The following is a 71625-nucleotide window of genomic DNA, read 5'->3' as shown; positions in this document are numbered from 1 at the left end:
TGTCGCCGGAGGGAGTGAAGTGCATCCTGTTGGAAATATGAGCAATTTACCAAATGATTTTATTAATAAAAATACTAGATAAAGCATGACTAATATATTAGAGATAAAATAAGTCATGCGTTCTGACAGAGAGAAGGTAAATAGCTTCTGCATATATGAACCGTAGTCTATCATATCTAAAGCAGACAGTATAGCAAGTAGCATATATGAAGTAGAACCTATCATGTGTAGGACAAGGATTAGAATAAGGAACTGCGGCAGAATCTTTAACAGGAAAGACAAGAACACGTACGGGACAGCAGCAGCAGGAGCGCTGGACTTGGGGTCGGTGTCCTCGCCTGCCATGTCGTCGAGGAGGTTGTGGACGTCGGGGAAGTAGTCGTCGGCGACCGGATCGTCCGTGATGAAGCAGCCAGTAGTCGCGCCGAGCGCTCCCCAAAAACCTTATCACCCTTCTCCCGTACATGACTCAAAAGATGCGGTTTCGGAGGCCTACTGTCCCGACCTGCGGTGCACGCCGCAAGACGGGATGGGGAAGAATGCAGCAGCAGCGCAGTGATCGGAACTTTGTGGCGAGAGGAAGAGGAGCTTCTGTTGTGTCTCTCTGGAAATGAGCGACCTTTCTTATATAGACACAGGAGAAGGACGCGAAAATTTAGATATCGGCTCGGCTCATTCCCGCAACCCGCAACCCGCGGCGCGGCGCGTCGTGACGAGGCGTGGCGAGGCAGGCGGCCGAGGAGGAGCGCGCGTGGATATCCCTCTTATTCTCATGCTCGTACAAGCGGGGAAAGAACCTCCCTTATAAGGAGGTCCAACTCCCACTAAACTAGCAATGTGGGACTAAACTTTAATAGTATCCCTTGCCTTGCACAAATGGGCTAAGTGGGACTTTAGGATTTATTAGGAATTTCTGAAATAGTTATTGGGCTGCCCAAAATAGACTAAATTCCAGCAATCCCCCACCAGATCCCAGAGACATACAGAAATTTGCCTTTGGTTCCAAAACACTGTTTTATATACCGGTACTGCAGTGGAGACTGTTAAGTTGAACTTCCACCTAGAACTCTATGCTACACTAGTAAGCAACTTGAACAGTGGACTGGGCCTTGAACTGCAAGTTTTCTGCGAATCTAGCTTCACATAAAGCCTTGACCGATACGTGGCTACCGTGGATCTTCCCCGTGGGTGGAGTTTATGCGTCATACTCCGTGACCTTTCATGAGTTTACTAGAGAGAACCCTACTCTCATAGATTGCGACGTTTGACAATCAGACTCATATATGTGTGTTCTTCAAAAGATGTTCTGCAGGATAACATCTCTGCTTAAATAAGCCACTTAGAACACATTAAGATATACATCAACCTGCCATGCAGATTAGGAGAGTATTGCATCTTCATGGAGTGGTATTGTGAATAGTAAGGATACTCTCCTCTCAGTTGACCAACAATTTGTCTTCCACATCTAATTCACGGGATCTTCGATCACAAAGAATAGGTTACCACTGTGAACAACTCATATTGTGGGTCTCATACCCATCTCCCTCGATGCATTATCTATCACATTACGTGATAGACCCTTGGTAAAAGGATCTACCAGATTTTTAGACGTTTGGATATAATCCAACGCAATAACTCCGGAGTTTTTCATTTTTCTGACAGACTTTAACCTTCTCTAAACGTGTCTTGATGACTTCATGTTATCTTTTGAATTGCTTAGTTTTGTGATCACAGTTTGATTGTTGCAGTTCATAAGGACACCCGTACAGGTTTCTCAACAACCGGCAAGTCATTCAAGAGCCGGCGAAGCCAATCTGCTTCAACCGTAGCTGTATCTAGTGCTGTGAGTTCTGCTTCCATTGTTGACTTCGTTAAGATGGTCTGCTTGCAAGACTTCCAAGAAACAGCGCCACCTCCATGAGTGAATACATAACCGCTCGTGGCCTTTATCTCATCAGCATCTGAGATCCAGTTTGAGTCACTATACCCTTCAAGCACCTTTGGATGCCCGGTGTAGTGAATTCCATAATTTGCAGTGCCTTTCAAATAACGCAAAACTCTTTCTAGAGCTTTCCAATGCACATCTCCTGGTTTTGAAACAAACCGACTCAGTTTGCTAACAGCAAAAGAGATGTCAGGTCTTGTAGCACTGGCTAAGTACATAAGCGAGCCAATAATCTGAGAATACTTCAATTGATCTCTAGCAATTCTTTGATTCTTTCGAAGCAACACACTAGCATCATATGGTGTTGGAGAGGGCTTGCAGTCACTATAGCCAAAGCGACTCAAGATCTTTTCCACATAGTGAGATTGAAGCAATGTAATCCCATCATTATCGTCTCTCAACAACTTGATGTTCAGAATGACATCAGCCATTCCTAAATCCTTCATCTCAAAACAATGAGATAGGAAATCCTTGACCTCCTTAATAACATTCAGATTGGTTCCAAAAATCAGTATGTCATCAACATACAAGCACAAGATAACTCCCTCGCCCCCACCACGGCGATAGTACACACATTTGTCAGCTTCGTTCACAACAAAGCCTGCAGCTGTTAAAGTTCTTTCAAACTTCTCATGCCCCTGTTTGGGTGCTTGCTTAAGTCCGTACAAAGACTTCAGCAACTTGCACACTTTCCCTTCCTGACCATCTAGTACAAACCCATTTGGTTGTTCCATATAAATTTCCTCGTCCAACTCTCCATTTAAGAAAGCAGTTTCAACATCCATTTGATGAACGAGAAGACCATGCGAGGCAGCTAGTGAAAGTAGAACTCGAATAGTGGTCAGTCGAGCCACAAGTGAGTAAGTATCAAAGAAGTCTTCACCTTCCTTTTGAAGGAAATATTCCCTAGAGGCAATAATAAAGTTATTATTTATTTCCTTATATCATGATAAATGTTTATTATTCATGCTAGAATTGTATTAACCGGAAACATAATACATGTGTGAATACATAGACAAACCGAGTGTCACTAGTATGCCTCTACTTGACTAGCTCGTTAATCAAAGATGGTTATGTTTCCTAACCATGGACAAAGAGTTGTTATTTGATTAACGGGATCACATCATTAGTTGAATGATCTGATTGACATGACCCATTCCATTAGCTTAGCACCCGATCGTTTAGTGTGTTGCTATTGCTTTCTTCATGACTTATACATGTTCCTATGACTATGAGATTATGCAACTCCCGTTTGCCGGAGGAACACTTTGTGTGCTACCAAACGTCACAACATAACTGGGTGATTATAAAGGAGCTCTACAGGTGTCTCCAAAGGTACATGTTGGGTTGGCATATTTCGAGATTAGGATTTGTCACTCCGAATGTCGGAGAGGTATCTCTGGGCCCTCTCGGTAATGCACATCACTTAAGCCTTGCAAGAATTGCAACTAATGAGTTAGTTGCGGGATGATGTATTACGGAACGAGTAAAGAGACTTGCCGGTAACGAGATTGAACTAGGTATTGGATACCGACGATCGAATCTCAGGCAAGTAACATACCGATGACAAAGGGAACAACGTATGTTGTTATGCGGTCTGACCGATAAAGATCTTCGTAGAATATGTAGGAGCCAATATGGGCATCCAGGTCCCGCTATTGGTTATTGACCGGAGACGTGTCTCGGTCATGTCTACATTGTTCTCGAACCGTAGGGTCCGCACGCTTAAGGTTTCGATGACAGTTATATTATGAGTTTATGAGTTTTGATGTACCGAAGGAGTTCGGAGTCCCGGATGAGATCGGGGACATGACGAGGAGTCTCGAAATGGTCAAGACGTAAAGATCGATATATTGGACGACTATATTCGTGTTGGGGAACGTAGCAATAATTCAAAATTTTCCTACGTGTCACCAAGATCAATCTATGGAGTCATCTAGCAACGAGGGAGGAGTGGATCTACGTACCCTTGTAGATCACACGCGGAAGCGTTCAAGAGAACGGGGTTGATGGAGTCGTACTCGTCGTGATCCAAATCACCGATGATCCTAGCGCCGAACGGACGGCACCTGCGCGTTCAACACACGTACGGAGCAGCGACGTCTCCTCCTTCTTGATCCAGCAAGGGGGGAGGAGAGGTTGATGGAGATCCAACAGCACGACGGCGTGGTGGTGGAAGTAGCGGGATTCCAACAGGGCTTCGCCAAGCGCTGCGGGAGGAGGGAGATGTGTCATGGGAGGGAGAGGGAGGCGCCAGGGCTCGTGTATGTTTTCCCTCCCTCCCCCCCAGTATATATAGGGCCAAGGGAGAGGGGGAGGGCGCAGCCTTGCCCCTTCCTCCAAGGAAGGGTGCGGCCAAGGGGGGGAGGAGTCCATCCTCCCCAAGGCACCTCGGAGGTGCCTTCCCCCTTTAGGACTCTCCCCTTTCCCTCTCTCTTGGCGCATGGGCCTCTTGGCGCTGGTGCCCTTGGCCCATATAGGCCAAGGCGCACCCCCTACAGCCCATGTGGCCCCCAGGGGCAGGTGGCCCCACCCAGTGGACCCCCGGGACCCTTCCGGTGGTCCCGGTACAATACCGGTGACCCCGAAACTTGTCCCGATGACCGAAATAGCACTTCCTATATATAATTCTTTACCTCCGGACCATTCCGGAACTCCTCGTGACGTCCGGGATCTCATCCGGGACTCCGAACAACTTTCGGGTTACCGCATACTAATATCTCTATAACCCCAGCGTCACCGAACCTTAAGTGTGTAGATCCTACGGGTTCGGGAGACATGCATACATGACCGAGATGACTCTCCGGCCAATAACCAACAGCGGTATATGGATACCCATGTTGGCTCCCACATGTTCCACGATGATCTCATCGGATGAATCACGATGTCAAGGACTTAATCAATCCCGTATACAATTCCCTTTGTCTAGCGGTACGATACTTGCCCGAGATTCGATCGTCGGTATCCCGATACCTTGTTCAATCTCGTTACCGGCAAGTCTCTTTACTCATTTCATAACACATCATCCCGTGATCAACTCCTTGATCACATTGTGCACATTATGATGATGTCCTACCGAGTGGGCCCAGAGATACCTCTCCGTCACACGGAGTGACAAATCCCAGTCTCGATTCGTGCCAACCCAACAGACACTTTCGGAGATACCCGTAGTGTACCTTTATAGCCACCCAGTTACGTTGTGACGTTTGGCACACCCAAAGCACTCCTACGGTATCCGGGAGTTGCACAATCTCATGATCTAAGGAAATGATACTTGACATTAGAAAAGCTTTAGCATACGAACTACATGATCTAGTGCTATGCTTAGGATTGGGTCTTGTCCATCACATCATTCTCCTAATGATGTGATCCCGTTATCAATGACATCCAATGTCCATGGTTAGGAAACCGTAACCATCTATTGATCAACGAGCTAGTCAACTAGAGGCTTACTAGGGACATGGTGTTGTCTATGTATCCACACATGTATCTGAGTTTCCTATCAATACAATTCTAGCATGGATAATAAACGATTATCATGAACAAGGAAATATAATAATAACTAATTTATTATTGCCTCTAGGGCATATTTCCAACAGTCTCCCACTTGCACTAGAGTCAATAATCCAGTTCACATCGATATGTGATTAACACTCAAGGTCACATCCCCATGTGACTAACACCCAAAGAGTTTACTAGAGTCAATAATCTAGTTCACATTACCATGTGATTAACACTCGATGAGTTCTGGGTTTGATCATGTTATGCTTGTGAGAGATGTTATAGTCAACGGGTCTGAATCTTTCAGATCCGTATGTACTTCGCAAATTTCTATGTCATCTTGTAGATGCAGCTACTATGCTATATTTGGAGCCATTTCAAATAACTGTTCTACTTGGAGCTATACTAAATTGTTGCTCCATTATACGTATCCGGTATCTCTACTCAGAGCTATCCGAATAGGTGTTAAGCTTGCATCGACGTAACTCTTTACGTCGAACTCTTTATCACCTCCATAACCAAGAAACATATCCTTATTCCTCTAAGGATAATTTAGACCGCTATCTGGTGATCTACTCCTAGATTACCTTTGTACCCTCTTGCCAGATATGTGGCAAGGCACACATCAGGTGCGGTACTCAGCATGGCATACCGTATAGAGCCTATGACAAAAGCATAGGGGACGACCTTCGTCCTTCCTCTTTCTTCTGCCGTGGTCGAGCTTTAAGTCTTAACTTCATACCTTACAACTCAGGCAAGAACTCCTTCTTTGACTGATCCATCTTGAACACCTTCAAGATCATGTCAAGGTATGTGCTCATTTGAAAGTACCATTAAGCGTTTTGATCTATCCTTATAGATCTTGATGCTCAATGTTCAAGTAGCTTAATCCAGGCTTTCCATTGAAAAACACTTTCCAAATAACCCTATATGCTTTCCAGAAATTCTACGTCATTTCTGATTAATAACATGTCAACAACATATATTCATCAGAAATTCTATAGTGCTCCCACTCACTTCTTTGGAAATACAAGTTTCTCATAAACTTTGTATAAACCCAAAATCTTTGATCATCATCAAAGCATACATTCCAACTCCGAGATGCTTACTCCAGTCCCTAGAAGGATTGCTGGAGCTTTGCATACTTATTAGCATCTTTCAGGATTGACAAAACCTTCCCGTTTGTATCACATACAACCTTTCCTCAAGAAAATCGTCGAGGAAACAATGTTTTGACATCCTATCTGCAAGATTTCATAAATAATGCAGTATTCGCTAATATAATTCCAACAGACTCTTAGCATCGCTACGAGTGAGAAATTCTCATCGTAGTCAACTCCTTGAACTTGTCGGAAACTTCTTAACGACAAGTCGAGCTTTCTTAATGGTGATACCTACCATCATTGTCCGTCTTCCTTTTAAAATCCATATGTACCTAACAGCCTTACGACCATCAAGTAGTTCTTCCAAAGTCTACACTTTGCTTTCATATATGGATCCTCTCTCGGATTATATGGCCTCAAGCCATTTTGGAATCCAGGCCCACCATCGCTTCTCCATAGCTCGTAGGTTCATTGTTTGTCTAGCAACATGACTTCCAAGACAGGATTACGTACCACTCTGAAGTAGTACGCATCCTTGTCATCCCACGAGGTTTGGTAGTGACTTGATCTGAAGTTTCATGATCACTATCATAAGCTTCCACTTCAATTGGTGTAGGTGCCACAGGAACAACTTCCTGTGCCCTGCCACACACTAGTTGAAGAGACGGTTCAATAACCTCATCAAGTCTCCACCATCCTCCCACTCAATTCTTTCGAGAGAAACTTTTCCTCGAGAAAGGACCCGATTCTAGAAACAATCCCTTATTGTTTTCGGATCTGAGACAGGAGGTATACCCAACTGTTTTGGGTGTCCTATGAAGATCCATTTATCCGCTTTGGGTTCGAGCTTATCAGCCTGAAACTTTTTCACATAAGCGTCGCAGCCCCAAACTTCTAAGAAATGACAGCTTAGGTTTCCCTAAACCATAGTTCATACGGTGTCATCTCATCGGAATTACGTGATGCCCTATTTAAAGTGAATGTGGTTGTCTTTAATGCCTAACCCATAAACTATCGTGGTAATTCGATAAGAGACATCATGGTATGCATCATATCCAATAGGGTGCAGTTATGATGTTCGGACACACCATCACACTATGGTGTTCCAGGCTGTATTAGTTGTGAAACAATTTCCACAATGTCTTAATTCTATGCCAAACTCGTAATTCAGATATTCATCTCTATGATCATATCATAGATATTTTATCCTCTTGTCACGACGATCTTTCAACTTCACCTTGAAATCACTTGAACCTTTCAGTAATTCAGACTCGTGATTCATCAAGTAAATATACTCAACATCTACTCAAATCATCTGTGAAGTAAGAACATAACGATATCCACTACATGCCTCAGCACTCATTGGATTGCACACATCAAAATGTATTACTTCCAACAAGTTGCTTTCTAGTTCCATTTTACTGAAACCGAGGCTTTCAGTCATCTTGCCCATGTGGTATGATTTGCATGTCTCAAGTGATTCAAAATCAAGTGAGTCAAAATGGTCCATTTGCATGGAGTTTCTTCATGCATATACACCAATAGACATGGTTCGCATGCCTCAAACTTTTCAAAAACGAGTGAGCCCAAAGATCCATCAACATGGAGCTTCTTCATGCGTTTTATACCGATATGACTTACGTGGCAGTGCCACAAGTAGGTGGTACTATCATTACTATCTTTTGGCATGAACATGTGTATCACTACGATCGAGATTCAATAAACCATTCATTTCAGGTGTAAGACCATTGAAGGTATTATTCAAATAAACAGAGTAACCATTATTCTCCTTAAATGAATAACCGTATTGCGATATACATAATCCAATCATGTCTATGCTCAACGCAAACACCAAATAACAATTATTTAGGTTTTAATACCAATCTCGATGGTAGAGGGAGCGTGCGATGCTTGATCATATCAACCTTGGAAACACTTCCAACACATATCGTCAGCTCACCTTTAGCTAGTCTCCGTTTATTCCGTAGCTTTTATTTCGAGTTACTAACACTTAGCAACCGAACCGGTATCTAATACCCTGGTGCTACTAGGAGTACTAGTAAAGTACACATTAACACAATGTATATCCAATATACTTCTATCGACTTTGCTAGCCTTCTCATCTACCAAGTATCTAGGGTAATTCTGCTCCAGTGGCTGTTCCCCTTATTACAGAAGCACTTAGTCTCGGGTTTGGGTTCAACCTTGGGTTTCTTCACTAGAGCAGCAGCTGATTTGCCGTTTCATGAAGTATCCCTTTGTTCCCTTGCCCTTCTTGAAACTAGTGGTTTCACCAACCATCAACAATTGATGCTCCTTCTTGATTTCTACTTTCGTGGTGTCAAACATCGCGAATATCTCAAGGATCATCATATATGTCCCTGATATATTATAGTTCATCACGAAGCTCAAGCAGTTTGGTGGTAATGACTTCGGAGAACCATCACTATTTCATCTGGAAGATCAACTCCCACTCGATTCAAGCGATTGTTGTACTTAGACAATCTGAGCACAAGCTCAACAATTGAGCTTTTCTCCTTAGTTTGCAGGCTAAGAAAATCGTCGGAGGTCTTATACCTCTTGACGTGGGCACGAGCTTGAAATCCCAATTTCAGCCCTCGAAACATCTCATATGTTTCGCGACGTTTCAAAACATCTTCAGTGCCTCAACTCTAAACCGTTTAACTGAACTATCACGTAGTTATCAAAATGTGTATGTCAGATGTTCGCAACATCCACAGACGACATTCGGTGTTCAGCACACTGAGCGGTGCATTAAGGACATAAGCCTTCTATGAAGCAATGAGGACAATCCTCAGTTTACGGACCTAGTCCGCATAATTGCTACTATCAACTTTCAACTAAATTTTCTCTAGGAACATAACTAAACAGTAGAACTAAAGCGCGAGCTACGACATAATTTGCAAAATCCTTTTGACTATGTTCAGGATAAACAAGTTCATCTTATGAACTCCCACTCAGATAGACATCCCTCTAGTCATCTAAGTGATTACATGATCCGAGTCAACTAGGCTGTGTCCGATCATCACGTGAGACGGACTAGTCAACGTCGGTGAACATCTTCATGTTGATCGTATCTTCTATACGACTCATGCTCGACCTTTCGGTCTACTGTGTTCCGAGGCCATGTCTGTACACATGCTAGGCTCGTCAAGTCAACCTAAGTGTTTTGCATGTGCAAAACTGGCTTACACCCGTTGTATGTGAACGTAAGAATCTGTCACACCCGATCATCACGTGGTGCTTCGAAACGACGAACTTTCGCAACGGTGCACAGTTAGGGGGAACACTTTCTTGAAATTTTAATGAGGGATCATCTTATTTACTACCGTCGTTCTAAGTAAACAAGATGCATAAACATGATAAACATCACATGCAATCAAATTGTGACATGATATGGCCATCATCACTTTGCTCCTTTTGATCTCCATCTTCGGGGCTCCATGATCATCATCGTCACCGGCATGACACCATGATCTCCATCATCATGATCTCCATCATCGTGTCTTCATGAAGTTGTCTCGTCAACTATTACTTCTACTACTATAGCTAACGGTTAGCAATAAAGTAAAGTAATTACATGACGTTTATGTTGACACGCAGGTCATAAATAAATTAAGACAACTCCTATGGCTCCTGCCGGTTGTCATACTCATCGACATGCAAGTCGTGATTCCTATAACAAGAACATGATCAATCTCATACATCACATATATCATTCATCACATCCTTTTGGCCATATCACATCACATAGCATACCCTGCAAAAACAAGTTAGACGTCCTCTAATTGTTGTTTGCATGTTTTACGTGGCTGCTATGGGTTTCTAGCAAGAACGTTTCTTACCTACGCAAAAACCACAACGTGATATGCCAATTGCTATTTACCCTTCATAAGGACCCTTTTCATCGAATCCGATCCGACTAAAGTGGGAGAGACAGACACCCGCCAGCCACCTAATGCAACTAGTGCATGTCAGTCAGTGGAACCGGTCTCACGTAAGCATACGTGTAAGGTTGGTCCGGGCCGCTTCATCCCACGATGCCGCCGAATCAAGATAAGACTAGTAACGGCAAGCATATTGAACAAAATCAACGCCCACAACTACTTTGTGTTCTACTCGTGCATAGAAACTACGCATAAACCTAGCTCATGATGCCACTGTTGGGGAACGTAGCAATAATTCAAAATTTTCCTATGTGTCACCAAGATCAATCTATGGAGTCATCTAGCAACGAGGGAGGAGTGGATCTACGTACCCTTGTAGATCACGCGTGGAAGCGTTCAAGAGAACGGGGTTGATGGAGTCGTACTCGTCGTGATCCAAATCACCGATGATCCTAGCGCCGAACGGACGGCACCTCCGCGTTCAACACACGTACAGAGCAGCGACGTCTCCTCCTTCTTGATCCAGCAAGGGGGGAGGAGAGGTTGATGGAGATCCAACAGCACGACGGCGTGGTGGTGGAAGTAGCGGGATTCCAACAGGGCTTCGCCAAGCGCTGCGGGAGGAGGGAGATGTGTCATGGGAGGGAGAGGGAGGCGCCAGGGCTCGTGTATGTTTGCCCTCCCTTCCCCCCCACTATATATAGGGCCAAGGGAGAGGGGGAGGGCGCAGCCTTGCCCCTTCCTCCAAGGAAGGGTGCGGCCAAGGGGGGGGAGGAGTCCATCCTCCCCAAGGCACCTCGGAGGTGCCTTCCCCCTTTAGGACTCTCCCCTTTCCCTCTCTCTTGGCGCATGGGCCTCTTGGGGCTGGTGCCCTTGGCCCATATAGGCCAAGGCGCACCCCCTACAGCCCATGTGGCCCCCCGGGGCAGGTGGCCCCACCCGGTGGACCCCCGGGACCCTTCCGGTGGTCCCGGTACAATACCGGTGACCCCGAAACTTGTCCCGATGGCCGAAATAGCACTTCCTATATATAATTCTTTACCTCCGGACCATTCCGGAACTCCTCGTGACGTCCAGGATCTCATCCGGGACTCCGAACAACTTTCGGGTTACCACATACTAATATCTCTATAACCCTAGCGTCACCGAACCTTAAGTGTGTAGACCCTACGGGTTCGGGAGACATGCAGACATGACCGAGATGACTCTCCGGCCAATAACCAACAGCGGGATCTGGATACCCATGTTGGCTCCCACATGTTCCACGATGATCTCATCGGATGAATCACGATGTCAAGGACTTAATCAATCCCGTATACAATTCCCTTTGTCTAGCGGTACGATACTTGCCCGAGATTCGATCGTCGGTATCCCGATACCTTGTTCAATCTCGTTACCGGCAAGTCTCTTTACTCGTTTCGTAACACATCATCCCGTGATCAACTCCTTGATCACATTGTGCACATTATGATGATGTCCTACCGAGTGGGCCCAGAGATACCTCTCCGTCACACGGAGTGACAAATCCCAGTCTCGATTCGTGCCAACCCAACAGACACTTTCGGAGATACCCGTAGTGTACCTTTATAGCCACCCAGTTACGTTGTGACGTTTGGCACACCCAAAGCACTCCTACGGTATCCGGGAGTTGCACAATCTCATGGTCTAAGGAAATGATACTTGACATTAGAAAAGCTTTAGCATATGAACTACACGATCTAGTGCTATGCTTAGGATTGGGTCTTGTCCATCACATCATTCTCCTAATGATGTGATCCCGTTATCAATGACATCCAATGTCCATGGTCAGGAAACCGTAACCATCTATTGATCAACGAGCTAGTCAACTAGAGGCTTACTAGGGACATGGTGTTGTCTATGTATCCACACATGTATCTGAGTTTCCTATCAATACAATTCTAGCATGGATAATAAACGATTATCATGAACAAGGAAATATAATAATAACTAATTTATTATTGCCTCTAGGGCATATTTCCAACAATTCGGACATCGGAAAGGTTCCGAGTGATTCGGGTATTTTTCGGAGTACCGGGGAGTTACGGGAATACGGGGGAGAAGTATTGGGCCTTATTGGGCCATACGGGAAAGAGAGAGGGGTTGCCTAGGGCAGGCCGCGCGCCCCCCCAAGGCCTAGTCCGAATTGGACTAGGGGGAGGGGCTGCGCCCCCTCCTTCCTTCCCTTCTCCCTTCCCCTTCCTTGTCTCCTACTCCTACTACATGGAAGGACTCCTAGTTGGACTAGGAAAGGGGGAATCCTACTCCCGGTGGGAGTAGGACTCCCCTAGGGCACGCCATAGAGAGGGCCGGCCCTCCCCTCCTCCACTCCTTTATATACGGGGGCAGGGGGCACCCCATAGACACACAAGTTGATCTTCGTGATCGTTCCTTAGCCGTGTGCGGTGCCCCCCTTCCACCATATTCCACCTCGGTCATATTGTAGCAGTGCTTAGGCAAAGCCCTGCGACGGTTGAACATCAAGATCGTCACCACGCCGTCATGCTGACGGAACTCCTCCCCGAAGCTTTGCTGGATCGGAGCCCGGGGAGCGTCATCGAGCTGAACGTGTGCCAAGAACTCGGAGGTACCGGAGTAACGGTGCTTGGATCGGTTGGACCGGGAAGACGTACGACTACTTCCTCTACGTTGCATCAACGCTTCCGCTTCGGTCTATGAGGGTACGTAGACAACACTCTCCCATCTCGTTGCTATGCATCACCATGATCTTGCGTGTGCGTAGGATTTTTTTTGAAATTACTACGTTTCCCAACAGTGGCATCCGAGCCTAGGTTTTATGTGTTGATGTTATATGCACGAGTAGAACACAAGTGAGTTGTGGGCGATATAAGTCATACTGCTTACCAGCATGTCATACTTTGGTTCAGCGGTATTGTTGGATGAAGCGGCCCAGACCGACATTACGCGTACGCTTACGCAAGACTGGTTCTACCGACGTGCTTTGCACACAGGTGGCTGGCGGGTGTCAGTTTCTCCAACTTTAGTTGAACCGAGTGTGGCTACGCCCGGTCCTTGCGAAGGTTAAAACATCACCAACTTGACAAACTATCGTTGTGGTTTTTGATGCGTAGGTAAGATTGGTTCTTGCTTAAGCCCGTAGCAGCCACGTAAAACTTGCAACAACAAAGTTGAGGACGTCTAACTTGTTTTTGCAGGGCATGTTGTGATGTGATATGGTCAAGACGTAATAAGTTGTTGTATGAGATGATCATGTTTTGTTGAAGTTATCGGCAACTGGCAAAAGCCTTATGGTTATCTCTCTATTACATAAGATGCAAGCGCCAAATAATTGCTTTACTTTATCGCTATGCGATAGCAATAGTTGCAAGAGCAATAGTTGGCGAGACGACCGTGTGACGACACATTGATATAGATCAAGATGATGGAGATCATGGTGTCATGCTGGTGACGATAGAGATCATGACAGTACTTTGGAGATGGAGATCAAAGGCGCAAGATGATGATGGCCATATCATGTCACATATTTTGATTGCATATGATGTTTATCTTTTATACATCTTATTTTGCTTAGTTTGACGGTAGCATTTTAAGATGATCTCTCACTAATTATCAAGAAGTGTTCTCCCTGAGTATGCACCGTTGCGAAAGTTCTTCGTGCTGAAACACCACGTGATGATCGGGTGTGATAGGCTCTACGTTCAAATACAACGGGTGCAAAACAGTTGCACACGCAGAATACTCAGGTTATACTTGACGAGCCAAGCATATACAGATATGGCCTCGGAACACGGAGACCGAAAGGTCGAGCATGAATCATATAGTAGATATGATCAACATAGTGATGTTCACCAATGAAACTACTCCATCTCACGTGATGATCGGACATGGTTTAGTTGATTTGGATCACATAATCACTTAGAGGATTAGAGGGATGTCTATCTAAGTGGGAGTTCTTTAAGTAATATGATTAATTGAACTTTAATTTATCATGCACTTAGTCCTGGTAGTATTAGCATATCTATGTTGTAGATCAATAGCTCGCGTTGTTGCTTTCATATGTTTATTTTGATATGTTCCTAGAGAAAATTGTGTTGAAAAATGTTAGTAGCAAAGATGCGGATTGGATCCGTGATCTAAGGTTTATCCTCATTATTGCACAGAAGAATTATGTCCTTGATGCACCGCGAGGTGACAGACCTATTGCAGGAGCAGATGCAGACGTTATGAACGTTTGGCTAGCTCAATATGATGACTACTTGATAGTTTAGTGCATCATGCTTAACGGCTTAGAATCGGGACTTCAAAGACGTTTTTGAACGTCATGGACCATATGAGATGTTCCAGGAGTTGAAGTTAATATTTCAAGCAAATATCCGAGTTGAGAGATATGAAGTCTCCAACAAGTTCTATAGCTAAAAGATGGAGGAGAATCGCTCAACTAGTGAGCATGTGCTCAGATTGTCTGGGTACTACAATCGCTTGAATCAAGTGGGAGTTAATCTTCCAGATAAAATATTGATTGACAGAATTCTCTAGTCACCATCACCAAGTTAGTAGAACTTCATGATGAACTATAATATGCAAGGGATGACGAAAATGACTCCCGAGCTTTTCATGATGATGAAATCAATGAAGGTAGAAATCAAGAAAGAGCATCAAGTGTTGATGGTTGACAAGACCACTAGTTTCAAGAAAAAGGGCAAAGGGAAGAAGGGGAACTTAAAGAAGAACAACAAGCAAGTTGCTGCTCAAGTGAAGAAGCCCAAGGCTGGTCCTAAGCCTGAGACTAAGTGCTTCTACTGCAAAGAGACTGGTCACTGGAAGCAGAACTGCCCCAAGTGTTTGGCGGATAAGAAGGATGGCAAAGTGAACAAAAGCATATTTGATATACATGTTATTGATGTGTACTTTACTAGTGTTTATAGCAACCCCTCAGTATTTGATACTGGATCAGTTGCTAAGAGTAGTAACTCGAAACAGGAGTTGCAGAATAAACAGAGACTAGTTAAGGGTGAAGTGACGATGTGTGTTGGAAGTAGTTCCAAGATTGATATGATCATCATCGCACACTCCCCTATACTTTCGGGATTAGTGTTGAACCTAAATAAGTGTTATTTGGTTTTTGCGTTGAGCATGAATATGATTTGATCATGTTTATTGCAATACGGTTATTCATTAAAGTCAGGGAATAATTGTTGTTCTGTTTACATGAATAAAACCTTCGATGGTCATACACCCAATGAAACAAGTTCGTTGGATCTCGATCGTAGTGATACACATATTCATAATATTGAAACCAAAAGATGCAAAGTTAATAATGATAGTGCAACTTATTTGTGGCACTGTCGTTTAAGTCATATTGGTGTAAAGCGCATGAAGAAACTCCATGCTGATGGGCTTTTGGAATCACTTGATTATGAATCACTTGATGCTTGCGAACCATGCCTTATGGGCAAGATGACTAAACGCCGTTCTCCGGAACAATGAAGCAAGCAGCAGATTTGTTGGAAATCATACATACTGATGTATGTGGTCCGATGAATATTAAGGCTTGCAGCAGGTATCATTATTTTCTGACCTTCACAGATGATTTGAGCAGATATGGGGATATCTACTTGATGAAACATAAGTCTGAAACATTTGAACAGTTCAAAGAATTTCAGAGTGAAGTGGAAAATCATCGTGACAAGAAAATAAAAGTTTCTACGATATGATCACAGAGGTAAAATATTTGAGTTACGAGTTTGGCCTTCAATTAAAACAATGTGAAATAGTTTCACTACTCACGCCACCTGGAACACCATAGTGTAATGGTGTGTCCGAACGTCATAACCCTACTTTATTAGATATAGTGCGATCTATGATGTCTCTTACCGATCTACCACTATCGTTTTGGGGTTGCATTAGAGATAGTTGCATTCACGTTAAATAGGGCACCATCTAAATCCGTTGAGACGACACCGTGTGAACTATGGCTTGGCAAGAAACCTAAGCTGTCGTTTCTTAAAATTTGGAGTTGCGATGCTTATGTGAAAAAGTTTCATCTCGATAAGCTCAAACTCAAATCGGAGAAATATGTCTTCATAGGATACCCAAAGGAGACAGTTGGGTACACCTTCTATCACAGATCCGAAGGCAAGACATTTGTTGCTAAGAATGGATCCTTTCTAGAGAAGGAGTTTCTCTCGAAAGAAGTGAGTGGGAGGAAAGTAGAAAACTTGATAAGGAATTGTACCTTCTCCCTTATTGGAAAATAGTTCATCACAGAAATCTGTTCCTGTGACTACTACACCAATTAGTGAGGAAGCTAATGATGATGATCATGTAACTTCAGATCAAGTTACTACCGAATCACGTAGGTAAACCAGAGTGAGATCCGCACCAGAGTGGTACGGTAATCCTATTCTGGAGGTCATGTTACTTGACCATGACGAACCTACGAACTATGAGGAAGCGATGATGAGCCCAGATTCCGATAAATGGCTTGAGGCCATGAAATCTGAGATAGGATCCATGTATGAGAACAAAGTGTGGACTTTGGTGTACTTGCCCGAGGATCGGCAAGCCATTGATAATAAATGGATCTTCAAGAGGAAGACGGACACGGATAGTAGTGTTACTATCTACAAAGCTAGAATTGTCGCAAAATGTTTTCGACAAGTTCAAGGTGTTGACTACGATGAGAGTTTCTCACTCGGATCTATGCTTAAGTCTGTCCGAATCATGTTAGCAATTGCCGCATTTTATGAAATCTGGCAAAACAAAACTGCATTCCTTAATGGATTTATTAAAGAATAGTTGTATGTGATGCAACAAGATGGTTTTGTCAATCCTAAAGGTGCTAACAAAATATGCAAGCTCCAGCGATCCATTTATGGACTGGTGCAAGCATCTCGGAGTTGGAATATACGCTTTGATAAGTTGATCAAAGCATATAGTTTTATACAGACTTGCGGTGAAGCCTGTATTTACAAGAAAGTGAGTGGGAGCACTACAACATTTCTGATAAGTATATGTGAATGACATATTGTTGATCAGAAATAATGTAGAATTATTCTGCAAAGCATAAAGGAGTGTTTGAAAAGAGTTTTTCAAAGAAAGACCTCGGTGAAGCTGCTTACATATTGAGTATCAAGATCTATAGAGATAGATCAAGATGCTTGATAAGTTTTTTCAATGAGTACATACCTTGACAAGATTTTGAAGTAGTTCAAAATGGAACAGTCAAAGAAAAAGTTTCTTGCCTGTGTTACAAGGTGTGAAGTTGAGTAAGACTCAAAGCCCGACCACGGCAGAAGATAGAAAGAGAATGAAAGTCATTCCCTATGCCTCAGTCGTAGGTTCTATAAAGTATGCCATGCTGTGTACCAGATCTATTGTATACCATACACTGTGTTAAGAGAGGGAGTACAATAGTGATCTAGGAGTAGATCAATGGACAGCGGTCAAAATTATCCTTACTGGAATAAGGATATGTTTCTCGATTACGGAGGTGACAAAAGGTTCGTCGTAAAGGGTTACGTCGATGCAAGTTTTGACACTGATCCAGATGACTCTAAGTCTCAATCTGGATACATATTGAAAGTGGGAGCAATTAGCTAGAGTAGCTCCATGCAGAGCATTGTTGACATAGAAATTTGCAAAATACATGCGGATCTGAATGTGGCAGACCCGTTGACTAAACTTCTCTCACAAGCAAAACATGATCACTTTTTGGGTCTTAATCACATAGAGATGTGAACTAGATTATTGAATCTAGTAAACCCTTTGGGTGTTAGTCACATGGAGATGTGAACCAATCACATAAAGATGTGAACTATTGATGTTAAATCACACGGCGATGTGTTCTAGATTATTGACTCTAGTGCAAGTGGGAGACTGAAGGAAATATGCCCTAGAGGCAATAATAAAGTTATTATTTATTTCCTTATATCATGATAAATGTTTATTATTCATGCTAGAATTGTATTAATCAGAAACATAATACATGTGTGAATACATAGACAAACAGAGTGTCACTAGTATGCCTCTACTTGACTAGCTCGTTAATCAAAGATGGTTATTGTCACGACCGGTTTTCCGGGCTCTAATTTCCAGAAAAGGGCCGTTGTGCTCACCAGCCCCAAGATTACTGTTAGCTGATGAGGCACCGACTTGTTACAGAAATTCCAAGCAAAAGTGCAAAATATGTAGTACAAGACCATTGTGGCCTATGAGTACATCAAATGGTTTCTAGTGGTTGAGGGCGGAAGCGGTTTATGGATCACCACGGTCTATGGGACTCCATTTCCCACGGGAACAGCTGACCAGGTTAACTCCTATCTTCGCGAGGCTGCTATCACCGTTGCTTAGGTCCCGAGGCTGTCATCGCCACGCTCCTCTCCAAGCAAGCAATCTGGCCAAGACAATAGCCAGGGACAAGCCAGTGAGTACTTTGAATGTACTCGCAAACATTAAGAACACAGGTATAATATAATTGATCAACATACACTGAAATATTCTATGATCACATCGTCAGTCATAAATAAAATCTTGATGCATGCAAGCAGGTTATTTATATGCTACAGGAATATGTAATGACAGAACAGTAATAAAATGCACCGATCGGATGTCTGAAGCGACGTCTCGAAAGGATAGTAAAAGTGAGCATGCCTCAATCGGGCGTCTTAGCGACACCACATAAAGGGCTTATAAGGTAAATAAATAACAAGCCTACCACAGTCGGGCGTCTCAGCGACTCCACATAAAGGGCTTATGAAGTAAATAAAATAACAAGCATGCCACAGTCGGGCGTCTGAGCGACACCATATAAAGGGCTTATGAAGTAAATAAAGTAACAAGCATGCCACAGTCGGGCGTCTGAGCGACACCACATAAAGGGCTTATAAGTAAATGAAATCATGAACCTGCCACAGTCGGGCGTCTGAGCGACGCCACATAAAGGGCTTATACGAAAATGAAATAACAAACATGCCACAGTCGGGCGTCTGAGCGACGCCACATAAAGGGCTTATAAGTAAATGAAATAACGAACCTGCCACAGTCGGGCGTCTGAGCGACGCCACATAAAGGGCTTATACGAAAATGAAATAACAAACATGCCACAGTCGGGCGTTTGAGCGACGCCACCTAAAGGGCTTATATATATAAACATAATCATAGTGAATATCCAGGAGGTGGTACCGTCCCAGGGATATTCATTATTTCAAACAATGCAAACGGCTAGTCCATAATGATAATAATCATAACCATCATATATCACAAGTCATAATAAATATTCGGGTTAGTAGTTTCTCCTCCGAAGACCGACACTTGACCCATCCCAGACTGTAGTCCTTAACCATGGACACGGCTATTCGAATAGGTTTAATATCTCTGCAGAGAGTGTACTCTTTACCCACGAGTAACAGATTCCTTTAGTCCATCGGACTAATTCCGTCTACGGTCTTTTAATTGAAACACACCTGACTTGCACACACCAGCTTTTACTCGTGTCTGGAATCACCCATGACACCTGTTAAGCAAAACTCTAAGTGGGGAGGCTACAACCTCGCGTAGCATGGGATCAAATTTCTATCGCGCGCTCTAAGGGGTGCCCCCCTCTCGGTCCCAACCGGATACACCCATGCCCCCGGACCAGGTGGCATGCCTACCGGCTACAACCGGTATCTTCCACCATGGCCTCTCTGTACGGTGTGTGCCAAGACAAGGGCTAACAACTTACTGAACCATACCCCACCTATGGTAGGGACCAGTGGCAGTACGAAACAAGTATGGGGGTTACCGGAACAAGACTCGATCTATGGCCGACTCAGGAGGCTTATGAGTCCCCTGCATGACATGTATATCAAATATATTTCAACCGACGAAATCACCACCATTATACCTTACTATGCCATACCGGACATAACCGTCCCGACAGGGACCGGCGACAAGCTCACTCCTACCCAAGGCAGAGGCTTTCCCGGATTCCTTTCCGGCATGCATGCAAGGCACATGAGGATGATTACCATCACAAGTATATACATTCGCAACAGCAAGGAAAATCACTAATATGCATTCATGCAAATGATCGTATCACCACATAAAATAACGAGTTCTCCGAAATGAGGTGGTGCTATAATCGTATCAACTAACACACCAGAAATATTATGCCAGGGTTCAAGACCCTTGCCTTCAAGGTGTGGAGAGGTGGGGGTGCTCTCCAAAACTTTTGAAAGTTTTCTTCCTCTCTCCAAAATCCTATTTTCAATAAGTTTGAATTAACACACAATTTCAAAACAGCACAAAAAAGTTGTTTGAAATTTTTTCAAATAAATATGATAAAAAACTAGACAAAAATTTAAAGAGGACAGAAAAAGAATCAATCAAAAATCATGTTTAAAAGTTATAAGAGTTTTAATTTAGGGACTCATCTGTAATGAAACAGAAAGTTCCCAGGGGCTAACTTATAAAAACAGAAAACGATTCGATTGAAAATACGCCGGCCCATAGGGGTGACGTACTTTGGCAGAAGACGCCTTCAGAAAACGGTTCGTTTAAAAAGAACTGAGAGGCTGACGGGCGGGTCCCACCCGTCAGGTTTGAATTTTCAAACGGGGGACGAAGCTCGTCGGCGCCCGAGAGCCGCGGTGGTCGCCGGCGGCGATCCACGGCAAGGCAGGGAGATCGGAGAGTACCTCCGTGTTCAGGGCGCCATTCTGCGTCTATGGGAGGTGGTGGTGGTCGCCGGCGAGTACCACGTCGACGACGACGCTGGCTCCGGCGGACGGCGATTTGGGTGGTTGTGGACCTCGTCGGAGAGAGCTGTGAAGATCAAATTGGAGTGGGGGTTAGACTCTTAGTTGCTCGAGAGGGTTGCTGACGAAGTTGGGCCGCCGGAGACGGCCTCACCGGAGCCAATCGAGGTGTAGGCCGAGGCGGAACGGGGCGGCCGGAGTCGGGGAAGAAGGGCCCCTCGAGGCTCCTCCAGTGGCCAGGCAGGGTCTAGTGAGATGGTGGAGTTGTGCGGGGGCGAGAGTGTTGGAAAGGGCAAGGGTAAAAAGAACTTCAAGAAGGATGGCAAAGGAGTTGCCGCGCCCGGCAAGCAAGCTGCCGGGAAGAAGCCAAAGAATGGACCCAAGCCCGAGACTGAGTGCTTTTATTGCAAGGGAAGTGGTCACTGGAAGCGGAACTGCCCCAAATACTTAGCGGACAAGAAGGCCGGCAAAACAAAAGGTATATGTGATATACATGTAATTGATGTGTACCTTACCAGTACTCGTAGTAGCTCTTGGGTATTTGATACCGGTGTAGTAGCTCTGCGGAATAAGCGGAGACTGGCGAAGGACGAGGTGACAATGCGCGTTGGGAATGGTTCCAAGGTCGATGTGATCGCCGTCGGCACGCTGCCTCTTCATTTACCTACGGGATTAGTTTTAAACCTCAATAATTGTTATTTAGTGCCAGCTTTGAGCATGAACATTGTATCGAGATCTCGTTTAATTCGAGATGGCTACTCATTTAAATCCGAGAATAATGGTTGTTCTATTTATATGAGAGATATGTTTTATGGTCATGCTCCTATGGTGAATGGTTTATTCTTAATGAATCTCGAGCGTAATGCTACACATGTTCATAGTGTGAATACCAAAAGATGTAAGGTTGATAATGATAGTACCACATACTTGTGGCACTACCGCCTTGGTCACATAGGTGTCAAACGCATGAAGAAGCTCCATGCAGATGGACTTTTAGAGTCTCTTGATTATGAATCATTTGACACGTGCGAACCATGCCTCATTTGACACATGCGAACCATGTCTCTTGATTATGAATCGTTATGTTCTCATCCTCACTGATGACTTGAGTAGATATGGGTATATCTACTTAATGAAACACAAGTCTGAAACCTTTGAAAAGTTCAAGGAATTTCAGAGTGAGGTTGAGAATCAACGTGACAGGAAAATCAAGTTTCTACGATCAGATCGTGGAGGAGAATACTTGAGTCACGAATTTGGCACACACTTAAGAAAATGTGGAATAGTTTCACAACTCACGCCGCCTGGAACACCTCAGCGTAATGGTGTGTCCGAATGTCGTAATCCCACTCTATTAGATATGGTACGATCTATGATGTCTCTTACCGATTTATCGCTATCTTTTTGGGGCTATGCTTTAGAGACTGCCGCATTCACTTTAAATAGGGCTCCGTCGAAATCCGTTGAGACGACACCGTTTGAATTATGGTTTGGGAAGAAACCTAAGCTGTCATTTCTGAAAGTTTGGGGATGCGATGCTTATGTCAAGAAACTTCAACCTGAAAAGCTCGAACCCAAGTCAGAAAAATGCGTCTTCATAGGATACCCTAAAGAAACTGTTGGGTATACCTTCTACCTCAGATCCGAAGGCAAGATCTTTGTTGCCAAGAATGGATTCTTTCTAGAGAAAGAGTTTCTCTCGAGAGAAGTAAGTGGGAGGAAAGTAGAACTTGATGAAGTGTTACCTCTTGAACCGGAAAATGGCACAACTCAAGAAAATGTTCCTGAGGTGCCTGCACCAACTAGAGAGGAAGTTATTGATGATGATCAAGATACTTCTGATCAAGCTCCTACTGAAATTCGAAGGTCCACAAGGACACGTTCTGCACCAGAGTGGTACGGTAACCCTGTCTTGGAAATCATGTTGTTAGACAACGGTGAACCTTCGAACTATGAAGAAGCGATGGTGGGCCCGGATTCCAACAAATGGCCAGAAGCCATGAAATCCGAGATAGGATCCATGTATGAAAACGAAGTATGGACTTTGACTGACTTGCCCGTTGAACGGCGAGCCATAGAAAATAAATGGATCTTTAAGAAGAAGACAAACGCGGATGGTAATGTAACCATCTATAAAGCTCGGCTTGTCACTAAGGGTTATCGACAAGTTCAAGGGGTTGACTACGATGAGACTTTCTCACCGGTACCGAAGCTGAAGTCCGTCCGAATCATGTTAGCAATTGCCGCATTCTACGATTATGAGATATGGCAAATGGACGTCAAAACGGCATTCCTTAATGGTTTCCTTAAGGAAGAATTGTATATGATACAACCGGAAGGTTTTGTCGATCCTAAGAATGCTGACAAGGTGTGCAAGCTCCAGCGCTCGATTTATGGGCTGGTGCAAGCATCTCGGAGTTGGAACATTCGCTTTGATGAGATGATCAAAGCGTTTGGGTTTACGCAGACTTATGGAGAAGCCTGTGTTTACAAGAAAGTGAGTGGGAGCTCTGTAGCATTTCTCATATTATATGTAGATGACATACTTTTGATGGGAAATGATATAGAACTCTTGGACAGCATCAAGGCCTACTTGAATAAGAGTTTTTCAATGAAGGACCTTGGAGAAGCTGCTTATATATTAGGCATCAAGATCTATAGAGATAGATCAAGACGCCTCATAGGTCTTTCACAAAGCACATACCTTGATAAGATATTGAAGAAGTTCAATATGGATCAGTCTAAGAAGGGGTTCTTTCCTGTGTTGCAAAGTGTGAAATTGAGCTCAGCTCAATGTCCGACCACGGCAGAAGATATAGAAGAGATGAGTGTCATCCCCTATGCCTCAGCCATAGGTTCTATTATGTATGCCATGCTGTGTACCAGACCTGATGTAAACCTAGCCGTAAGTTTGGTAGGAAGGTACCAAAGTAATCCCGGCAAGGAACACTGGACAGCGGTCAAGAATATCCTGAAGTACCTGAAAAGGACTAAGGAAATGTTTCTCATTTATGGAGGTGACGAAGAGCTCGTCGTAAAGGGTTACGTCGACGCTAGCTTCGACACAGATCTAGATGACTCTAAGTCACAAACTGGATACGTGTATATTTTGAATGGTGGGGCAGTAAGCTGGTGCAGTTGCAAGCAGAGCGTCGTGGCGGGATCTACATGTGAAGCGGAGTACATGGCAGCCTCGGAGGCAGCGCATGAAGCAATTTGGGTGAAGGAGTTCATCACCGACCTAGGAGTCATACCCAATGCGTCGGGGCCGATCAAGCTCTTCTGTGACAACACTGGAGCTATTGCTCTTGCCAAGGAGCCCAGGTATCACAAGAAGACAAGGCACATCAAGCGTCGCTTCAACTCCATTCGTGAAAATGTTCAAGATGGAGACATAGAGATTTGTAAAGTACATACGGACCTGAATGTAGCGGATCCGTTGACTAAACCTCTCCCTGGAGCAAAACATGATCAACACCAGAATTCCATGGGTGTTCGATTCATCACAATGTAACTAGATTATTGACTCTACTGCAAGTGGGAGACTGTTGGAAACATGCCCTAGAGGTAATAATAAAAGCATTATTATTATATTTCCTTGTTCATGATAATTGTCTTTATTCATGCTATAATTGTATTATCCGGAAATCGTAATACATGTGTGAATAATAGACACCAACATGTCCCTAGTAAGCCTCTAGTTGACTAGCTCGTTGATCAACAGATAGTCATGATTTCCTGACTATGGACATTGGATGTCATTGATAACGAGATCACATCATTAGGAGAATGATGTGATGGACAAGACCCAATCCTAAACATAGCATAAGATCGTATAGTTCGTTTGCTAGAGTTTTCCAATGTCAAGTATCTTTTTCTTAGACCATGAGATCGTGTAACTCCCGGATACCGTAGGAGTGCTTTGGGTGTGCCAAACGTCACAACGTAACTGGGTGACTATAAAGGTATACTACGGGTATCTCCGAAAGTGTCTGTTGGGTTGACACGGATCAAGACTGGGATTTGTCACTCTGTATGATGGAGAGGTATCACTGGGCCCACTCGGTAATGCATCATCATAATGAGCTCAAAGTGACCAAGTGTCTGGTCACGGGATCATGCATTATGGTACGAGTAAAGTGACTTGCCGGTAACGAGATTGAACGAGGTATTGGGATACCGACGATCGAATCTCGGGCAAGTAACATATCGATTGACAAAGGGAATTGTATACAGGGTTGCTTGAATCCTCGACATCGTGGTTCATCCGATGAGATCATAGAGGAGTATGTGGGAGCCAACATGGGTATCCAGATCCCGCTGTTGGTTATTGACCGGAGAGCGATCTCGGTCATGTCTACATGTCTCCCGAACCCGTAGGGTCTACACACTTAAGGTTCGGTAACGCTAGGGTTGTAGGGATATGTATATGCAGTAACCCGAATGTTGTTTGGAGTCCCGGATGAGATCCCGGACATCACGAGGAGTTCCGGAATGGTCCGGAGGTAAAGATTTATATATGGGAAGTCCTGTTTCGGGCATCGGGACAAGTTTCAGGGTTATCGGTATTGTACCGGGACCACCGGAAGGGTCCCGGGGGTCCACCGGGTGGGGCCACCTGTCCCGGGGGGCCACATGGGCTGTAGGGGGTGCGCCTTGGCCTACATGGGCCAAGGGCACCAGCCCCAAGAGGCCCATGCGCCTAGGGTTTCAAGGGAGGAAGAGTCCTAGGAGGGGAAGGCACCTCCTAGGTGCCTTGGGGAGGAGGGATTCCTCCCCCTTGGCCGCACCCCCTAGGAGATTGGATCTCCTAGGGCCGGCGCGCCCCCCTAGGCCCTCCTATATATAGTGGGGGAAGGAGGGCTTTTCATCCACGCCTTTGGTTGCCTCCTTCTCCCTCTCCAACACCTCCTCCTCCTCCATAGTGCTTGGCGAAGCCCTGACGGAGTACTGCAGCTCCACCATCACCACGCCGTCGTGTTGCTGCTGGAGCCATCTTCCTCAACCTCTCCTTCCCTCTTGCTGAATCAAGAAGAAGGAGACGTTACGCTGACCGTACGTGTGTTGAACGCGGAGGTGTCGTCCGTTCGGTGCTAGGATCTCCGGTGATTTGGATCACGTCGTGTTCGACTACATCATCCCCGTTCTTTGAACGCTTCCACTCGCGATCTACAAAGGTATGTAGATGCATCCGATCACTCGTTGCTAGATGAACTCATAGATGGATCTTGGTGAAACCGTAGGAAAATTTTTGTTTTCTGCAACGTTCTCCAACAGAGAGCGGGCTCGGGGGTGCTATATATAGCCGGCCCGAGGCGGTTGCCGTGAACGGGATAAGTCCGGCGAGTGATTACGGCGGCGCTGTGGTTGGGCAGTTGGATTAGGGGCTTGGGCATCGACTAGATGAAGTAACAAGCCCATCCCGGTGCGTAACTCAGCAAGGGGGAGGAGGTTACGGCCTGTCCCAACAGAACGGCCGTGCGGCACGTCGGCGGCAGGGAGCGCGCCCTGCGCGTGCCAGGCCACGGCGACGGTGCTGCATGCGTGCGCTGGCAAGGGAGACGGCCACGCGGAGCTCCCAGGTGGCTTGGACGGTGCAGAACGGCGTTGTGCCGTAGGGTGCCTTCTGTCGGCCGCCACGGGAGGTCCCGATGCCGCAGAAGACGCCGGCGAGGGCGGGCCAGCGTGCCACCGACGCCAGGAACCGGCCAAGCGTGCGTGCGGTGCTTCGGACAGGGAGGAGGGGCTGTGCGCAACGCGCCAGGCGCACTGTCGACGCGTGACTGAACTCTGACGAAGGAAAAACGACACTGAACTCTGAAACTCTGAACTTTTCTGAAAATGCAGGGAAACAGTGCCGGCCAGGTGTTCGACAGAATGATTTTGGCATGTGGAGAACTTTCCTTGATCTGAATTTTGGTGGGGTGGCCTCTCATTGCACCTGGAGGCTGCCTGAATTTTGGTAGAATTTTTGGAGAAGAGAAGACATGAATTTCACCAAATTTGAAAAATCTGGTCCAAACTTGCAGAGGCTGAAACTTGAAAATTTTGAAATAGAAGAAGAGTGGATCTTGATGGTTCTAGGTTGTGGGTGCTAAGGACTATCCAGAGGAGTTGGTTTGAGATCAAAACTCAAAGGAAATTAGGTACTTGCTTTGCAAATCACCTAGGCTTAAAATAATTGACAGAATTGTTTTGGGGAATAGAATAAATGAAATAAAATCCAAAAATGGGTTGGACTTGTTGGAACAGAATGAAAATGAGGTTGATTCACTCAAAAACTTCAAATAACATCATTGGGTTTTTTTTGCATAAAGTTGAATCATAAGCTACTATCAACATCCCATAATTTTGGTGGAGGCTAGAAAGAAATATTTAAATGGGTTGTAGTGCAAAATTGCACTCTAGACCAGAGAAGAAAAATTGATGCAGAGCTCAAAATATTACATGAATAAAAGATATTTTTGCATAAAAGTGATTTAAAAACATCACATGACATCTCCAAATTTTGGTTGGAACTTTAAGTGAATTTATCAAATGGTTGTAGTTCAAATATGGCCATGTAACCTTGAAAACCAATTTTCAAGAAAATAAAGATCAGGCAAATTAATTATGTAATTAGTTCTACTAATAAAAGAAGAGTTTTTCTTGAGAGGTTAAACAAGTCCAATAACATATTTTGCAAAGTTTTCATTTTGGGAAAAAAACTCCATAATAACAAGGGAGAAGAAGGTTCAAAAATAAAAAGGGAACCCAGAAAATAAAAATTTTAATTTCCTGGCAAAATTTTAATTAACGAACAAAGTTAAAATTTTGGGGTGTCACAGTTATGTTTCCTAACCATGGACAAAGAGTTGTTATTTGATTAACGGGATCACATCATTAGTTGAATGATCTGATTGACATGACCCATTCCATTAGCTTAGCACCCGATCGTTTAGTATGTTGCTATTGCTTTCTTCATGACTTATACATGTTCCTATGACTATGAGATTATGCAACTCCCGTTTGCCGGAGGAACACTTTGTGTGCTACCAAACGTCACAACGTAACTGGGTGATTATAAAGGAGCTCTACAGGTGTCTCCAAAGGTACATGTTGGGTTGGCGTATTTCGAGATTAGGATTTGTCACTCCGAATGTCGGAGAGGTATCTCTGGGCCCTCTCGGTAATGCACATCACTTAAGCCTTGCAAGCATTGCAACTAATGAGTTAGTTGCGGGATGATGTATTACGGAACGAGTAAAGAGACTTGCCGGTAACGAGATTGAACTAGGTATTGGATACCGACGATCGAATCTCAGGCAAGTAACATACCGATGACAAAGGGAACAACGTATGTTGTTATGCGGTCTGACCGATAAAGATCTTCGTAGAATATGTAGGAGCCAATATGGGCATCCAGGTCCCGCTATTGGTTATTGACCGGAGACGTGTCTCGGTCATGTCTACATTGTTCTCGAACCGTAGGGTCCGCACGCTTAAGGTTTCGATGACAGTTATATTATGAGTTTATGAGTTTTGATGTACCGAAGGAGTTCGGAGTCCCGGATGAGATCGGGGACATGACGAGGAGTCTCGAAATGGTCGAGACGTAAAGATCGATATATTGGACGACTATATTCGGACATCGGAAAGGTTCCGAGTGATTCGGGTATTTTTCGAAGTACCGGGGAGTTACGGGAATACGGGGGAGAAGTATTGGGCCTTATTGGGCCATACGGGAAAGAGAGAGGGGCTGCCTAGGGCAGGCCGCGCGCCCCCCAAGGCCTAGTCCGAATTGGACTAGGGGGAGGGGTTGCGCCCCCTCCTTCCTTCCCTTCTCCCTTCCCCTTCCTTGTCTCCTACTCCTACTACATGGAAGGACTCCTAGTTGGACTAGGAAAGGGGGAATCCTACTCCGGAGTAGGACTCCCCTAGGGCGCGCCATAGAGAGGGCCGGCCCTCCCCTCCTCCACTCCTTTATATACGGGGGCAGGGGGCACCCCATAGACACACAAGTTGATCTTCATGATCGTTCCTTAGCCGTGTGCGGTGCCCCCCTTCCACCATATTCCACCTCGGTCATATTGTAACAGTGCTTAGGCGAAGCCCTGCGACGGTTGAACATCAAGATCGTCACCACGCCGTCGTGCTGACGGAACTCCTCCCCGAAGCTTTGCTGGATCAGAGCCCGGGGAGCGTCATCGAGCTGAACGTGTGCCAAGAACTCGGAGGTACCGGAGTAACGGTGCTTGGATCGGTTGGACCGGGAAAACGTACGACTACTTCCTCTACGTTGCATCAACGCTTCCGCTTCGGTCTACGAGGGTACGTAGACAACATTCTCCCATCTCGTTGCTATGCATCACCATGATCTTGCGTGTGCGTAGGAATTTTTTTGAAATTACTACGTTTCCCAACACCTTTTGGGTATAACCCTTAGCCACGAGCCGAGCATTATACTTTTCAATAGTACCATCAGGCCTAAGCTTCTTCTTGAATACCCATTTGCATCCTATAGGTTTGCACCCATAAGGATGATCAGTTATCTCCCAAGTTTCATTTGCCAAGATGGAATCCATCTCGCTACGAACCGCTTCCTTCTAGTAGTTAGCATCTTCAAATGCATAGGCCTCTGAAATAGAACTGGGAGTGTCATCTATGAGGTACACAAGAAAATCATCACCAAATGACTTTGCAGTCCTCTGTCTCTTGCTCCTAATAGGAACTTCATTGTTCTCCTCCACAGGACTTTCAAAGTGTTCCATCGAAATTGTAGGTTCGATAATTGTAACTGGTTCCTGATTCGATGAACTAGGCATCTTCTGATTAGATGAGGTAGCCATATCCTTCATGGGAAAGATATCTTCAAAGAAAGTCGCATCATTCGACTCCATGATCGTACCGACATGCATGTCAGGTACCTCAGATTTTACAACCAAGAATCTATAGCCAATGCTATGAAAAGCATATCCCAGGAAAACACAATCCACAGTCTTTGGTCCAAACTTCCGCTTCTTTGAAATTGGAGAATTGACTTTCGCCAAACAACCCCATGTTCGCAGATAAGAGAGTTTTAACCTTTTCTTCTCCCATTTCTCAAATGGAGTTATCTCTTTGTTCTTTGTGGGGACTCGGTTCAGGACATGACATGCTGTCAATATCGCCTCCCCCCACCATGCCTTGGAGAGACCCGATGTATCTAACTTGGCGTTAACCAAATCAGTTAGAGTACGGTTCTTTCTTTCGGCCACCCCATTTGACTGAGGTGAGTAGGAAGGAGTCCTCTCATGGATTATACCATGTTCCGCACAAAAAGCATCAAACTCATTGGAAAAATACTCTCCATCACGGTCGGACCTAAGCCTCTTGATTTTTCGATCAAGTTGGTTTTCCACTTCAGCTTTATAGATCTTGAAAAAGTTCAAAGCCTCATCCTTAGATTTCAGAAGATACACACGGCAGTATCTAGTGGAGTCATCAATTAATGTCATGAAATATTTTTTTCCACCTTTTGTCAACACACCATTTATTTCACATAGATCTGAATGTATGAGCTCTAGTGGTGCAAGATTTCTTATTTCCGCAGTCGTGTGAGACTTACGAGGTTGCTTAGCTTGCACACACACTTGACACTTAGATCCCTTGACGGTGGTGAAACTAGGGATTAAGTTCAACTTCGCTAGTCGCGACATGCAACCAAAGTTAACATGACAAAGACATGAATGCCACACATTGGATTCACTATTGTTGCAAATATGATTAACAACTTTATTACAAACGTCTGATAAGGATAAACGAAACAAGCCTCCTGACTCATAGCCTTTACCAACAAAGGTTCCATACTTGGATATTACAAATTTATTCGACTCAAAGACAAGCTTGTAGCCATCTCTACACAGAAGAGATCCGCTAACAAGATTTTTATTGACAGAGGGGCCATAATGCATGTTCTTCAGCCGCACGATCTTCCCCAAAGTAAACTTCAGATCAACCGTGCCAACACCACGAACAGAAGCACTTGAACCGTTGCCCATCAGCACGGTTGAAGTCCCTGCGGTCTGATAAGACGAAAACATGGAAATATCACCGCATACATGCACATTAGCACCCGTGTCAATCAACCAGTCAGGAGAATGACATACTGAAAGAATAGTGGGAAATATACCATACCCAGCATCCTTCATGTCAGTGTCTCCAATGAAAACATTAGCGGTCTTGCCGCCTTTCCCAGGATGACGCTTGTCATAGCGATTAGGGCAACTAGGAGCCCAATGATCAGGATCCCCACACACATGACAAGCACCTTTCTTCTTGCCATTCTTCTTCTTGAAGTTCGTGTGTTGCACAGCCTTGTTCTTCCCATCAAACTTAGTTTTTCCATCAAACTTGCCCTTGTTCTTGAACTTGTGGGGCTGGAAGTTCTGCTTCTGTACCACATTGGCACTAGATCCTCCCTCAATACCTCGAGCACGTGTGTCCTTTTCTCTCGCCTTTTCTTTCACATCAAGAGTGTCAATGAGATCCGGGATGGAAAACTCCTGCCTCTTATGCTTCAGCAAGGTAGCAAAGTTCCTCCATGAAGGAGGAAGCTTAGTGATGATACCTCCGGCAACAAACTTGTCCGGTAGCATACAACTGAAGTGCTCAAGTTCTCTAGCAAATGACTATATCTCATGAGCTTGCTCAACCACGGAGCGCTCTTCAGTCATCCTGTAATCATAGAATTGCTCCATGATGTACAACTCAGTGCCAGCATCCGAGACCCCAAACTTGGCCTCGAGTGTATCCCACATATCTTTTCTATTATCAATTGACGCATAAGCATCAACTATGTTCTCACCAAGAACACTCAAGAGAGCAGCCTTAAACAGAGTATCCATTTTCTGAAAAGTTTATGCCTGTTGAGCATCAAGCTCTCCTTCAGGTTTGCCGAGAGTGGCGTCATAGCAACTCATGGTTTGAAACCATAAGACTGCTCTCACGCGCCACCTCTTATAGTGGATACCCTCAAACATAGGAGGTCTCATGGAAGCAGCAAAACCACTTGGGGTAAATTGCCTATAATAAGGTTTTTGGATTGTTGGAAATATGAGCAATTTACCAAATGATTTTATTAACAGAAATACTAGATAAAGCATGACTAATATAGTAGAGATAAAACAAGTCATGCGTTCTGACAGAGAGAAGGTAAATAGCTTCTGCATATATGAACCGTAGCCTATCATATCTAAAGCAGACAGTATAGCAAGTAGCATATATGAAGTAGAACCTATCATGTGTAGGACAAGGAGTAGAACAAGGAACTGCGGCAGAACCTTTAACAGGAAAGACAAGAACACGTACGGGACAGCAGCAGCAGAAGCGCTGGACTTGGGGTCGGTGTCCTCGCCTGCCATGTCGTCGAGGAGGTCGTGGACGTCGGGGAAGTAGTCATCGGCGACCGGATCGTCCGTGATGAAGCAGCCAGTAGTCGCGCTGAGCGCTCCCCAAAAACCTTATCACCCTTCTCCCGTACAGGACTCAAAATGTGCGGTTTCGGAGGCCTACTGTCCGGACCTGCGGTGCACGCCGCAAGACGGGATGGGGAAGAACGTAGCAGCAGCGCAGTGGTCGGAACTTTGTGGCGAGAGGAAGAGGAGCTTCTGTTGTGTCTCTCTGGAGAGGAGCGACCTCTCTTATATAGGCACAGGAGAAGGACGCGAAGAGGCAGCGGTAGGAGGTGAAGCAACGAAGGGAGACGAAGCGAACAGGCAGCGGCCCACGTGACCTTTCGTATACCCGTCGTGCGTGGTAAAAATTTAGATATCGGCTCGGCTCATTCCCGTCGTGACGTGGCGTGGCGTGGCGTGGCGAGGCGGGTGGCGGAGAAGGAGCGCGCGTGGATATCCCTCTTGTTTTCATGCTCGTACAAGTGGGGAAAGAACCTTCCTTATAAGAAGGTCCAACTCCCACTAAACTAGCAATGTGGGACTAAACTTTAGTAGTATCCCTTGCCTTGCACAAATGGGCTAAGTGGGCCTCTAGGATTTATTAGGAATTTCTGAAATAGTTATTGGGCTGCCCAAAATAGACTAAATTCCAGCACATCCTAGGTCCTTGAACTATTTTGAAGGTGTCATGTAGGTTCTCAAACTATGAAAAATGTCATCTAGGTCTTCAGAAATTCTTGAAGTGTAATAGGTGTGTGTATATGTGACACCTCTGAAATAGTTCAAGCACCTACGTGACACATTTGAAATAGTTTGAGGACCAGAATAGTTCAAGAATCTATGTGACATCTCTGAAATAGTTTGAGGACCAATGATGCACTTCACTCCGCCGGAGGGCTGGTTCGGCGTTTGTCCCAACACACACTACACCAGGAGAGATTTGGGGGTGCTGCAAGCCAAGGGAAGTAGGCGAGCTCTGATGAAGCTACAACCGACACCTGCAGTGATAGAACCGGGTGCTGGAACCAACCGATGACATGCTGCAGCCCCAGCGCCATAGTGTTGGAACCGCTTGACGGTAGTGCTCGAACCGCCTGACGATAGTGTTGGAACCGGCGATGCAGGAAGCTGTGACGGCGGCGCTGAAGATGCGATGGGGAGCGGCTCCGATGTTGCAACCAGCGTGTGCCGAGGAGCTGCAAACCTGTTTTTTTGGAAATGGAGGGCATATCCCTGGCCTCTGCATCATAATGATGCATGCAGCCATATTATTAAAAAGTCGCAAAGTATCACAAAGTCGTCAAAATATTACAGCTCGCAAGTGGAGCGAAAAATAAAAGTAAAGCAAAGTTCATGCTAACAATCACAATCGGAATGACAATAAGAAGGATAAGCTCCCTAGACTCATATCATGTTATGTGACCGTCATCCGAACCGGTTGAGTATACCTCGTGCGACCATCTCCCACTGGTTGCACCCAGTAATCAAAGGCTCCCTGGATTTCATAGGAGTGAGTAAGGACTACGTACGGATCCAAGCGGTACCTCTGAAGATGACCTGCAAGAAAGTTAAATTGTGTTGTCTGTTAAATATCAAATCATTCCTGCAATTCCATATAGCCCACAATAGTGCATATATTTCAATCCGAATATGAGCCGCCGTAGTATGTTCGATCCCAGTTAACCACATTTTAAACAACGATGCAATATCAACTGAAAGAGTAATGTTGAAGGCTATACGAATCGTTCTCCAAAGTAATTTAACCAATGGGCATTCAAGAAATAAATATTATACTGTTCTATCATGATCACAAAAGCAACATCGTGGAGCTGCAAACCTGTTGTTGCCGGATGCGACTGTGGACAGGTTTCATGGCGTCGTTGGCACCGACGAGGAGTGGTGCTGCCATGACAAACGAGGTTGCTATGGCGGTGACGGCGCGGTAACCTCAGGGAGTTGTCGATGCGGAGGGGAGTGGTGGCTTTTGGCAACCGCGTAGGGCTCACGTGTTTTTAGTTTTAGGAAACGAAAGTTGTGTTTTGCATGTGGATAATATGACGGATGCTGATCCCACGGCTGACAACAATAACCTAATCCTACGGTGTCAAGGTGGACCGATGCAGCGCTAGGGCCTGTCAAGCGGCGCCTAGCAGTGCCCTCTATATGTGCACTAGTCTTGGCCGGGGGCTATCCTCCTTTTCAAAATGAAAACAAAAACAAAAATGCACTATAGTCTAGTAGCAAAGAGTGGGTATACATTAATACACACGTTTATAACTTTTACTAGTACTCCCTTCCAGAATACTTGACTACCATTTGTCCAAAAATAAATGTACTTATATACCAAAATATGTCTAGATACATCTATATTTTGACAAATAAAAGGCATATATTGTGGAACGGAGAGAGTACATGATAAGAGTATCCAATCTAGGAGAAAAGGTAACCAGATACTTATGTTTTTCATGTACATATGAACTGATCGGTCAGTAAATTGGCCAGCGGATAAAAAATACATACTCTCTCCGTGTTAAAATAAGTGTCTCATGCTTAATACTTCCTTCGTTCCATAATATAAGAGCGTTTTTAACAATTTAAAATAAAGGCAATAGATAGGTAGACACATGAGTAGCGAGCGGCCGGGTTGGATTATATCGACAAAAAATAATCTACTAATCTAGACCCTTCTGGATTGCCGAGCTCCCACTGGCCGATGACAAACATGAGCACGGCCCCGGCGCACGAACCGAGGATGGTGGCTACGATCCCGATGACCAACGCGGCGACACTCAGTCGACTGTTGGTTTCAGGGGAGTTGTCGTGGAATTTGATCAGAACCATGGCGATGGCGATGAGCAGCAGGGCGAGGACGGCCAGCAGCACGATGACCGTGCACCTGCCGCACTCGTCAGGCTCCGCTGCCGCCTCCACGAGCTGGTCGTGTAGGAAATTCGGCGGGTTCTCCACGTCGTTGGCCATTGTGCGTCGGACTAGCCGGCTTGTCGATCGTCGTCCCGTCGACAGTCCGGCCCTGCTGGCGTGTAGAAGACGATGCTACTGTATTTGTTCTGTTGGAGATATATGGAGCTAATTAACTACTGTAAGCCGCGTCTGCTTCGGTTTGAAACTTCGTTGCACGAAATTGTAACGGACAACGAACACATGCAAGGGCGTATGTAAGGGTAAGGCGATCGTATTCGTATCTAGTCTAGAGTTCTAGATGAGATCAATACTGTTTGTTTTAAGTCGGAGCTCTTAGGACTCTATCCACCAAACAAATATCATAAAGGTTGTGAGCAGTGGCGAATCTTGGGACAAAACGAAGGGCAGGCTCAAACATAATGAACGAAGGATCCTGGACGAGTATAGACAGGATTGTGACTGTGTGGGCTCGATGGGCTGCCGTTGATTGCCTGGGCTGGGCCTAATACTAGTAGAGAAAAATAAATTGCATCTCTGGAGGTTTTTGGACGAGTATAGACAAGGTACACGCGCGCATGTACACACACACATGACACATCACCATGAAGAAAACCTCATCGAGGTTGCACACTGATGTCATCTTAATCACTTCTTCCTGGGCAAGCGACTTCGACTTCGTCGCAAATAACGCCTGCCGACCAAACCCATATCATAAAGGATGTGAGGACACACACGAAAATCCATGTCACACAATCCACTACATATATCGGCTACATAGCAGCTCCGATTCTAATGACAAGATACGAATGGAAGCGGGTGCCATGAATGATCATTGAATAGATCATATTCGCCTGTCATAGACTCCATTGCCGCAACTCCAACTTCACAGCAACAAACAACCTAATACAATCTCGCAGACACATTGAAGAAGAGGCAACTATCACAACCATTGATGCGACCCCCAACATGCTACGCCCCAATGTCATTGCCACAGAGCCGAACACCATCATGTCGTCTTCCATAGTTCGTTGTCACGCTCCCCTAGAATTTCTATAAAGGGGGATGATCTCCCCATTAATGTTGATAGTTGTTTGACCTCCCCTAATCAGCTGGTTCAACCGACCGATCCACCTAGGTTCAATATTCTTCTGATGCATCACTTCCTCCAAGAAATCCCAGCTCACCACGTCATGCATTTTCTCGAAGTCAAGATTTAGGGTGAAGATGTCCTCATGGTGCACTCAGCTTCATGGGGTACTTCTTGAAGCACTACCATTCCATCAAGGGTGCTTCAATGACATGTGAAGGTAATATGGTTAGGGTGAAGGACCCGGTGGGCTACCGAGGACGGGCGAGTGGCAAACCCCTTAGCCACAAGCTTAAAAGTCACATTGATCAATGTGATTGTCCTAAATTGCCAAATGTTATCAGCTACGAAATTAATTCCAATTTAATAGGAATGATAGACTACTTCATATCAATAAGGTGCAACTTTTTTCGGAACCTCATCTCCAAAGAACCTCCAGGTTAAGTGTGCTTGGCCTGGGATAATTTGAGGATGTGTGACCGGCTGGGAAGTTCTTCCCGAGTGTGCACGAATGAACCTCATCTCCAAAACCAAAAACGCTGCAAACACGTTAAATGGGCCGGCCCATGACATCGCTTGATCGCCAGGTCTGCGCGAAACGGCGACACTTTTACGCAACGAGCGTCCAATAGAAAATTCCGTCTCTCTACCCCTCTACTTTTTTGCGTATGGACCTTCATAGAGGCGGAGCTCGATAGTGTGGGCTGGGCCAAGGAAACGGCCTGCAAGCCCACCTCGCACCCAAAGGCCGGGACGGCGGCACCTTGAAATACCTCCGCCTTGGCGCCCAGCGTAACCGCCCCAACCAACAGCTTTCCTCGCCGGAGTCCCCAACAAACCAAGTCCCCAAGCTCCACCGCGCAGCAGCCCACCGCATCCACCCTCCGGCGCCGGAAACCGATGGACCGCTTCCAGGACGGGCACCACGTGCGGCTGCGGAGCCGCGTGTCGCGCACCTACCTCCACGCCGCCGACGACGGGGTGGGCCTCACGCTCCACGAGCGCCGCGCCTCCATGAACGCGGCGTGGGCGGTGCACATCTACCACGGCGACGACGGCCCTTACCTGCTCTTCCACAGCGCCGCCTACGGCCGCTACCTCGCCGCCACGGCCACGCCGGCGAGGCTCGGCCACCGGGGCCTCCGCGCGGAGCTGCGCGACTACGACCAGCCGGGCGTGGAGGCCGTCATGTGGCAAGCCGTGGGGTCGGGCTTCGCGGACGACGTCGTGCTGCTCCGCAACGTCGGCGGCCGCTACCTCCGCGCCAACGGCAGGTACATCCGCTGGAACGCCGGCGTCAGCGTCGACAACAGCTTCAGCTCCATGATGTACTGGGTCGTCGAGCCCATTCCCGCCACAGAGGACATGCCTGCCCTTCCTGCCCCGCCTCCGGTGAGTTCGCCATGACCGACCCGCTTCTTGAATTGCTTTCGGCGATTGAGTGAATTCTCAAGCAGTTCTTGATCTCCTGAACATAACCATGATTTGGCTTTGCGTTTTAATTGCAGAATCCCCCATACGGATACCTCCTCGGGGTCATCCACCTGGAGCCGGAACGGCTGATCCGGTTCGTGCGGGCGCAAGACGACGGGCACTACCCCGAGGACCCCGAGGACGAAGGCTGGCAGCAGTTCTGGTTCAGGGGGACGTCCGCGTTTCGCCTGAGGGACGACCTGGGGTTCCTCGTCGGCGCCGGCGTGTACTATCCGGACATCGCCATGTGCGTCCGAGCGGGCCGCTACGGGAGGCTGACCCCGCTCGTCGTCGACCTGCCCGACGGCGGCTATGGCGACACCCTCGAGATTGTCGTCTTCCTGGCCGACACCCCTGGTGAGAGCCTCTCTTCATGCCTACTTCCTCCTATGTATCTCCTGACTGAAATTGTCTTACTGAAGCTGTTAGGTGTCTTCAACTGAAATTGTTCTAATCTGAAAAACAGTTAACTGAATCTGTTGAAGTCTGAAACTGTTAGGTGTCTTCAACTGTTGAAATCTTGTAAAAGTTGATATGAATTTGAAACCCCAAATCAGTTGATTCACCTCCTTTCAGCCTTAACAGAGAAGATGGTGATAATCGTTTGATATAGCCCATTTTACTTACGAAATTCATGTTCCAACAATACTAAATAAGGTTTCTGCACATGAGCTGTATTCAGGTTTTGTACACGAGCTGCAATCTTGGTCTTGTTATTCTTTTTATTTGCAAGACTCTGAGATTTTAATTGTTCAGAAATGTTTTTGCTGCATGAACATGATATTTGGGGTCTTGCTTCGTCGAGTGCTAACCTGATGGTGCTTGGAAAAGGGATATTATGATTCTTTTTGTTAGGAAACTGTTGTTATTAGGAAACTGAGGTAAAAGTAGTAGGATGAAACTAGTTGCACATTTCTGTCCTTGATTCAGATAATTCAGTTGTTCCATTTTATAACATCTGCCGCTAGTAGAAATTATCTAAGCTAAAAAGCCAAACCAAGTTCAGTCATCCCATTTCACCTTTGCAGAGAAGAAGATACTAATTCTCTAACCTGTGAATACAATTCAGGTAGTATCTTACAATAGTACATAAAATATTTAGTTCCTTGCACATTATATTGCTTCAACTATTTTTCCTTCTTGGTCTTGTTATTAATTGTTGGTCTGCTGCCTAATTGGCTCATAATTTCTGCTAATTCAGCCTACAATGAGCTGCGACACCCAGATGTCCACGCGGAGTAGAGGAAGATCGGAGCGGGGATCCTGAAAGTTCACATGCCCACAAGTTTCGCTGCCTGGACGACAACAGAACTGGGCGCCTACTTTTGCCTATGGATAGATAGATAGGTTCAGAAAACTCTCTGTTTCTTCTGCTAGCTAAACTTGCTCCGTTCTGGATTCAGAACTGCTGAGTGTGTTGCGTCCAATGGCTGAACAATTTTGTAATTCTGAGATGTGATTTCTGGTGTGCTTCATAGACGAAGTATTTCACTGTAGGGGTTATTGCATCGAGTCGACAATTCTGCGATATTTGTAGATCATGCATTCCGCATCACTGGAAAATGCAGTGGTTTTGACAATTAGTTAATGGCTCTGCATTCATTTTTAGACTATGCATTTCACGTACAAATGAAAAATTTAGTGGGTTTTTTCCTGAGAACTATTGATTGTGCTTTTAGTTGTGCTGCCTTGTGTGTTTAGAATTGCACGAACCTTTTTTAAAAATGATGATAGCACACAGCGAAGTGAAAAGAGATGCTGAACAACTTATTCATGGTGTAGTTTGTCAGGCTACACTACTAAACATGCTTGAGTACCCAAGTTCTTGCGTAATCTATCAGGACACAGATTGACCTGACTCTTTGCAAGAAGAATTTTGGACTCCGTAAACAAACGGGTAAACACCATCGTACCACATGAAGTGAGGAACCTGGAGAATTAGAAGTTTTTTATCACTAAAGCAACAGCGGGTGGTGTGCACAAACAAGCACAGTCCTGGGAATTCAACATTTGCAATAAAATGGTGATGAGCACTACAAATAAAAATGCAAATTTAGCACAAAGCTTTAGTTGGATTTCATTTGACAGAGATTTTCCGAGATCCCGTCACATTGGCCTTCACAGTTAAATCATACTACTACGGGTTTTAGTTAAACTGTGAGCAAAGGAAGAGTGGCAGTTCAATAACCGGACCAAAAGTAAAAACAGCAACTGCAACAAATGCCAGGTTGCTAACTAGATCTTAGAGGTACCGGCTGCAGGAAGACTAAACAAGCACATAATAACATCACTGGAACATGGAGAGCTCCGGGCAGTTTGAAACACGGTGTGACCAACTTCCGCAGAATCTTTCGCCTTGTAATTTCATCGTGAAAGAGGCTTCCAAAAGATTCGCCATGAACAAGGTTATCTCTCACCTTGAATTAGTGACAAGAGACCCCTTCTGCACCGACAAAGGATCGAGCTCCAAACAGCCTCGAAGCTTGCCTCCTTTTTCATTTGTGAGACAGAAGCAAGGCACCTGGTGAGAGAACTTTAAGTAATCATACTTATGTATCGTTTCCACAGCTCCCTCCCTTCTAAATACTGTCTGGTGACCATCCACCTTCCTTAACAGCTGAACTTGTATGGACGAATCAGTACAGTCAAATATCTCCACGAACTCATAGTCACAATTTTTAAAATCTTGTGCAGTCCACCCAGCCCTCCAGTCCTTGTAAACAGCCCAGACATCACGAAGGCGAGGGAATATTTCATATTCATTTCTTATACCAGTTGGTCTACCAGGTACAGGATGAGAAAAGTATGTTGTACGGGTGCAAGTACTAATACCATCATTGCCAGTGGAAACCCCAAAGGTTCCACACCCAACAGGATGATCTTCTTTGACCAATCTTTTCTCCTCCATTCCCTGAGGACAGACATGGAGCCATCTCAATGTTACCTTATTATTCTTGACATCGACTTTCTTTATAACGGCATAGTAATTGGGGAAGTAATATATATCATTGTAGAGAGCCCAGATCTGGCCAGGTTTGAACTTGCAAAGCAATCTTATTTCTGTAAAGTCATAGAATTCTGAATCAGGACATACAAATTTTGCCTGGATAATATCACCAGATTCCTCATCAACATCAGTATCTTTTACAGCAGATCGAGTGTATACGGTGCCAAACTCCTGACCTTTCCCTGAACTGCTTTCAGGAACAACAGAAGCTAAAGCATCTTCCAAGTTAAGGGGGAGCGCTGCAGGATCAAGTTCAAGAGCTCCTTCTGGAATGCCTTCACTTTCAGCTGCACCCATGAAACGGTATGGGAGAGAATGCGAGAACCATATTGTGTCATCCTGAGGTATGAGGTATGGGGTAGCCTCTTTGTCCTGCATAAATAAGCTAACAAATACTTTTATCTTGACAAGTGGCATGACAGTGATGCTAGTGCCAGTCGTGAAATCAGAGAGGACCTGAACAACTTCATACTTGTAGTTCTTTTGGTTGTGAGCATCTGAACTCCAACCAATATCCCATCCCTTGAGAAGGGCCCAAACTTCATATTTCCTAGGATATATTTCATAGGAGTTCCTTCTACCAGTGAATGTCGCATGTACAGGATGACAAAAGGGTTTTGTGTCAGTGTAAATCATAATACCACAGGTGGTGGAAACCATATAGGTTCCACACCCAACAGTTCGATCTACTACCAATCTTTGGTCCACCCCTTCATCAGGAAAAGCTTCAAGCCATCTTGCCTGTACTTCATTATTCTCGAGATCAACTTTCTCTATGAAGACATAGTAATTCGGAAACTTGTCTATGTCACTGTAGAGAGCCCATATCTGCCCAGGTTCGAACTTCTGAAGCAATCTAATTTCTGAAAATACTCCTGCACTTATCCACAGCTCAGCAAACTGTTGATATGGACCAGAAGGAACATGTTGCTCAGTTAAAGCATGTGCTATGAAGGCTTTCGAGCAATTATGGCAGCAGACAGCTTTCTTCAAAATTGCATGGTGGTACTGATATTTGGTGACACAGGTTGGACAGATGGTCCAAAATGTTGGCGGCCTTGCAGAATTTGAGCACGATAGCTGTTGCTGACAATTATTATGGAGATTCATGGTAGTATGGAGTGAGATATAGTACTTCCAAAGAACAAAGATCAAGCAGTAGACCAAGGAAAGTAACTTGTCAACCTGCACCAAACAAACACAAAATCATGATCAAGAAATTTCACAAGTACATTCTAAAACAAAAGAACTGTAAGCGCTTCTTGCTACATAAGGGTGTGTACATTTGTGCTATCTTAGCAATGCCACCTAGGATAATCGCAGAGTTGGAAGAAAGAAATGAGAAGAAAAAAGGTTTGTCTTCTCTAGCTAAGAGATGATCTCTTAGTAAGGAAGATAATTAAGACAATTCTATCCATTTCACAAGATGCCATCTGTTAGTTACATATTTTATAATTTAATTTTAATTCTCCCACAAATTTAAGAGCAAGCAAACATTAATTGCTAGAGACGACACTAAGAGATAATCCACTGCATAATATGTTTTTTGTGTTCGCTAAATGACATACATCTAAATGGTACTCCCTCTGTCTCAAAATATAAGACGTCCTCTATTTTGAGATAGAGGGAGTACAAGCTAAGACCCTCTTGTCAACTATTGTACATGTCTAACAAGTAACCAAAGAACAACACTCACTCTCTTGCAACCCTAAAATCATAAATTTAACTCTGAAGACATCAATCTCATATGTTTTAGCCAATGTTACCAACATGGAAGACCATTAGCACTCAAAATGCAATGCATGTGTTGAACATGTGGCGGATCAGTTTCAAGAAATATGTGCTGAACTGATCAGAGAGCACTCCCAGCAGGGTTCAATTTCCCAGATTCCAGGTAAATCCTGCAAACCACCAGAAGTGAATAATGACTTGGTTTTCTGTGGATTCCGTTTAAACCTGTCTCTTCATCTTCTCTTTGTATGTTTCTCAGTTGTTTACTTGCCCTTGAGACATTCTCCTTTGTGTTTAGGGGACGAACCCTCTGACAGGTTGGCTATAATATTGGTTTCAAGGTCATGCGCCAAAAAACAAACTAAGGACAATTAAAGCTCTACAATCGGTTGCTTGTACTCTGTGCCTTCTTTGGTGTTCTTCTAATACACAACGACGCACACTTAGATGCATTTTCGAGAAGAAGAAAAAAAAGGACAACGACACCTGATAGATACATCAGATTTTCCTCTGCCTTCTGTGCAAATTCAGTTTTACTACAAATTCTTAATTATTTAATCATGTATTTCTTTGATGATGCAATGCCCATTTATTCGTTCTTTTTACTAGATATAAAAGGAAAAGGTCAAGTTTTGGTCTCTCCAATTGTCTGCTGAGTCTATTTTTTACTCGCAACTGTGAAACCGTTTAATTTATATACACAACTATACAACTGCAAATAGCCCCATTAACCTAAATACATTGTTTTTCACGAATACAGCATCCTTTTAGGCAGTATATGTTGAGGCGGTATTGTTGCCAACGGAGTTTCTGATAAGGTGACTTCAATTTCACTAGCCATAGATTAGTGAAATACTCTTACTATAAGCATTGCCATATTGTGTAGAGCTAAGAGTAAAGTGAACAATCATAATGTAACAAGCTAGGATCTAAACTATAATAACGGAATGAAAGAAATCGTAGACATTAAGGTAGGGCGCTACTAATTGATATCATAAGGCCCAATACAATATCCTGTCATGCAGTGGAAGACTATTATGTAGTCATGACAAATAAGTAGATGCATAGAAATAAAATACTTTAGAATTTAGCCAGCATGTAAATAGCAGAGGAAAATAGTTTTGTGTGCCCACTTGTTACATTTGTGCTTTAGTGAATGGTAAAGGTTGTAAACATAAAGAACAGAAGTTTGTACTTACCAGAGATGATCATCATGATAGGCATGACACGCTTGGTACTGTCTGCGGAAAAATTCGTCTCATTAATGTTTGTTTTCAACTTATCACTACACTCGTAATCGTACAAGCTTCAAAATAAATGCTACACGCAACTACCAACCAATATGATTATAGTTATTTTTTTGCTCCATCTGAATACAGACAGGCAAAGGAAGCTAAACTGAAAAACAGAATAGTTGTCAGTTTTCACTCTTGATATATTTTCAGGAAATAGAGGCAAAAGCTTTGCCTTGTGTCATTAATTAAGAAGGTTGCTGCCCGATTAATTGGAGAAAACCCGGCAAAACCTAGAATCAACTTTTGTTTGTTCCTGTCCAAATGAAGAGAGAAAAAAAAAATCATAATTTAACAGCAACAGAATGAATGCATTTAATATTCAAGCTAAAAGGTAACACAATAGCATTTTCCTCCCAATTTTTTTGCTCAAAAAATGTTTTCCCTGTTTTATGCTACAACACCCACCCCCCTCCCCCTTTTTCCATGACAGAGAATAGCTTTGCACATCAGAAGGCCACTTTCACACTGCAGAGGAATGTTCCCCAAAGGAGACCAACAGAACTACCGACGCTCTGGTACATGTGAGCCCTGCTGAAAGCCTAACCGAAGAAGAAATTGATTCCCATGTCTACGAATCGGCGTGACGGAGCAACCCAAAATCAGCTCGTGAACCGGATCGGCTCAAGCTTCCCACAAACCCTAGCCGGTGAAAAAGGAGATCCTAGATACCCTACCCCCAAAACCAGATTTGCCCCAAAGTTCAGCACGCCAAAGACGTACGCCGTTCAATCAAACGCAGGCTCTTTGCTGCCTCAGCGCATGCAGCAGGGGAGACAATGCGAGTACCTAATCGTCGGCGGCCGATGATGCGGGACGACGAGGGCCTCCGGCGAATGGCAGCGGGATATGCCGGCCGACGGCCGGCGACCGACGGCGACGAGGAAGAGGAGGGAGAGGGGAGAGGGTTTTTAGAAGCAGGGGAGGGAGTGAGGAAGTGAGGAAGAAGGGACGGTGTGGAGAAGACGGGAAGTAGTGGAGTGTGGAAGACGACCCAACCAAGGAAAACGAATCCTCTTTTGACCTCCACTCGAAGAAGGAAAACGAATTAATTTTGACTCCTACTCTGCTGCATAATCATTATATTTTTGCAAAAGGGCCCAAGGCCCATATACTAGACCTAACAAACACACCCATACAGAAAGATAAAATTACATTTAAATTTCTGGGGTGCCGGAAGTCTTCTTCCACCGGCGATGTGCCGTGAGCATAGATGATGGAGCAAGATTTTTTAAATCCGGAAGTTTGTAGTAACAGAGGCCAGGAAGTCATCGATGCATATCAAGAGACACCGGAGAAGAAAACGTCAATAAAAGCATGTAGAAACTCTGAAGACCATAAACACCGGTCGAATCTAGACGGATCCACCCGAAAACTAAACCAATTGGATCCCGGGAGACCCGCCGGAGAGAGGGCTCCACACGCCCTCCGTCGGTGATGAACACACCAACGAAAACGGGGAAAAGTGAGGAGTACATTATTCCGAGACAGGGATAGCATCGCCGCATAGATGCCCCCAAACAAACTCGAAGACTCCATAAAAAATCTGAAGAAAAGAAATCACCCACACCGTTGCACGACACTTCCACACATCCAAGACCATGCATCGACTCTGTCTTCTCCAGTGACCTAGCCAGGCCATACGACCGTTGAAGATCATAGTGCTGGATCATCAACGAAGCCGTCGAGCATCGTTTGACGACAGCCACAGTTTGACTACACATCACTGACATCGTCCTCGCAACAACCAACCAAATCCTCCATAGTGGGCTCCCTATGAGCAGTAACCTCCCTGGCACCGACGCCCCACGGGCTTTGCCTAGCGGCGCACTCCGACGACAGGGAGAAGGATTCAATCATGTGGTGGCGGTCAGGGTTAGTCCGCCCTTGTCGTTTTAAATGCTTTTGAGTTGTATTTACCTTACTCTATTATATAATCTAATTTGAACTAAAACCACTTCAGTTATTTTCAAACGGAGGAAATATCTAATACATGATTCTCCTTAATTTTGGAGTCCTTCCATTCAATTGAGGTGTTCAATTTTGAATTTGGTTAACGATTTCGACTGGATCAATGATTTCTTAAGGAGCCCTTTTTTAACGTATTCGACTTTTTTTAACTGGGTCAATGATTTCTCAAATTGATCTAAAACAACCAGTCTAAAAAACACATCAGTCCCGCATATTCACTCACCATCTAGAAAGAAAACGCCAACATGCGGCACCTCCGCCAACGCAAGAAAAATACTCACATAAGTATGAGTTGATAAGCAGATAATATAAAATACTACTGAGAAAACCCACCCAAACACTACATTATAAAAAACACAATAGTTATATATAAGTTGACTGAATTTGTAATTTTGATAAGTCATTTTTTATGAGAGAAAAAAACGTTTGGAGAAGGAAGAAAACTAAAGAAAGAAGAAAGACGGCAGTTGTCGGATCTTAATCTGATAGCCAAGAAGATTGAATAACAAACATCTTTCCCATGTGTCAAACCAAATAACAAACATATCTTAAAATCCCAAGAAACGCAGCAAAGCGTGCTTAACCCTTCTAGCGAATAGAATCAGCCATTTCCTTGGAAAAAGAGACTCGCGCATTGAGTAGCCGGCACTGAGACGCCTAATTCGCTCACACAATGCATGGATGATGGCACTCAAAAAAAGTCCATGGATGATGGATCGGTCAGGTTGTCAATTGATGGAGGAAAGCTTGGGTATGCTCCTTGAGGCAGCGTGACAGGACATTGCAGCCACCGTCCTCCCCATTCCCGGCGACGATGTTCACCGGAGGCCCTACCGCTCCTCGCTTGCAGCTCAGCACCGTCGTCGGCTGCCCTCCCCTGAAATCGGTGCCGTCCGGAAATGGCGGCCGATTTCGAGCAAGGACAGGAACGGAGCGATGATGTCGGCGAGCGACTCGTCGTGACTGGTGACAGGAAGAGCCGCCGGCAAGATGAGGCTGCGTACGCGGTCATCGACGACTTTGATGAACTGGCCAATACCCGCACAGTCAGCGGCGCCGTGGTTCCACGTGACGTCGACCACGTAACCGCTAGAGGAGAACTCATTCTGCCAAAAAAATTCCACTAGTTTGTCTAGCTTTGCTTTTTTTTTTTCTAGTTAGCTACGTGCTGGATCTTGCGATTTCAGATGGCACGCAGCCGTGTCACGGAAGCTTCACAGAGCCGACACCGTGGTGAAGCGATGACAGAAGCTACGCACAGCCCACAATAATAGCATCAGTTTTGGCAAAAATGCCAATTGGAGGCCGACCTCCATGGGACCTTAATTTTAAGAAATTGTATTTTTTAGGTTTCAACCCTTTTTGAAAGAAATATAAGAGAGAGTACAACACATGACAAGTACACAAGAAGTCATGAGCATTGTGCCCAGAGCAGAGAGACGATGGATGTTCAGCCCGAACAGAGGACAAAATATAGTCAAACCCGCCTAGCACGGCCTCCGGCCAAGGAGATGAGGCTTATGAAACCTTAGACCGTATCACGACCAGCACAAGGCACCACCATCACGCGGCCACGGCTCTAAACTCGACAAAGATCAACGTACACCCACCTAATACACCTAGGGCGTGTTTGGTTGCCTGGGTGGCTCCAACCTGCATGGCATGAGAGATCCTGGGTGAGTGTGGTCTGGTTGAGTCGATGCAAAGATGAGCTCAGATGTGTGTTTGGTGGGCTGCATGATATAAATGCATGAGAGATGCTATATACAAGAGATGTTGTATATACAATTGGATCTATATACAAGAGATGTTGTTTGGTAAACTGCATTTGAGTGTGGTCTTCATTCTCCCCCTTTCCAGCATCTTCTTCCTCTCGCAATTGGATCTATATACAAGAGATGCTGTTTGGTAAATTGCATTTGAGCTTATTAATTTTATGTGAACCTTTCTCTTCCAATCTCAATCATTCCAATTGGATCTGGATCATTCCATGAACAGAAACAACAAGTAAAATAAACCTGAACTAAAATATGAACCAAATCTCAAGTTTCAATTTTATTTATCAGAAATTTCACAAGCCAATCAACACCTAAACTAAAATCAGAACTAACAAAGCTCAAGCAGCGGACAAACGCAGCGCCAGATGGTAACTCGATGGTAGTTGCGGCTCGCGGCGCTAGATGCTCCCCTCCCCCTATTTCCTAGTGAGCCCCGGCGAGCTCATCCACAGGGCCGGGCGCGCGCGGCTATGGAGGAGTTCGGCGGCGGACACAGATGATGTCGAGGCGGGGAGGTGAGCCCCCGGCGTGGGCGTGGAGGAGCGCCAAGCCGCCACAACGGAGATTGGGCCGGTGGCGGGGCGAGCTCGTCCGCAGGGCTGGGCGTGCACGGCTATGGAGAAGTTCGGCAGCGTTGAGGTGCCTGCAGGAACCGGCGATGTCGAGGCGGGGAGGCGAGCGCCCAACGTCGGCGTGGAGGAGACCGGTGGCCGCCGAGGGTGCTTCGAGTTATGCTCGCGGGGCTCAGACGGCGGCGGCAGCGGCGGGTTGGTTTCTTGAGTCGATGCGTGAGAGAAAGAAAGAGGAAAGATAACGAGAGGTTGCAGTCGAGGCGTGGATGCAGGCACGGGCCTGGCTCCCCGATACGCCTGATTCCTGCGTTCCCCTCAGCCTGGCTGAGAGGGCTCATTTTGCATGGATTGGGCCAGGCTGAGGAGGCCGCGCAGGTAACCAATCTTGCTGACATTTGCATCGAGGATACGAGCCAGGTGCGAGGCAGTCATCCAAACACGCCCCTAGAGATCGACGAGTGGGTTGCAAGAACTGGCCAGCCCGGAGGCAGAAGCCATGGGGGAAGCTCCGGTGAAGTCTTACATAGCGCCCTGGATGCCCATGCCCTGAGTGGTAGCCTGAGACAATGCAACCTCCAATATCTCGAAATCCGACATCGAGGACACCGTGTGAACAAAACAACACCTTCAAGAAAGGGAACGACGTCATGGCACTACAGCTGTCCAATCCAAAGAATTCGACATTGAGTTTCCCTTGGTGCTCAAAGGGGGGCACAGATAGAGGCATGGCGGCGCCTCCAATAAGGGGACGACACCCACGAGTGCCGTCGCTACCTGCATCGGCAAGCCGAGCAGGTATTTCGCCTGGCCTAAGTCCGAGCAATCTCAAATTCGGTGGGCCGGGATCTGGAGGCGAGGAAGTTAGGTCGACATAGGTCGTTAGCGTCGATGTTTGTGTGCCATTTGTGATATGTCTCTTCTGGCTATGGTTGTCAATATAGAACAGACAGTCGCTCTGTTGGAGACAATCTCGACATTCACTGGATTTTCCAACCGAAAAGAAATATGGCCAAACTGACGCCATGTAGATGTAGTTAAGTTACAAAAATCTTTTATCCGGGGAAAGATGAACGAAGAACCATCATGTCCATCTTGCTCCAGGAGAGCACATCTTCAACAAGTTTCCTTCAAAACAAAAAGAAAGGAGGAAACAAAAGGCCCTAGCAGTACTTCCAACACACATACTAAAGAACCAAGGATTTCTTCCTTCATAAGAAGCACTGATGATGGTACGCACGGGTATGCAAGTATGCCTGAGAAGCACGGATGGCTTCGGGGTGTCGACATCGAGGACCATGGCTGGAAAAGGTAGCTCCACTTCATACAATTTTGAAACAATTTGCACACATCACACAGTTTAGTTACACAAGGCAAAGTGAAACATCAAAGAGTTGAGTAATTGAAATGGGATGAGACTAACAAACACCAGCATAGGGTACAACACAACAAAACACTACCAGGGAGGGTTGTTTGAATACATTGTTTAAGACCTGGTTTCATGTGTCACCTTTGTGTATTCGGGATGCGATGAGCTTGGATTCAACCGAGAACCTTGAATAAAGAAGCAACCAATTCCATCTCAAAAAGAAAAAAGAAAACACTAGCCGACACAAGCACCTGCTACAACCAAAGTGTCAAAGCAACAACGACACATGCTAACAGTTTCGGTAGATCTGATGGTGGTTCGCTCGCTCCTCGCCTCGCTTCTCTAGACAATGAGAGGGAACAATGCCTCTGGCTGTTTTTTTAAGGGAAAACCAGACACTTTATTGATCTATGATAGAATTCAGAGGAATACAAGATGGATCATGAGGGGATAACAGCCACACATGGCGCCCCTGATCAAGCGAAAGAGAGTGTCTGGCAAGACAAAGCGCATCACTAATTGTTGATCTACCTTAAGAAATAAAGCTACAGCTATCAAAAATAGAACTTGTGAGAGAAATTTCTTTGATGACCGACAGGTAAACTCCACCTGCCCTTCCATGGATATCTGCTATCACCCCTTTGCAATCCGAAGTCACCACCAACTTCCGCAACTGTAAGTCTTGAGCTAAGGCCAACGCTTCCCGGCACGCTTATGCTTCCAGTACATGTAGATCAACATTCCCGGGGATGACCAGCGAAGAGGAGCCGATATAATGTCCCAGATGAGCTCTGCATACAGCAGCTACAGCCCCTTCCCTTGCTCCTGGTTGACGCTCCCCTTTACCATAATCTTCGCGTGACCCAAAGGCGGAGGTTGCCATGCATCAATAGGGATAGCAGCTCGTCTCGTTCTGGACCCTGACGATGCTGTTTTTGTCAAGACTTCTATACTCTTGAGTTCCTGGATAAAACGCTAACGAATGCATGCGTTGCTAGCGGGCTCTGAATTTTTTTTCTCATGAATGGCCTTTCTTATTGCCATCCAAATCGCTCACAGAGTCACAGATGCTTCCACGAACTGGGCATGTGATAATAACCTTTGCATATGAAATAACCAGTGTTTAGCATTCGGTTTTGCTATTTCCATCATGGTTTCAACCATGGTTTCATCTGCTAGGGCCCATACACGGCGTGACATAGAGCATTCAATCAATGAGTGTCTCCACGAGTCAATGTTACCCTATAACTAACAGTTGTCCACAATGCTCATATTTCTGTTCGGTGAGCCGGGAAATGGAAGGGACTCGTGCGGGACTGTGTGGGAGGAGGAACGGAGACGACTTGTGGGCTGGGCCCTAAAGCCCACCTGGCGCCTAAAGAAAGCCCGGGACGGCGGCGATAGTGTGAGAGCACCTTGAAGTACCTCCGCCTTGGCGCCCAACGTAACCGCCCCGACCAACAGCTTTCCTCGCCGGAGTCCCCAACAAACCAAGAACCCCAACGCGCAGGCGCAGCAGCCCACCGCATCCACCTTCCACCCTCCGGCGCCGGCAACCGATGGACCGCTTCCAGGACGGGCACCACGTGCGGCTGCGGAGCCGCGTGCCGCCGCGCACCTACCTCCACGCCGCCAACGACGGGGAGAGCGTCACCCTCAGCCAGGTCCGCGCCTCCATGAACGCGGCGTGGGCGGTGCACATCTACGACGGCGACGACGGCCCGTACCTGCTCCTTCACAGCGCCGCCCACGGCCGCTACCTCGCCGCCACGGCCACGCCGGCGAGGCTCGGCCACCGCGGCTTCCGCGCGGAGCTGTGCGACTACGACACGGCGCAGGTGGAGACCATCATGTGGCGGGCCGTGGGGTCGGGCTTCGCGGACGACGTCGTCCTGCTCCGCAACTTCGGCGGCCGCTACCTCCGCGCCAACGGCAGGTACATCCGCTGGAACGCCGGCGTCAGCGTCGACAACAGCGTCAACTCCATGATGTACTGGGTCATAGAGTCCATCCCCGCCAGAGAGGACATGCCTGCCCTTCCTGCCCCGCCGCCGGTGAGTTTGCCATGACCGACCCGCTTCTTGATAGCTATTCTTGAATTGCTTTCCGCGATTGAGCGAATTTTCTCGAGCATTTCTTGAACATGACCATGATTTGGCTTTGTGTTTTAACTGCAGAATCCCCCATACAGATACCTCCTTGGGGTCCTCTACCTGGAGCCGGGGCGGCTGATCCGATTCGTGCAGGCGCTCGACGACGGGCACTACCCCGAGGACCCCGGGAACGAAGGCTGGCGCCAGATCTGGTTCAGGGGGAGGTCCGCGTTTCGCCTGAGGGACGACCTGGGGTTGCTCGTCGGCGCCGGCGTGTACAACCCGAACATCGCCATGTGCGTCCGAGCGGGCCGCTACGGGAGGCTGACCCCGCTCGTCGTCGACCTGCCCAACGGCGGCTATGGCGACACCCTCGAGATTGTCGTCTTCCGGGCCGACACCCCTGGTGAGAGCCTCTCTCCATGCCCCCAACTTCCTAAGTATCTCCTAATGGTGGCAAGAACTGAAAATCTACTTGTCTTACTGAAGCTGTTGCCAAAATTGCTCTAGTCTGAATCTGTTGAAGTCTGAAACTGTTAGGTGTTAAAACAGTTCACTGAAATCGTTGTAGTCAGAAAAATAGTTAACTGAATCTGTTGGGGGAATAAATCCGTTTGATTTAGCTAATTTTACTCGTGTTGAATAACCTGTGAACAAAACTCAGGTTCCAACAATACTAAATAAATTTCGTCTCTGCACATGAGCTTTATTCAGGTTTTGGACATGAGCTGTAATCTTGGTCTTGTTATTCTTTTTATTTTCTAACCCGATAATGCTTGGAAAAAGGATATTATGATTCGTTTTGTTATGATATGGAAAAAAGTAAAAGTAGTTGGATGAAAATAGTAGGTGCCATGCTTGGTAAAATTCGTTTTGTTTTGTTGCACATTTCTGCCCTTGATTAAGATAATTCAGTTCATCGATTTCACAATGTTTGCCTCTAGTATAGATTATGGTAGCTAAAAAGCCAAATCAAGTTCAGTCATCTCATTTTACCTTCGAAGGGAAGATACTTAGTTTCTAACCTGTGAATAAAATTCAGGTAGTATCTTGCTCCTTATTGTTATTGATTGTTGGTCTGCTTCAGTTTCTTGCACATTATATTGTTTCAGTTTTTTTCCTTCTCTTGATATTGTTATTGATTGTTGGTCTGCTTCCTAATTGGTTCATAATTTCTGCTAATTCAGCATACAATGAGCTGCGACACCCGGATGTCGACGCGGAGTAGAGAAAGATCAGAGCGGGAGTCATGAAAGTTCACCTGTCCACAAGTTTCGCCGCCTCGACGACAGCAGAACTGGATGCTTACTTTTGCCTATATAGATAGATAGATATATGTTCAAAAACACTCTCTGTTTCTTCTGGTAGCTGAACTTGCTCCGTTCTGGATTCAGAACTGCTGAGAGTGTTGTGCCCAATGGCTGAACAATTTTGTAGGTCGTTGCAGTGTCGCTGTTTTGACATTCATCTCTGAGATGTTATTTCTGGTGTGCTTCGTAGATGATCTTGCAACATTTTTAGATCATGCATTCTGCGTCATTGGAAAGTGCAGTGGCTTTGTCGCTTTGACAATGAGCTAATGGTCCTGCATTCATTTTTTATTCTATGCATTTTCCCATACAAATGGAAAATTTAGTGTTTTTAGTTTTGCTGCCTTGATAATGTTTTTCCTGGTAGCTATTGATAGTGTTTTTTACTTGTGCTGCCTTGGGTGTAACTTCTTAATTCCTGGCCTGCATATACGAGGACGAACTGTCGGCATGAGTAAAGTGAAAAGGCCTTATGATAGAATTGTACAGAGCTTTAAAAAAATTGATGATAGCACGCTGGAAATTCCCACAGATTCATGCAAGTTTTCCAGATCTAGATATCACAGTGAAGCGAAAAGAGATGCTGAAGACCGAAACACCATATTCATGGTGTAGTTTGTCACTTTATCAGGCTACTAAACACTGGCACAGATTGACCTGGCTCTTTTGCAAGGAGTTTTGGACTCGGTAAACAAACGGGCAAACACAATCATACCACATGAAGCGAGGAACCTAGAGAATTAGAAGTAGTTTTAAATACCAAAGCAACAGGCAGGTGGTGTGCACAAGCAAACACGCTCCTGGGAATTCAACATTTGCAAGGCTTATTACTTCCCTTTGCTGCTCCACAACAGCATACACCTTCTCTGCTAGGCAAAACGGAAGAGTGAAAAATACGGCATGAACTAACACATAATATTTTTCCGCACCAGGTTTATCGTACTCAGGTGTACCAGTGTTGCCTAGATTCATTCTCCCGAGTAATTTCATGAACGCTGCCCCCCAAACTTTTTTGAAGAACTTGGAAAAAATAAATGGTTTGATTGGGTGCAGGGTGCTATTCCATCATGTACAATGAGCCACACAAAAATGGTGATGAGCACTGCTATAAAATGTAAATTTAGCACAAAGCTCTAGTTGTGATTCAATTGACAGAGATTTTGGGAGTTCCCATCCAGAACCCATCACATTGGCCTTCGCAGTAAAATCATACTACTGCGGGCTTTAGTTACACTCCGAGTGAAGGAAGAGTGGCAGTTTAATAAGCAGCTCAAAAGTAAAAAAACAGAAACTGAAAAGACATCAAGACAATCTCGAAATTCGCTGGATTTTCCAACTGAAAAGAAATGTGGCCAAACTGACACTATGTAGTCAAGTTACAAAAATCTTTTATCCGGAGAAAGATGAACAAAGAACCATCATATCCATCTTGCTCCAGGAGAGCACATCTTCAACAAGTTTCTTTGTTAACCCCAAGAAAGGAGGAAACAAAAGGCCCTAGCAGTACTTTCAACACACTGACTAAAGAACCAAGGATTTTTTTTCCTTCATAAAAAGCACTGATGATGATACGCACGGCTATGCAAGTATGCCTGAAAAACATTTCACATGAAGAACAGGTGCAACCAGGTGAAACTTAAAAGTTACAACCAGATTGCACGCGGACAGTAAAAATCAAACAAATGGCCTATGGAAGAGATCCGGAATAACATTCCAGCAGCAAAAAAAAAAATTGCATTCGCTCAAAGAGCATGACTAAGAGCGGATCACTCATCTGAACGCTGCCATCTGTGCATCTTAACCATGTCACCGCTGCATTAGATTTGGGAGGCAGCAAGGAACAGTAGTAAAAAAGTTATTAATGCCATACATCGATACTCCACAGTTAAGAACATTAACAAGATGATCAGGACATCATAAAAAGCACTAAATCATGATAGCAACCATCCAAAACGACATGTTTGACCGGTAGCACAGGTAAGAAGAGCTAGGAACAAGAGGCATGCTCCCAGTCCAAGAGAAAAGCAAACCAGAAGTCATGACCTTTCAGGCATGCCCTGTGGAGAATGGATGCTCCTCATATTCTTCTTTCTATCATGACCTGGAATCGGAAGAGTGAATTCCGTTTTTTACCCTTTATTTTAACATTTTTGACACTAATTACCCCATTTAGCGAGATTTCATTCATTTTACCCCATTTAGCAAAAGTGTTGCCACAATTTACCCTGTTTAAAATTTTGTGAGCATTCTGACCTGTGCCGCGTAGAGCATAACTTCTCCCGACCGGCTCGGCACAATGGAGGTCACTCACATCACGTCCAACGCACAACGCCCGAGTCGGCCACGCGCCACGCTCGCCTCCAGTCGCTTCTAGCTTGTGTCGCCTGCCCCAATCGATTGCATTGCCTGTCCAGGCTTCCGACCGAATGCACCCGTCAGGCTCGCTCGAACCTAGTGTTAGATATTGTCAGGCATCGACGATGGTGACACCGACCGGTGGATTCTGATGGCTCCATCAAGCTCCCCGACATCGGGCTAGGCACGTCCATTTACGTGAACCGCTGCACTGAATCTTCTTCTTGCTTTGGTGACATTAGGACCAAACGTGCAAGCAGCTAGACAAGGAAGCTAGCACAGATGGATTGATGAACAATGCCACATGCGCATGCACGCGTAGGTGAACCTGGGCTTTGCACTAGCGCTACATCCGATCGGTCGATCACGATGCCGTCGGCAGAACACTGCGTAACTTGGCGATCGATGGAAGAAACTCTGATCGATAGATTGCAAGAGGTTATAGTCTCGACCCTCACATTTCTTTATTGCTTTGATCTGGTGATATTAGAACGTGGTGTACAAAGATATATATAGCACCTAGCCCTAGCCAAACTAAGCCTATACGTATCCCATGTGAAGACTGCCTCCTGCCCTAGTCGGACATGGACATCGTGATTTATTCCAATAACCATCAGGCTGTGCTCAGTTGATGGCGGGTCTGTGACGACGGTGCGATCATATCGGGCCTGGCCGGTCGGGAGAAGTTAGGAGGACCGGTTCAACAAGGAGAAAAATAGATAGGAAAAAATCGTCGATGTGGCATTGCTAGCTAGACCTGACAATTTGGACCCGCCAGTCAGAACAGATACAAAATTTTACACAGGTAAATTGTGGCAACACTTTTGCTAAATGGGGTAAAACGGATGAAATCCTGCTAAATGGGGTAATTAGTGACAAAAATGTCAAGATAGGGGGTAAAAACTGGAATTCACTCGAATCGGAACAATGCTCTCTTGGAGGCGGTGGTGCGTAAGCGACATGCAGTACTGACTCTTTCCAATGTTCACAATACCTAAGAACTTGCCATTAATATCCCAGCGCAACACATTTTTCTTGTTAAATGTGATCAGCAGCTCACGCTCGTTTAGCACAACGATATTGTTCAAATATTGCACTGTAGAATCAAGTGGTCTTCTCGTTTTCTTTTTGAAAGAGGTTAAATAAAGTTGTCTTGATGCCTCTACCATTGACAGGTCAATCCGATACTTGATGGCCCAGATTTCAGCCTGGTAATCCTGCATCACCCAGACATCCATAGAAGACCTTTCAGTCAAGCGGCCCCAGAAAGCAAGCGTCTCCTCCATGTCGAACAACCTCTAGTAACAGTATGACTGGGAATGGATGGGACCGTGCATCCACCGAAATGACTCCGCTTCTGTGTCAAACACAATAATGTTTCCGCCACCTCCAGTAATGTTGCCGTAACTGTAAAGACCCCAGTGCAGGCTGCCATGGTGGTGGACTGGTGGTGAACTGCCGGATGAAGTGCACAGCTTGCTCAGTAAATCCTGTTCCGCTGAAGGTGATGAGAGTGTTGACATTCTGACTCTGACGTGCCTCGGCCTGTCGGATCCCACCGTGAGGACGTATAAGCTGGATTTAGACAAGTGCTCTGGCCGTGAGACCCAGAGTACCCTATACTCTTCAGTTGAATGGTGGCAGTAGAAACCGGCTATGGTGTTGTACTCCCTCTCAGGCCTCAGCAGGAGAGCACACTTGCGGATGACTGGGTTGTAGATGTAGAACGTGTATCCCTGAGAGACGATAAGGAAGCCATCACAAGCGCCTCTGACGCGATTTTGGGAAAGTGGCTTGTAGCCCGGGAGGAAAGGCCAGAGCTGCTGATGGTGGAGGGCTTGCACGGCACCGGCATCACGGAGAACAACGAGGTTGGCCGGTCGCCCTTGACCATCGACAATGGGGAGCAACGGCTGGCAGCGACGGTGCTCGAGCATGAATGCAGGCGTGGATGTCACGCTGCGTCATGACTTTCTGACGGCACGACAGCGGCCAACGTCCTTGAGCGGCAACCTAATGAGTATCTTGTCAACGAAAAGCTGGGACGGCACCCGGGTGCACCGGCACCCTGTAATCCCGCCCATCCAGTGATATGAGGATTTGTGCTGGTCACTGTACATGTCAGAGGTGTTGCAGCATTGGAGTAATTAGAATAGCTGCTTTAAGGGGACAAAGAGCGACGGGAGGGGGAGCTACTAGCATGCAGAGAAAGGTCTTGCAGGTCTAGGTATGTCAGGAATCATTGGGGTTCATGTGATGAATGAAAAGACATCAGACTGCCGCTGCATGCGCCCGTGGCACAAGAGATTCCCAGTCGGCCACATGTTGCTCAGCTTGATTACTCTCTGACGTCGTGGGCACACATGGACAGGCCCCACCTGTCATTATCCTTCCAATATCCTATGGGTTGTGCTTCTGACTCAGGTTTAGCTCCACCGTCCCAGCCTCACGTAATCCGTTTCCACTATTTTTATATTAGTAGAAGGGAGATGAAATGTCTACAACTTAATGGACATATCAGACTAAGTCTGAACAGTTGCTGTGTGAATATTTTCATCAAAGCTATGGCCAAGAGGTATGATTATGCTTTAGGCTGCCAAAATGTATCAGAGGAGTACTTTTTTATTTACAATGGGTCCGATATGTCATGTCCACGTCTCTACTCGGGGAATCAAACCTAGGACAGTGAAAGCCTAGGCACAGCTCCATTTGAATCGTGACCGACCGCCGGGTTTAGCAAACAGTATACCTGCTAATAGCCTGCTAGCTACAGTATATCACACATACCCAAATGAGCTGGATCCTGGACCAACGGTCATGATAAGGAGGTGCCTAGGCACCCGGGTGCTACAAATCCATTATCATCTTGTCAACGATTTCCTTGGGCAGGTCCTCAAGCAGGGTTGCACCTCTCTTGCCGGGCATCGTAGTGCTCCATCGAGTCCGGTCAGCTGAAAATAAGCGACAAGCTTTAGTCCTCCGCCCACACGGCTAGCTCCTTGAGAGGGGAGCATCTTAATATCAAGAAGACAGGCAAGTAAACTGGTAGAAAGCTTAGCTCTTGCATTGAATAGTGATGACAATTACAGGGGTGTTTATACAAGACTTGACACAAGTGCAAAATGCTGTACCTGGAGAGCTGCTGCTACCAACTCAAGCCTCTTTTTTTCGGCTCTCTTCTTTCCTCCGCTCCAAACTGGGCCTGTGTTTAGGCCTTCCTAAGAGCAACTCCAAAACTTCCCCGGAAAAACTTTCTCCTAAAACTGATTTATTTTGGTCTTTTCGTAAAATTTAGGAAAAGTTTTCTGGAAGCAATTTTTGGAACTTTCTCTAAATTCATTTTTTATTTTATTTTTAATTACACAGAAAATAGACAATTGGCTTGGACTCGCCAGTAGTGACACACATGACGGTGGGCTTTGCGGTGGCCCCGTCGAGGGGCGGCGGTGGCATGGGCGTGGCGGCAGGTGACGGCGGCATAGGTGTGGACGACGGCGGTGTTCCGGTGGGAGGCGGTGGATGGCCGTGGCAGTGTTCCGTCGGCATTTACGGATAGTTGGGGCCAAAAAAAAGCCTCTATAGCTGTACCCATAAAGTGGCCATAACTACGGGAAGATGATCGTCCCATAAATCCGAGGGGAGAAAAAAATGTCATTTTTACGAAATCTTGTGTAAAAGTTATGGCTACTTTACAGGAGCTGTTGGAGAGGTTTTTTTGCTCCAACTGCACATAAATGCTGATTTTGATGGGATACGGGAGCCGTTGGAGTTGCTCTAAAACCGGCCGGAAAAAAGCCAAATGGGTTGGCCGACTAGGCTTGTGGGAGGGCACATGTTTGATCACTATTCCACGACCTACGCGGGGAATAGAGGACACTCCTATGTCTCGGTTAAATGTGAGACCAGATTGGGCCGGCCTGAGGGGACATAGGCCTTCAACGCCTTTTTCTTCTTTGTTTTTTTATGTTTGTTGCATTTTATTATTATTTACTTTTTCCCTTCTTTTTCTTGTGTTTTGAAACATTCTAAATATATCAATTACAAAAGTGGCTTTATATAGAAAAGTTAAAAAATGTATCTAATGCATATCAAAATTGTATAATGTGTATGAAAAAATAGACATCAAAACATATATATGAATAAAATGTTAATAATGTATTTGAGAAATGTGAAATATATACATAAAAAAGTTAATGATGTATACAAAAAATGTACAATGTTTATGAGAAAGTATATGTTTAAAAAATGTTGATCATGTATCTGCAAAATGTTAGCATATAAATAAAAATGTTCTTGATGTATACAGAAAATGTATAATGTTATGCGAAAAAAGTAGACATGAAAAATATTCTTTTCAAAATATTTAATCATGTATTTGGAAAATCTCAAACGTGTATATAAAATATTTATGATATAAAAAATGTACAATGTGTATGGATAAAATAACGTAAAAAATATAAGTCTTACAAAAATGTTAATTATGTGTATGGATCGGTCAACCCAGTGTACTTCATGCATGATGCACCCAAAAACATACCCTCCGGGTTTCTGCACATAACGCTAAAAGACCCATCATTCAGATCTCTGGAAACCACACCATCAACTCTCAATTTTACCACTCCAGACGCCGGGGGAATCTACCGTGTTCTGGTTCGAGGTGGGACTGCTGCTACCTGTCGTGGTGGCTGCGGTGGCTTACAATCTTTCAGCTCACGAAGATACTTTATGATGAAATTGTGTGTCGACATAGGACTTTGGAAAATGTTTTCATGGATAGCTTGGCGTCTCGCATACCAGATCGCCCGTAAAGTCACCAGAACCTAAGTGACAGCGGAGCTCGATAGTGTGGGCTGGGCCAAGGAAACGGCCTGCAAGCCCACCTCGTACCCAAAGGCCGGGACGGCGGCACCTTGAAATACCTCCGCCTTGGCGCCCAGCGTAACCGCCCCAACAAACAGCTTTCCTCGCCGGAGTCCCCAACAAACCAAGAACCCCTCGCCCTCCCTCCACCGCCACCGCGCAGCAGCCCACCGCCTCCGCCCTCCAGCGCCGGCGACCGATGGACTTGTTCCACGACAGGCACCACGTGCGGCTGCGGAGCCGCGTGCACCGCACCTACCTCCACGCCGCCGAGGACGGGGAGAGCGTCACCCTCAGCCAGCTCCACGCCTCCATGACAGCGGTGTGGGCGGTGCACATCTACAACGGCGACAACTGTCCGTACCTGCTCCTCCACAGCGCGGCCTACGGCCGCTACCTCGCCGCCACGGCCACGCCGGCGAGGCTCGGCCACCGGGGCCTCCGCGCGGAGCTGCGCGACTACGACCAGCCGGGTGTGGAGGCCTTCATGTGGCAAGCCGTGGATTCGGGCTGCGGGGACGACGTCGTCCTGCTCCGCAACGTCGGCGGCCGCTACCTCCGCGCCAACGGCAGGTACCTCCCCTGGAACTCCACCGGCGTCAGCGTCGACGACAACGCCAGCTCCATGATGTACTACTGGGTCGTCGAGCCCATCCCCGCCAGAGAGGACATGCCAGCCCTTCCTGCCCCGCCTCCGGTGAGTTTGCCATGACCGACCCGCTTCTTGATACCTCTTCTTGTTGAATTGCTTTCGGCGATTCAGCGAATTCTTCTTGAACTCCTGAACATAACCATCTTTGTGATTCTGTTCCATCTTTGTGATTCAACTGCAGAATCCACCATACCTCCTCGGGGTCATCCACGTGGAGCCGGCACGGCTGATCCGGTTCGTGCGAGCGCTGGACAACGGGCACTACCCCGAGGACCCCGAGCACGAAGCCTGGCGCCAGTTCTGGTTCAGGGGGAGGTCCGCGTTTCGCCTGAGGGACGACCTGCGGTTCCTCGTCGGCGCCGGCGTGTACTACCGGAACATCGCCATGTGCGTCCGAGCGGGTCGCTACGGGAGGCTGACCCCGCTCGTCGTCGACCTGCCCGACGGCGGCCATGGCGAGACCCTCGAGATTGTCCTCATCCGGGCCGAGACCCCTGGTGAGTGAGAGCCTCTCTCCATGCCCCAACTTCCTAAAGTACAGTATCTCCTAACGGTGACAAGAACTGAAGACCGATGGTCTTTGGTTGAGTTTTGTACACATATATATTTTTGGGTTTAATTTAGTGGGGTGTTAATCTACTTGTCTTACTGAAGCTGTTACTGAAATTTTCTAGTCTGAATCTGTTGAAGTCTGAAACTGTTAGGTGTTAAAACAGTTCACTGAAATTGTTGTAGTCTGAAAAATAGTTAACTGAATCTGTTGAAGTCTGAAACTGCTAGGTGTTGGGAATTGTCTGCAACTGCTGTAATCTTGTTGGTATGTAAAATATGATATGTTATTGGGGGAATAAATCATTATCGAACTTGAAACACCAACTCAGTTGATTCGTTTGATTTAGCCAATTTTACTCGCGTTTGATTTAACCAATAAATCTCGCACCTGAGCTTTATTCAGGTTTTGTACATGAGCTGCAACCTTGGTCTTGTTATTCCTTTTATTTTCTAACCTGATCGTGCTTGGAAAAAGGATATTATGATTCGTTTTGCTATGACTTGGAAAAAGGTGAAAGTAGTTGGATGAAAATAGTAGATGCCATGTTAATTTATCAAAGCTAGTTGCACATTTCTGCCCTTGATTCAGATAATCCAGTTCATCGATTTCATAGTATAGATTATGGTAGCTGCAAAGCCAAATCGAGTTCATTTTACCTTTGCAGAGAAGATACTTATTTTCTAACCTATGAATAAAATTCAGGTAGTATCTTACAATAATGCATAAAATCTTTAGTTCCTTGCACATTATATTGTTTCAGTTTTTTTCTTCTTGATGTTGTTATTGATTGTTGGTCTCCCACCTAATTGGCTCATAATTTCTGCTAATTCAGCCTACAATGGGCTGCGACACCCAGATGTCAACGCGGAGTAGAGGAAGATGGGAGCAGGAGCCCTGAAAGTACACCTGTCCACAAGTTTCGCCGCCTCGACCACAGCAGAACTGGACGCCTACTTTTGCATAGATAGATAGATATAGGTTCAGAAAACTCTTTCGTTTCTTCTGCTTGCAAAACATGCTTCGTTCTGGATTCAGAACTGCCTATAGTGTTGCTTCCAATGGCTGAGCAATTTGTAGGTCGTTGCATGTCACTCTTTTGACATTCATCTCTGAGATGTGATTTCTGGTGTGCTTCGTAGAAGAAGCATTTCACTGTAGGGTTTATTGCAGTGAGTTGACATTCCTGCAATATTTTGAGATCATACATTTCGCGTCACTGGAAAATGCAGTGGTTTTGACAATGAGTTAATGGTCCTGCATTCATTTTAGACAAATGGATCGTGTTTAGTGGGTTTTTCCTGAGAGCTATTGATCGTGTTTTTAGTTGTGCTGCCTTGCCTTGGGTGTTTAGAGTCCTTAATTCCTGACCTGCACAAGTGCACATACCAGGAAGAACTGTGGCCATGAGTAAAGCGAAAAGGCCTTATGACAGAGCTGTACGAAGCTTTTAAGAAGAAGAAGAAAAAAATGGTGGTAGCACACTGGAACTTCCCATAGATTCATACAAGTTTTTCGAGAAAACGCAAAGACTTTGCGTTTCTTTTCATTGAAAAGTGGGGGAGCACTTTATATGCCTCCTAGGAGGTGATTTGCAGGTTATGTTACAATGATCTTAGTATCCATCCCAGGTGTTGGGGATCACCAATCGAAGGCTTGAAGCCCCAGCCTGAGCCCATAATGCGGCCTCTGCTTTTATGTGCTCTGTTGGTTGATCCCCTTCCAAGACACAAGCGTTTCGTTGCTTCCAGATCATCCATCCCGTCAGAAGCGTTGCGGATGCCAGCCCCTTGTGAAGTGCCACCAGTCGGAGATGGAAGCGTCCCGGTCAGGTGGCCTGCACGTCATCCTCAGCCAGGCAAGGATATCATGCCACACTTGCCTTGAGAAGGGGCATGTGGCAAGCAGGTGTTTCATCGTCTCTGGTTCCTGATCGCAAAGGACGCAACGAGGGTGGTGCTGCAGGCCATGGCGTTGTAGTCTCTCGGCAGTCCAGCATCTGTCCAGCTAGCTTCATACAAGTTTGCCAGATCATATGCAGCCATGCCATCGATATCACAGCGGAGCGAAAAGCGTTTTTCATACTCCCTCCGGTCCTTTTTACTCTGCATATTAGAATTCTCTGGAGTCAAACTTCACAAAGTTTGACCGTATTTATATGAAAAAATATCAACATCTGCTATGCTAAAGTTATACAATATGAAACTTTAAGTCATAACACATCTAGTGGTATTGATTTCAGATTGTGAATGTTGGCACTTTTTTCTACAAAGTTGGTCAAACTTTACGAGGCTTGACTTCAGTGAAATCTTATATGCGAACTAAAAAGAACCGGAGGGAGTACACAACAACATCACTCATGCAAAACCCTCACCCACAGGAGGGACAAACTCAATCTTTCTTTTATTGACAGACACTGAAAACAAGAACAACTTATTCATGGTGTAGTCTGTCAGGCTACTGAACATGCTTGAGTACCCGATTTCTCGTGAGATCTGTCGGGATCAGCAGATGCAAAGATTGTATGCTCGATGCTTTGGATTTACTTATGGACTGTGACCATACGTGCTGCCTTTCTGGGACCTGAGATTAATGCTTAGAAAAGGACCGGAGCAGGACACAAACAATTTAATGCAGCTAAGCTACTAGAATCTAGAATTCAACAAAGCAGTCTGCCAAGATTGCAAAGCTATATTTGTAGTGATAAAAAAATTTATAGTTCGGAAGGAACAAGTATGTATGCTGTATGTATGCAATTGAAAATCATGAAATGGATTGGAAGCATGCATATATGCAAGTCATAATTATGCAATACATATGCAAATGTCATGTCCTGTTCTTGCCTGTGTGCAGGCCGTAGCATGCGAAATTTTACACAGAACATATATGCAAGCTTTGTGTGCATCAAGCAAGTAAGAGAATCTGAATGCATTCAGAATCCGTTGGCAAAACATACTTATGAAAGTGTTCGCACACGAACACGTCACCGTGTACCCTCGACGCCGGGGGTGATGCACCGCAGCTCACGTCGAAGGAGACCCGTCCGGAAGCGCGGTACGCAAGCAATCCGGCGGGTGCTTTTGAGGACCCGAAACCCCACACGCCCGGGAGGGACCCCGTCAGGGCGCGGCGCGGCTATGGGCTGCCCTAGGTCGACCTGATTGCCCCTAGGGCCTCGAGGTTCGCTGCCCTGCAAACGAAGAACGAATGAAGACGGGAAAAAGAAGAACAAGGGAGAGAGATAAAGGTAAAGGTAAAAAGTGGTAGATGATTTGATCGATTGTGTGTTGTTCAATCGGCCATCACCCCTTGAGTATATAAGAGGTGGCTGGACTTCCCGTGCAAGGAAAAGGCTTCAATTCACGTCCAAAACCCTAGTCCAATTGGGATTTGTTTGGTCCGAATTTTCCAAAACTGTTCGGTAAAATCTGGCTGCATGTTGTGGGCCATGTTCGGGGGAGTAAACGATCTCGGATGGAAACGAGCCCAAAAGCAATCTTGACCGTTTCGACGAGACGAACAACTTTCATGTCGAACGTTTTTTGATCTGAGGCCATCTTGAGGGGGTTTTCGGCTGTTTTCCGAAGTCTGCAGCAGCCAAATTCAAAACCCGGACTAACATACCCGGAGTGTCCGGTCATCCACATAGAAAATCAAAACCCGGATGGTTGTCCCCGGAGTGTCCGGCCATCCAGTGCAGCAGCGCCTTGTACTGGCTGTAACTTTTGCATACGACTTCGGATTAAGACGGTTTTTATATCAAAATCATCCGTTTCGACGAGACGCACAACTTTTATGTTGAAACTTTTTCCATTTGGAGTCATCTTAATTGAGTTTCAAGCCATTCTTTAATCTGGTGTCATCATGAACATCTCTGAATTTGTTATAACTTTTGCATCCGGACTCCGTTTTAGACTACTTTCATATCCATCTTGATCTTCTCAAAGAAAGCCATATCATGGTGAGTTTCAATCATAAGTTTGAATTAATCTTGACATAGATTAGAGCAACTTTTACGATTGTGCCACTTTTGAGCGTCAACACATGCCCCCCTATTTTTCGGCAAAGCTAGCGTGCCGAAAAATAACTTGTACCATGTTTGTTTTAAGGACGATGTCAACACTCCATCGGCCATTTATATGCTTAGGGCGATAATTATATATCGGCCATTATTGTTTTTGAACCCTTGCTGCAAACTTGGGCGAAACCTTCTCAACTTCATTAACAATCCGATGATAAAGTTCCATAGATATGTCATATATGTCTCAAGGTCGTCCTCCGAACCGTATTGTTCACCCTTTTGCTAGGATTTTGTAGATAATCAACAATAAACTCTCTCCAATCCTTACTTTCACCTGCATCAAAATTCATTAGTGGCCGAAGCTGTGGGCTTCGGTTCGGCCTTATGTTGACAAGACCTAGCACTATTGATAGAAATGCAATACATCATGGTTAACATAGTAGCCGGATGCTTGCTGTGCCAACTCTTTCGAATTGTCATGTCTAGATATATGAACAATTTTAAAGCAAGCCAAGGTAAATCTTGCATCTAGACATACCAAAAGATAAACTATAAGTGATTTGTCAAAACATTGATAATCCTCGGATATTTGTTGCACTACTAACAACGAATCATCGGAAGCCTCAATATGTATAGCACCTATAGCAAGGCAAAGCTCCAATCCGAATGACAATGCATATTCGGCTTTGATCATTTGTGCATAAATATTTTAAGCGGCACGAGACTTCACAAAATAGCACCATAAGGAGATATATAAAAAATACCAACACCTTGGCCATTGATACAATTTTAACCATCAAAAGTAACCTCCATGGTACTAGAAAGACTAGGACAATATCAATGAACATGTACTTTGTTTTGGTCTCCAATTGAACTAAGGACAATGTTAGGATACTACATCGGCCATGCTTTGACATATTCTTAGGGCGATAGATAACTATCGGCCATTACCATGAGGTCCATGTAGAATTCACCCACCAAAGTATGTATAGCCGAAATAAACAAATGAAATAGCAATAAAATATTTCGGCCCCTTTGTATTAGCAACAAAAATGTAACTAACCAAATGTATAGTGATTTGGTAATACCCTGTCATGATATAGAAAATTATGTTGCATCCATGGAGGGTAATTGATCATACCTATGGATGAATTCCATGGCAAAGGCATGAATGGTATGGTTGAAGAATATGGATGATGTGCTAACCGAAGATTTTGATATTGTGATGCGCACCTTCGGCTTAATTGTTTGTTGCTTTCATTCTTCTGTTTCTTCACTTTTGTAACAGTTGTTGCAATAGAAGGTTGCACATCATTTTTATTTTGACTGCTCCTCTTGGGAACCCATGCCATGCTCCTTTCTTCAAGTTCTTGTGCACTAAGTTTTTGTAATTTCTTCTTTTGCCAATACGATAAGCCGAGCGGGCATCTCGGCTTTGATTCTGTTTTGACCAATGGCAATTCCTTTTTGGCCTTGTGCACCCTCAACTTCTTTTCTTCAGATTTGGCACTCTGATTTTTATCAATTGGTTGCTTCACTTCTTTGCCTTTTGTAGCCAATGTCAACACTTTAATTGGCTCCTTTTCATTTGAGATCAAATCTGGAATTGCACTCTTACGACCATCTCTTTTAACACGGTAAACTTGGTTGACCACCTCTTTCTTCTTCCTTGAGCTCTGGACCGATTCCTTATGATTGAAACGGTCTTTAACATGTGATTATTCAAATGTTGATCTTCTCGGAGCTGCATACTATTGGTGAGATGGTTTAAAATAAGATGGAGAATGTGCCCTTGTATCGTACCTGTCCCGTGATGGATATGAATCTACATGAGCATAGGGAGGCATCCACGCCATTGGCATTGGCGGTCCAAAATAATGATATGAATATGTTGCATTGAAATTCTCACTTTGCCAATACCAATCCTCATATTTGCGCCTTGGGGGTGATCTTGGTTTCTTTGCATGATTTGGCCGATAAGTATTCTTCTCTTCACTCTTCTTTTGATATTTATCCAATAGTTCAACGAAGGAGATTTTTGATCTCTTACACTTGCGCTTATTTCGGCCTTTATTTTCTTTTGGTTTGCTTTCGTCGATCATTGGATTTGCTTGCTGCCCCCAGTCCTTGGCGTCTCCATTGTAGCTTCGATGGAACTCTCACCCTCAAGATTATGTTCATTATGCTCTTCAACAACTTCTTTACTTGAAAGCTTGATCCCATCACCTGCAGTTTTTACCTTCTCTTTAAATGGATCGGCTTGAAGCAGCCGATGCAAAAACTTTTTGCCATCGGGACCAATCGCAATAGACTGGTCATCTCTTGGTATTTCAACAAACTTCAGTCGTCCTTTTTCAATGGCCGATTTAACTATTTGACGAAACATGTTGCAATCCTCAAAATTATGCTTGGACGAATCATGCAACTTACAATACATATGTCCCTGGACAGATGGCTCAACATGGTGATCAAGAATTCTAATATAATTATTTCCCAACAACAAATCAAAGATTTGATCACACATATTGGAATTGAAGGTAATTTTTTATTTTCTAGCCGATCTTCTTGTGAGAACGGCTTTGGAGTTAAGCAAACGAACGGTTCAGATTTTGCATCACCCCATTCGGCTATACATTGTGTTTTCCACTCTATCTTCGATGTCTTTTGATAAGATATTATATTAGCATCGGTTTTCTCAATAGAATTTAACCTTGGCTTTAAATTTCTGAAACGAAGATATTTAGAACATACATGTCTCAGTTGAGACCAAGCGCAAGCCAAGTACGAAATAAGCAAAGCTACCCAACTAGATATGAACCTTATATAAAGCAATGGGGAAAGCTTTGGCTGTAACAATAAGTTATTATCGGTCTTTATAAATGGCGCAATGGGTTGACCGATATGTTCCATAACAATTTTATTGCTAACAAGTAAATTACCCTTCTTCATTGGTCTTTCAAAATTACTTAATAGGATTTTTCTGATGGATGCATCAACAATAAAGTTTTAACCAAATATGAAAATAGGTAAATTACTTGCTAAACATACCTCTTCAAATATGTTGAGAGAGCATGATAGTGGTGTGGCTTGAACAATATCTTGCTTCATCTTTGGGTGGCTCCCCAACGCCTCTTCATCATCTTTTTCTTTATTCCTTGAATCATTACCTTGAAGATCCTTATCAGCCGAACTTTGTTTGGCTACTTGCTCTTGTCCTTGAGGCTTGTCAATTTCTATGGCACGGAACTCATAGGGCAGGAAGTAGGTTCCATTAACTTCAGAAAAATCAAGCACGGTTGTTTTGCTATGCTTGCCATGCCCTTTCTCAATAATGCTTGCCTCTTTGGATTTGATGGATTCGGAATATATACTACTTGATTCGGCTTTTTCAACCGAAGCACTTTCAAGTTCCGAATCATCCTTCTTTTCATTGATACTACCAATTGGCAAACCTTCTTTTATCTGAGCCAATTATTTTTTTATTTGTTTCTGACGGCGAGCGGCAAAGTTGGCTTTAAGCTTTTTCTCAATTTCAGCCCACTCCGGATACGATTGCCCCCCAATGCTTTTAGATTCTTTCGGCAATGACATATGGTTGTTGCCGAAATTTTGCAATAGTGGGGGTGTATAATATGATGTAGTACTAGGTGAAGGCATATGCATTGTTGTAAAACCATATTTTTGCTTGCCAATTTTATCAATTGGCAAAGATTCATCTTCTTGCAAAACTCTAGCTTTTATTGCGGCATAATCAGGAAATAGCCCCTTTTCATGTTGTTCAAGGCAAAGAGCACTAATCCTCTTATTTTGGGCTAAACTCTTCAATGCAGCCACCACTACCTCATCTTCTACAGTTGTGTATGGTGCTGAAAAATTATTGTCATAAGGTGTAGCATATGACGGTTGGGAATAACTGGCCGAATAGCTAGTAGTAGCATGGCCAATTCTCTCGTTCATCGGCATGGTTGGATTAGTATATTGCACATTACTTGCCGATGAATAAAAGGGTGAAACACTTTCTTGCATGGCATTGGAAATCCTAACATGAGGTGTTTCAAATTTATTAACCAAACTCACCATGTTGTTCATCGGCATATCAATTTGTGGGGTTGCCGATGCATGAGAGTTGGGATACATATGATGCATGTTACTAGTATCATAAAAAGTTGAAGCATGTAAATTACTCTGAATCGGCCTATGCACGTAATTAGATGCATGATTGAACAAACTAGGGCTGGCCGATAGAGTATACTCATTGAACGATCTAGTAACACCATATGAATTATTTGCATCTACAGTAGGGAATTGGGTATTCATATTACCTTTGTAGATTGCAAACCCTAGATGACGATCTCTTTGTAGCAAGAACGGGCTGGAGACCGTTCAAAGCTTTCCCCAGCGGAGTCGCCAAAAAGTGTGTTCGCACATGAACACGTCACCGTGTACCCTCGACGCCGGGGTGATGCACTGCAGCTCACGTCGAAGGAGACCCGTCCGGAAGCGCGGTACGCAAGCAATCCGGCGGGTGCTTTTGAGGACCCGAAACCCCACACGCCCGGGAGGGACCTTGTCAGGGCGCGCGGCGGCTATGGGCTGCCCTAGGTCGACCTGATCGCCCCTAGGGCCTCGAGGTTCGCCGCCCTGCAAACGAAGAACGGACGAAGAACGGAAAGAAGAAGAACAAGGGAGAGAGATAAAGGTAAAGATAAAAAGTGGTAGATGATTTGATCGATTGTGTGTTGTTCAATCGGCCATCACCCCTTGAGTATATAAGAGGCGGCTGGACTTTCCGTGCAAGGAAAAGGCTTCAATTCACGTCCAAAACCCTAGTCCAATTGGGATTTGTTTGGTCCGAACTTTCCAAAACTGTTCGGTAAAATCTGGCTGCATGTTGTGGGCCATGTTCGGGGGAGTAAACGATCTCGGATGGGAACGAGCCCAAAAGCAATCTTGACCGCTTCGACGAGACGAACAACTTTCATGTTGAACGTTTTTTGATCTGAGGCCATCTTGAGGGGGTTTTCGGCTGTTTTCCGAAGTCTGTAGCAGCCAAATTCAAAACCCAAACTAATATACCCGGAGTGTCCGGTCATCCACAGAGAAAATCAAAACCCAGATGGTTGTCCCCGGAGTGTCCGGCTATTCAGTGCAGCAGCGCCTTGTACTGGCTGTAATTTTTGCATATGACCTCGGATTAAGACGATTTTTATATCAAAATCATCTGTTTCGACGAGATGCACAACTTTCATGTTGAAACCTTTTCCATTGGAGTCATCTTAATTGGGTTTCAAGCCATTCTTTAATCTGGTGTCACCATGAATATCTCTGAACTTGTCATAACTTTTGCATCCGGACTCCGTTTTAGACCACTTTCATATCCATCTTGATCTTCTCAAAGAAAGCCATATCATGGTGACTTCCAATCATAAGTTTAAATTAATCTTAACATAGATTAAAACAACTTTTACGATTGTGCCACTTTTGAGCGTCAACAGAAAGTTAGAATTTTAATTGGAAGCACTTAATGTTTGCCCACGATCCTGGTCGTGATGCTTCGGTGAGCTTAAAACCAGAACATAAACAAAGTCGCAAATCTTGGTGTTCATCTCACGGTCCAGTAAAATGTTACTGGCTTTCAGGTCTGTATTACTCTCAAGCGAGAGGGCTTGTGCAAGTAGAGAAGTCCGTGTGTGATCCCATTGATTATATGGAAGCGCTGCTCCCAGCTCAGCATTGGCCGACCCTTTCGCACTAGGAAAAAGTAATTTGATGCTTTAGCTTGTGTGAGAGTTCCTTTAGGCTCTAGCCCGTAAGAAATCCTTATGGCTCCTTGATTACTACAGTACATTCAAGCAAAAGGAAGGCGGGCTTGAATGTGTAACCAGTGGCAACCAAAGTGCATCGTGTGTTTTCCAAATTTTGGTTTCCTCCAGTGTCTCAGACATTCAAATCGCACAAATATTTGTATGAACATG

The 71625-nt window shown here is 45.2% G+C and overlaps 4 protein-coding genes and 2 pseudogenes across 8 annotated transcripts; 3 read left to right on the top strand and 3 right to left on the bottom strand.

The window, feature by feature from the left end:
• Window positions 1–21144: 21144 nt before the first annotated feature.
• Window positions 21145–31917, bottom strand: LOC147983583 (uncharacterized; annotated as a pseudogene).
• Window positions 31918–37441: 5524 nt separating this feature from the next.
• Window positions 37442–39420, top strand: LOC125540879 (uncharacterized). 2 transcript variants are annotated; one of them, XM_087539555.1, is made up of 3 exons: window positions 37442–38011; window positions 38128–38449; window positions 39289–39420. In XM_087539555.1, the coding sequence occupies exons 1-3, from the start codon at window positions 37520–37522 to the stop codon at window positions 39357–39359; spliced, it is 885 nt and encodes a 294-aa protein (XP_087395681.1). In that variant the 5' UTR covers window positions 37442–37519; the 3' UTR covers window positions 39360–39420. The 2 variants fall into 2 exon arrangements, with proteins under 2 accessions (XP_087395681.1, XP_048560372.2); XM_048704415.2 differs by having other exon boundaries at window positions 39294–39391.
• A 724-nt stretch (window positions 39421–40144) lies between these two features.
• LOC125535442 (uncharacterized) lies at window positions 40145–45123 on the bottom strand. Its single transcript, XM_087543020.1, has 3 exons — window positions 44912–45123; window positions 44030–44071; window positions 40145–42284 (listed from the first exon to the last, which is right to left on the bottom strand). The coding sequence occupies exon 3, from the start codon at window positions 42207–42209 to the stop codon at window positions 40506–40508; it is 1704 nt and encodes a 567-aa protein (XP_087399146.1). The 5' UTR covers window positions 42210–42284; window positions 44030–44071; window positions 44912–45123; the 3' UTR covers window positions 40145–40505.
• A 6239-nt stretch (window positions 45124–51362) lies between these two features.
• Window positions 51363–53155, top strand: LOC147983582 (uncharacterized). 4 transcript variants are annotated; one of them, XM_087543024.1, is made up of 3 exons: window positions 51363–51851; window positions 51987–52308; window positions 53090–53130. In XM_087543024.1, the coding sequence occupies exons 1-3, from the start codon at window positions 51369–51371 to the stop codon at window positions 53128–53130; spliced, it is 846 nt and encodes a 281-aa protein (XP_087399150.1). In that variant the 5' UTR covers window positions 51363–51368. The 4 variants fall into 4 exon arrangements, with proteins under 4 accessions (XP_087399150.1, XP_087399147.1, XP_087399148.1 ...); XM_087543021.1 differs by having other exon boundaries at window positions 51369–51863; window positions 53085–53155; XM_087543022.1 differs by having other exon boundaries at window positions 51369–51863.
• Window positions 53156–56451: 3296 nt separating this feature from the next.
• On the bottom strand, window positions 56452–58492 carry LOC125534879 (uncharacterized; annotated as a pseudogene).
• Window positions 58493–60539: 2047 nt separating this feature from the next.
• LOC125540878 (uncharacterized) lies at window positions 60540–62505 on the top strand. The gene is made up of 3 exons (XM_048704414.2): window positions 60540–61124; window positions 61261–61576; window positions 62465–62505. The coding sequence occupies exons 1-3, from the start codon at window positions 60627–60629 to the stop codon at window positions 62503–62505; spliced, it is 855 nt and encodes a 284-aa protein (XP_048560371.1). The 5' UTR covers window positions 60540–60626.
• Window positions 62506–71625: the final 9120 nt, after the last annotated feature.

The sequence above is a fragment of the Triticum urartu genome, chromosome 2A, assembly GCF_056163025.1.
Source record: "Triticum urartu cultivar PI428250 chromosome 2A, HENAU_Tu73, whole genome shotgun sequence".
Lineage (NCBI taxonomy): Eukaryota > Viridiplantae > Streptophyta > Magnoliopsida > Poales > Poaceae > Triticum > Triticum urartu.
Note: the sequence above shows the minus strand (reverse complement) of the source record. Positions and strands in the feature narration are given on the sequence as shown.

What these genes read in the sequence shown, in the direction of transcription:
- LOC147983582 (XM_087543021.1), top strand. Translation starts at nt 51,369, where the DNA reads ATGGACCGCTTCCAGGACGGGCACCACGTGCGGCTGCGGAGCCGCGTG. An exon ending in CCCTTCCTGCCCCGCCGCCG is followed by an intron (nt 51,864 to 51,986) that starts GTGAGTTTGCCA and finishes TTTTAACTGCAG; the next exon opens with AATCCCCCATACAGATACCT. An exon ending in CTTCCGGGCCGACACCCCTG is followed by an intron (nt 52,309 to 53,084) that starts GTGAGAGCCTCT and finishes AATTTCTGCTAA; the next exon opens with TTCAGCATACAATGAGCTGC.
- LOC125540878 (XM_048704414.2), top strand. Translation starts at nt 60,627, where the DNA reads ATGGACTTGTTCCACGACAGGCACCACGTGCGGCTGCGGAGCCGCGTG. An exon ending in CCCTTCCTGCCCCGCCTCCG is followed by an intron (nt 61,125 to 61,260) that starts GTGAGTTTGCCA and finishes ATTCAACTGCAG; the next exon opens with AATCCACCATACCTCCTCGG. An exon ending in CATCCGGGCCGAGACCCCTG is followed by an intron (nt 61,577 to 62,464) that starts GTGAGTGAGAGC and finishes CTGCTAATTCAG; the next exon opens with CCTACAATGGGCTGCGACAC.
- LOC125540879 (XM_087539555.1), top strand. Translation starts at nt 37,520, where the DNA reads ATGGACCGCTTCCAGGACGGGCACCACGTGCGGCTGCGGAGCCGCGTG. An exon ending in CCCTTCCTGCCCCGCCTCCG is followed by an intron (nt 38,012 to 38,127) that starts GTGAGTTCGCCA and finishes TTTTAATTGCAG; the next exon opens with AATCCCCCATACGGATACCT. An exon ending in CTTCCTGGCCGACACCCCTG is followed by an intron (nt 38,450 to 39,288) that starts GTGAGAGCCTCT and finishes AATTTCTGCTAA; the next exon opens with TTCAGCCTACAATGAGCTGC.
- LOC125535442 (XM_087543020.1), bottom strand. Translation starts at nt 42,209, where the DNA reads ATGAATCTCCATAATAATTGTCAGCAACAGCTATCGTGCTCAAATTCT.